We start from the raw sequence: 72,089 nt of genomic DNA, 5'->3' as shown, positions 1-72,089 counted from the left end.
AGCCAATATGAATGTTACCCAACTCAAAATCGAAGCTCAAGAGCATCCAAGAGCATATTCAAGTACAAAGACCAATGGTAAGTATCAATATAGTTGTATAAAACACTTGAATGACAACTAAGAGCAATAGGCATTTAGTGAACTTGGAGAGAAGCTTGATATTCACTATATTACAATAGTAAAATCTCTACTAAAAATGAGCTAATGCAAGCTCAATTGAATCCCAAAAGCATTCAAAGACATGTATTGAGCATCCCCAAGTGTCAAGCTAATAGTCAGGTATCAATACCAAGCCTCGGAAGCATCAAATGACAACCATAACTGTCTATGACTTCTACATCATGCTATGTATCCAGTCAAAATGGATAAAATGGCTACTTCTCAACTCAATAAACACTCAATGAGGCTCAACTAAGCCTTGGGCTCCTCAACAAGCTTGAAGCAAGCTAGAACAAACTGTAAGAAGGAAAGACTCAATGCATAGCTCAATAGAAAGAAACAATGGTTGCCATGAAACCTTGAATTGAAGTTTTGAATCTGAGCTAAAGCAAAGGATGAAGAAGCTCCTCGAATGGTTGGCTCTAATACCAGTGTTGAAGGGAGTGAGCCCGGAGTAGAAGCACGCAAGGAGAAGCAAGAGCTATGGCAGGAGTAAGAGAGAGAGAGAGAGAGAGAGAGAGAGAGAGAGAGAGAGAGAGATGTGGAAAGTCCAATAATCATAATGTGTGATTGTTCCCTTTATTCAAGTATCACTAAAAGAATAAAGAATGAAGTGACAATGATAGGTACCCACCACCTGCAATGTACAAGTGTGTGGGTACTGTTAGTGTAGTAATACATGGGCGGCTAGGCACAAGTGTCTTTACCCCCAACATTGTTTACATTGCCCAAGAATCTTTTCATCAAACACTTTGCAAAAGCCAATTATGGTGATAACATTATCATTTGTTTGATGGACATCAAGAAACATGAGGAAGAAAGCACATGAGACTACATATCAAAAGTAAAAATCCTTTTCAAGTGAACCACAATTGTAGAATGACCAACTACCAAGGTTCTAACAAAAGCTTTCATCAAGATATCCAAGATGGAAGAATATATGAAACCATGGTAGAAAACTCGAGCCTTAATTGCTCTAATACCAATGATGTGCTTGACAAATCTATCTATGTGAACAATTTCCATAGGGAAGGAAACAAAGACAAGACAGCCCTAGGCTACCTTTAAGAGCTTTAATAAGATCAAGGAAAAAGTTAGGCCAACAAAACACAAAATCTTATAACTAATGTGATGAAGCAACAACAAGAGCTACTACAAAAGGTTGAATCCCTTAAGCTACACCAACCCCATCGTTAGAATGTGCATTGCATACATTGTGGTGGAGAGCATCTCTCTTTGGTGTTCACAGCCTGCATGCACTTGTATGAACTGTAGATGCATTAGGCACAATTTTGTTTACTGCAAAGCTCCTCAAAGACTCCCAACCCCTAATCCCAACTATGGCTGCCCATAAATTAACAACTACTTAGAACAATCCCAACAAGCATAGTGAAAGATAGAGCTTGAGTGGAACCGCGCAAATGAAAGCAAGAGCTATGGTGGAGAGAGAGAGTGTGTGTGTGTGTGTGTGTGTGTGAGTGAGTGAGAGTGAGAGTGTGTGTGTGTGTGTGTGTGTGTGTGTGTGTGTGTGTGTGTGTGTGTGTGTGTGTGTGGGAATTTCAATAGTCACAATGTGTACCGATCTCCCTTATTCAATAGTCACTGAAAGAATAAAGAATAAAGTGACAATGATGGGCATCCACCGCCTGTAGTGTACATGTGTGCAATCACAATATGTGAAGTAGATACAGCCAGCATAGGCACAGGTGCCTTTACCCCCAACAACCTCCCACTTAAAAGTGAATGTGCCTCTAGCAAGGAGAGAATAAGATAAAAAGTGATAGGGTATAAATGTACATTAAGTATAGCAAGATGAGAAATAGAGATCGTCTCATCCTACGCCGATCGTCTTCCTAAGTAAGGCAAAACATTTTGCTGAGAGATTTTTAATAAGCATATCTACAGGATTCTTGTCATTCAAGATCTTGATAAACTCAATAAACTTGTCCTCTGCCACCTCCTTGATCAAGTGATATTGCACCTCAAAATTCTTTGTTTTGAATGGAAGACTAAATAGCACTCATAGAATCTGAATACAATGTAGGAGTAATAGCAATACCAAGAACTACCACTAGATGGCCTAACTATAGGGCCTCCTTGCAAGCCTCAGTGGTGGCTGCAATATACTTGGCTTCAGTAGTAGAAAATGTTATGCATTTTTGCACCCTAAACATCCAAGAAACAACACCTCCTGCAAAAGTGAAGACATACCTAGAGGTGGACTTCCTATTATCTGCATGTCTTACAAAGTCGGAGTTATTGTAATCCACAATTGTAATATTTTGGCCATCATAACAAATGCTCGAATCTATAATGCATTTTAGGTACCTCATGATACCCTTCATGGTGTTCCAAAGTCGTTAGCCAAGTGTAGCCATATAGTGGGCCATAACTCCCACTACAAATACTATATCAAGGCGGCGAGTGGCTATCATGGCATGTATCAAACTATCCACTACAAATACATAAGGGATCTTGGCCATCTCAGCCTTTTTCTCATTTTGAATGGGGACAATCTATCTGATGATAGATCTTCACATGGAAAGGTAAAGGAGTGCCAATAGGCTTAACATCCTACATATGGAAGTGCTCAAGGACCTTTTTTATGTACTCCTTCTATGATAAGTAAAGGAGCCCCTAAGAGTGATCGGGTGTGATGTGTATCCCAAGAATATGTGAGTCATGCCCCATATCCTTCATCTCAAAGCTCTTCTTGAGCTACATTTTCAAAGCATCTAGCTCTTCATGATCTCTTTGAGTGGGATCAACATATGATTCACATAAAGTACCAAGATAATAAGGCTAACATCATGAGCATTCTTTATGTAGAGACAAGGATCCATATCATTATGGGAGTAAGACTGCAACCACATAAATGCATCAAACTTATGATACCATTCTCGAGGTGCCTGCTTAAGACCATAAAGGCTCTTTCTCAACTTGCATACTTGGTATTCCTTGCCCTTTTCCTGAAATCCCTTAAGTTACTACATATAAATCTCATCATTCAAGTCCCCATGTAAAAAAGCCATCTTAACATCCATCTAATAGAGATCCATATCTAATTGAGCAACCAAGTCCAATACTAAGCATAGGGTAGTCATCTTGATTGCAAGAGAAAAGACCTCACCAAAGTCAATAATATCATGTTTCTGCTTAAACTGCTTAGCAACTGATCTGGCCTTATACGCTGGCTTGGAGTATCCAGGGCCCTACTCTTCAACTTGTATATACACTTGCATGATAGGGCATATTTTCCATTTGGCAAATGAACAAAATCCCATGTATGGTTTTTCTATAATGATTCATACTCTAGCTGCATGGCTTTCTCCCAAGAGCAACTATCACCTTTGCACATGGCCTCCTCATAAGGGACTCACCAGAATTTGTCACCATAATATAGTCCATAGAGGGCTCAAACCGATTAAACCGATGTCTATCCCTAGTAGACCATCTTAAAATATGTTATGGAGCATGTACATCCTGTCCAACATCATGATCATAGGTCATTAGAACATTAACTCTATACGCTATCTAGTTGGTTGTATGGTAATAGGAAGCTCCTCCTAAAATATCACATTGTGTACCTCAACTAGTTGCTTAGGCTGCTTATGTATCTTCTCTTCATGGAAAATAATATCATGGCTATGGATGATCTTCCTAGCTTGTAGATCCCATAGGCAATAGCCCATCTCACCTACATTCCCATAACCAAGAAAGATGCATTTCATTGATTTAGAATCTAGTTTATTGCATTTGTCCTTGGAATATGGAAAAAAGCCTCACATCTAAAGACACCCAAATGAGCATATGATAGAGGTTTTCCAGACCATATCTCGTCTACAACCCGACAACCAATAGCAATGCATGGTGATCTTTTTTATCAAGTGTACGATAGTAGTAATTGCCTCACCCAAAAAATGATGTGGTAATCCTACTTGGCTAAGCATAATATGGACTCTACCATACCATTCTAGGGTGGGGTGTAAGGGGTGATCAACTGATGCTTAATATCATGCTCATCGCAAAACTACTTAAATGATATATTCACCCCAATTATCTAACCTTAGCCACGCAATTAGGCGTCGCTTAAGTGATTGCATTTGCAACGTAAAATTGTGTCGCTTATACGACACTTTGAACGTTGCTTAAGTGACACCCACCAAAAATTAAAATTTAAAAAAAATGGGCTTCACATTATTCCATTGGTCATTTGCCTACATATTTATGGTCATTTAGTGTATTTTTATGAATAGTAATGTTGAAATTTATTTTTGAGCAATTTCTTTGAGAGTGGGTGCTTTATTTAAGCACTCTAGTTTCCACTATTTGTGGACAACTATACACTCTTTTGTTCCCCACTTCTTGTCCTTACTTATGACCCAATTTTTGGGTTGTTTTGTTGTGATTATAGCAACCCATACTCTTTTACTTTGCAATCCTTTGTAGATATAATGGCCGGTACTTCCAATGCATCAAATAATAGTGTTATTCTCAACATCGAGAAGTTGGATGGTAACAACTTCCAATATTTGAAGATGAAAATATGGCATGTGCTGGTGCAAAAGAAGTAGGTTAGACCATTGAAAGCAAAGGGTATTGAAGCTACAAAATTGGGATAAAGATGATTGGGATGAGCTTGGTGAGTTATGCAAGTCCACTATCATATTGTATTTATCTAAGTAGGTGTACTTCAATGTTGTTTTGACTCATGGTGGCACATAGGATTTATGGAAGAAGATATGTGATCTTTATGACAAGTAGAGTCGTGATTGGGATAAGCTTGGTGAGTTATGCAAGTCCACTATCATATTGTCTTTATCTAAGTAGGTGTACTTCAATGTTATTTTGACTCATGGTGGTGCACATGATTTATGGAAGAAGATATGTGATCTTTATGACAAGTAGAGTCATGCATCTCAATTGTATTGGTTGAACAAGCTTGTGGACCTTTACATGAAGGACAATACCCCTATGTCTACTTATCGGAATGAGTTCCACTCGACTTTCAACCAGCTTATTTCATAGGGCATTCAATTTTAGGATCATATACAGTCTTTGTTTTTGCTTTATCTCCTTGGAGAGTATGGTTTTGATGACTACAATTTTGCTACTTCATCACTTGATGCTCCTCAATTGACCATGCTCCCGTCCCCTTACTCTCATTGTTAGCTTCTTGATTTGAGGGCTTCATTCCAGGTTACCTTGCATCACCTATGGTTTCACTACTATACTATTATGGGTTCTATTATATTGGGAGATGACACTGTATTGGATATCATTAGCATAGGTCATAGACTACAAAATGGTATTTGTGCTCCTTTTGTGCTTCATGATGTATGTCATGCCTCGGTTTTGACTAAAAGCTTTAGCTCAGCTAGATAGTTGGATGATGATAGGTACTATGTATCTTTTGGTGATTCTACATGGAAGATCACTCATGATTATCTTGTTTTTGCTAGGGGTGCCAAGGTTGGTAGCCTCTATCCTTTGCTTGTATCTAGATTTGTTGATTATACCTTGGTCGTGACCGATCTTTCTAATGTATCTCTTTGGCATCGTCGTCTTGGGAATATGTCTTTAAAAGGAGTGAATGAAAGGAGTGAAAGTACTTACTCATTTGTAATATCTTCCACCTCTTGTTTACTTATATTTTGATTCATGTGATCATTGCCTTTAAGGTAGGTAGACATGCAAGTCTCATAAAAAGTTGAGGTATATGCAAGTGGATGAGCCTTTGGCTCTTGTCCATTCAAATGTTTGTGGTCCCATGCCTGTTAGTCATTAGGTGGCACAAAGTACTGTGTTACATTCACATATGATTATTCATACAAGGTTTGGACATATCCTATTAAGCAAATTTTGAATTTTTTGTCTATATTTGAGCATTTTCTTACTATGGTTGGGAACCTAAGCTGAAATACCTATGGTCTAATAATGGGGGTGAATATGTCTTTAAGGCATTTGAGCAGCTTTGTGATGAGAGGAGTATTAATCATTAGTTGATCTCCTCATATACCCCACCCTAGAATGGTATTGCAGAGCATATGAATAGGACTATTCGAAGGCTTTCTATCATATTCCCTAAGACAAGCACAATAAGTTGGATCTAAATTCCATAAAATGTATCTTTCTTGGATATGATGTAGGTGAGATGGGATATCACCTTTGGGATACACATGCTTAGAAGATTATCTACAACTATCAAGCCAATCCTAGTTAGACAACCTGCTATAGTTGTTGATGATTTAGTGGCCCAGGATTTGCTTATTATGCATGATCATGGTGTTAAACAGAGAGGATAGGCTGTGCAAGCCCCACAACTAGCTTTGAGATCCTCCACTAAATTCTAACATCCTCGTGATTGTTTTCAATCCTCTATGCATTATGCCATGGTGAGCCTCTCACTTATGACAAGCCTATGCACAAAGGTGATAGTCACTCTTATGAGAGTGCTCAAGATGAGCTGGATGCTTTGAAGACTCAACTCAAGAAGAGCTTTGAGATGAAGGACATGGGACATACCTCACATATACTTGGTATGTGCATTACATACAATCACTCTAAGAGGCTCCTCTACTTGTCACAAAAGGAGTACATTCATAAATTCCATTGAATGGTTCCATATGCAGGGTGGTCAGCCGTGGGAGGTTCCATTTTCCTTTAAGTGGGATGTTGTTGGGGGTTAAAGGTGCATGTGTCTAGCCACTTGCATTTACTCTACACACTTACCCACATACTTGTACACTGCATGTGGCAAGTGCCCATCATTGTTACTTCATTCTTTATTCTTTTATTGGTAATAGAATAAGGGAAAGTAGGCCATACATTGTGGGTCTCTCACTTCTTTGCTTGAACCTCCATAGCTCTTGCTTCCGCTTATGCTTCCACTTCCTCTCTTCCTCCCCCTTCCTCTCATAGAATTAACGCAACATCCCACCATTCATTCCTCTCAACTAGTATTGGAATGGCACCCTTGGGAGCCATGGTTGGAGCAAGGACTACAAGAAGTCAAACTTGGTCATGAGGTTGGGGATTTGAGCTTCATTTTGACATTCATGCTTATTGGATTTAAAAGAGACACAACTCATATAATTGAGCTCTCCATTTAAATCAAACAAATCCTTTAATTACAGGAGCCATTGAGGCTTAGTTTGGGCATTTTCATAGCCTCATTTGAAAGCATTTGGACAACCAATAATGGTAAAAATAAGGAAAAATAGTTTGGATTTCAAATGCTTGAGAAGAAATTTTGGTTCATGTATTCAATATATGCATGTGGAGGATTGCTTAAGCTTAAGGGTAGCTTGTTTTTTGAAAAGATGGGGGTCAACTTATTCAAAGAGCAAGGGGCCTACTTGCTAAAATAAGCATGAGGCATGTTTTTGTAGGGGGCATGCTTGTACCTATCAACATAGAAGAAAGAGTGACATAGTTGATGCTTTGATGAGATTGTAATGTCTAGGGGCTCTAATATTCATCAAATGGTCCAAGAGGATGTGTTTGATAAAAATAGCCTATTGTGATGCACTTTCCAAGGCCAAGCTATTCAAGCCATCTTCTTCATGTGTTTTATATTTTGGAACCTACAAAGTATTAGTATTATTTTAAAAACCCTCCCTATCAACCTTTGGATTAAGGTCAAACAAGTGTGATATATGAAGGCCTATACCTATGGTTTTTTTGGGTGAAGCATCTGATTTCATTACTTTCATTGATGAGGCCATTGGGAAAGTGTGGGTATTTCCTATTTGTAAAGAAGAGCAATGTCTTTCATGCATTGCAAATGTCTTACCTTACGTAGAAATCAATCAAGCAAGAAGCTCAAATGCTTAGACTGATAATGATGGCAAGTATACCTCTCACATATTTTAGAAATTTTGCAATATGCATGGCATCAAAAGGGAGTTGACTGCTCCTAAAAACACAACTCAGAATGGGGTGGCTAAAAAGATGAATAGGACTATACAATAGAGGGTTCAGAGCATGCTATCAAATTCTTATCTCATGGTTTTTGGGCTGAATTTGCTAAGATAGCTATTCATTAGATTGATCAGTCACCTAGTAGGCCATTGGATGGTAAAATTCTAGAAGAGGTGTGATTTTGCAAGAAATCCTCTTATGATCACTTGTGAATATTTGGTTGGCTTGCATGCATATCTCTAAGGACAAGTAAAACAAACTTGATTCGAAGTGCAAGTGCATTTTTCTTAGATATAGCGATTCGAGTGAGATGGGCTATAATCTTTGGAATCTCAAAGCTAAGAAGATAGTGCGTAGCCATGATGTTATCTTCAACGAGGATAAGATGCATAAATGGCCTATTAATAAAATTGAGATACGTAAGATAGCATAGTGCCAAGAAGATGGATAGCCACCATATGACCAAATGTACGACCTATCCCACATGATGTACAGCTTGAACATCCAAGAAATGTTGAGGTTGAAGTATCATTGGCACATGGGGAACCTCACATTGGTTAGGATAGACAATTGGAACAACCAAAGGCTCAAGTTGAGCAAGTGTTGAGACGATCTACATGAGTCTCTAGACCACTAGAGAGATACAATCCATCTCTTAAGTATATCATGGTGACAGATTGTGGAGAGCCTTCATGCTATGTTGATGCTATGGCTAGGGATGAAAACCATAAATGGAAAAATGTTATATAGTCTAAGAAGGACTCTTTAGCCAAGAATGCCATTTAGTTGTTGGTTCCTTTGCCTAAGAGTAAGCGTACCTTACCATGCAAAAGATTCCATCTGATGCATTGCCTAAATATAAGGTAAGATTGGTATCTAAGGGGTTCAAGAAAGAGAGGGGGATAGAATTTGAAGAGATCTTCTCACTAGTAGTCAAGATGACTACTCTTCATATGGTGCTTGCATTGATTCGTTGAAGGAGGATATGGAGCTTATACAAATAAATGTTAAGGCACATTCTTGCATGGAGACTTGCATGAGGATATTTATAAGTAACAACTAAAAGAATTTGTTGTTCAAGGAAGAATTTTCATGTAAGCTCTAGAAGCACTTATATCGATCAAAGAAAGCTCCCAAAGAATGGTTTCATAAGTTTGATGACTTCATGAGGTCTAAAGGATACACTATGAGTGAGACCAATTATTTCTTATACACGTGAAAGGCTATGGTTGGTAGCCTTATAATCTTCATACTTTATATGGATGACATGCTTATTGCTAGAAAGTCACTCATAAATGTGGATACATTGAAGAAAATATTGAATGAAATCTTCAACATGAAGGACCTGGGGAATGCAAGTCACATTCTCAGCATATAGATAATGAGAGATAGAGACAAGAATATTCTCTATTTGTCTCAAAATAAGTACACTAGAAAGTTACTCAAGTGTTTCAATATGGAGAGGGACAAGGCTATCAATGTTTTTTATCTCCATATTTAAAACTTAACCAAGAGAACAACCCTAAATAAGATGAATACAAGGTTGAAATGAACGAAGTTTCTTATGCATCTGCAATTGGTAGCTTAATATATGATATGGTTGCCACACATCTAGACATTGCCTAGGCAATGGGAGTGGTTAGCATGTTTATGGAAAACCTTGGCAAGAAGCATTGGAAAGTAGTGAGATTGAAGAGTATCGTGAGGTAGTTAAATAACACTAGAGCTATGCATATATGCTTTGGAAAGAAAGTCGCGTTTTTCCCTGGGTATGTAGATTTTGATTTTGCAAGGAGTACAGACTCTAAGAAGTCTACAACAAGTTTTCTCTTCACATTCAAAGGAAGTATAGTCTCATGAGTCTCTCAATTACAGCCATGTATGGATTTATCTACCACCAAGGCCAAGTATGTTGTATCCATTGAGGCATGAAAGGAAGCTATATGGCTTATTCATATTGTGGGAGATTTGCGTATTTTGGGAGAGCCACTCGTTTTGCCTTCTAAGTTAGAGTGCCATCTAGTTAGTACAAAATCGTGTCTTTTATGCAAAGACAAAGTAGATTGAGGTGGAATATCACTACATCATAGAGTTTCTTATGAAAGCAAATTGAGTCTATTAAGGTTCATACAGATAATAACCCTATAGACCTTCTCATGAAGAGTTTATCTTTGGAGCACTTTGCACAGTATAGTGTGTTGATGGGCATTCTACGATATCTTCACTAGCTATTCTCCCTTAAAGGCACATTTAATGGGAGGTTGTTGGGGTAAAAGCCAATGTCCAATGGCTAGGTAGGCACCCCTTACTATACAATTAAATATAAGTGAAGATAATGAAAAATAAGGGTAACATTGTACCTACCAAAAACTTCTTATATGCTCTCTCTCTCTCTCTCTCTCTCTCTCTCTCTCTCTCTCTCTCTCTCTCTCTCTCTCTCTCTCTCTCTCTCTCTCTCTCTCTCTCTCTCTCTCTCTCTCTCTCTCTCTCTCTCTCTCTCTCTCTCTCTCTCTCTCTCTCTCTCTCTCTCTCTCTCTCTCATAGCGTTAACTCTACACCCCACCATTGCTTCCCCTCACCAAGAGAGATGAGAGTTTCAAGTTACGCTAATGCCAAGATCCTCCATGGAAAATGGGAAGAAAGTATTGTAACCAAATCTTGGAAAACCTATCCTTGAGGTGGTTCACTTTGAGTGTAATTTTTTGGGAGGAATTTTCTTAGAATGAAGAATTTTGAGGTATCCTAAGGGGGTATTAGCAAACTAATTGCACGGCAAGGCTTTCACAAATGTTTCAAGTGATCTCAATTCTTGTTTGATGGGACAACGATGATTTGATTGTGACCCACCCAAGTAGAGAAACCACACCCTTGAGGTGAACCACTTGAGGTAGTCAAGGATACTTTTGGATACAATAGGATATTTTTAAGGATTTAGAAATATCTTCCATTTCAACAAGTGATAGTAATGTATTTCAAGGTCTAGCATATTAAGAAGTATTTCAATGCCATGATGGAATTAACTACTTCAATTTAGCAAGATTCTTGATTATCTACTCTCTATTTGTCTTACTTAAGAGGGTGGTTCAGTGAGGAGGATGGTTTAGTGAGAGAGATCCTTAAAATTGTTGGTCTTGGAAGGGTATTAAAATAAGCAAGCCACATACACAACAAAGCCATAGTAGTGGCAAGGGGGTCCTACTCGACTTAGCTTTAATTGGATGTCACAAGTGCCTAAGTTGTGAAAGCTTGAGATGGATGTCATAAGTGCCTCTTATGGAGTGAAACTTACCCTCCATATGGTTCTCCTTGGGAGTATCCATGAGGTCAAGAAAGTGCTTTTTAAAAGTTTTCTATGAGCTAAGGCTAAGCCCAAGGAAGCTACTCGCAAGCACAACAAGGTCAAGTAGTAGAGTGCATGAGTGAATGGAAGGTTTTTTACGCTAAAATGTGTGAAAAAGACCCTTGATATGGTTCACCTTGAGTGTATTTTGAAGTTTGAAATGGATGGCTTTTATGAGCAAGGGTAGCAAAAAATTCAATGTCTAGCCTCGATGAGATCTATAGGTTTGATGAAGTGTTGTTGGATGTACGTAGTGCCATCAAGGAGACTAGAACAATGCACAATCAAACTTCCCAATTGAGAAAACACCCTCAAGATAGTTCGCCTTAAGAGAGAGGTGGATGCCAAGATGAGCCTTTGGGGATAGGTTCTCAAGAGCAAACCCAAGAATGGAAATGGAACAACACCTAAAAATCAATTGGCACCTATCAATAAAATGAGGTACTTTCTTGTAAACTCAAGACATAAGTTGCTTGAATTTTTCACTTGGGACATGGTCCAAAAGACCCATCTTTGAGACCAAAGTCTAAAGTTAACCAACTTAGATTGAAGGAGCCAAAGATCAAGTTGATTAGTACTATCTCAATGCATACCTACATGCTTGTTAGATGCTTAATACAAGTGCTTAAATCAAGCTCAAAATCACATAACAAGGGGTTATTTTTGGATTCTTAGATTAGTTTTTCATCTCTAAAGATGGTGATTTGACTCTGCTTTGTGAGCAAGCTATAATGTTAAACACAACAATGCTTTTCATAGCTCCTATATAACTTTAGGATTGTCTATGATGCTCAACCATGTTAGGAACCCTTGATCAAGGTTGTATCCGTATAAGATACATATAATGCAATTGACCTTCTAGTGTAGACATTGGCCATAGATAGCTTATTTGAAAGGTAGAAATGATCCATTTTAGTTTTGACAAGAATGAGTGCCTTGATAGCATTTGAACCTTTTGACATAAAGATTTAGTAAATGCAACATTTGAACTTCTCAATATGAAGACTTAGGCAACATTTACTAAATCTTAAAGACTAGGCAAAACACTCATGCAATAAAGTGAAGTAAACCATAGCCAATTAAACACAAGCACATAAAACCAAACTTAAGCACTTGAACTAAAAGAAATGCACAAAAAGGAATCTAAGGAATATCATAAAAAATCAAATTTCTCACTAACCAAAACATGAACCCAACCATCAAGCATCAATTGGAATTAGACATTCTTAAGAGACCCAAAGACTCCATAAGACCCATAATGACCTAGCAAACAAAAATATGAAAGAAAATACCACAAAAGAAACGAGAGACTAGCTAGAATCTATTAGGGATGAAAGTAACCACCATCAAAAAGTACTTGGATGAGATGAAAAATAAAATACACAAAGGAATACCATGTAAATCTTTCATTGCAAAAGGCACAATCTTTTTTAGAAGAATCCCAAACCTTATTGATAGTCTGCCTAACCTTTTCAACAAGTTCCAAGTTCACCCAATTCCCCTCTTGAACCGACACAAATAAGCATGACATAAACCAAGCCCACACATCTCTTTTGTATATTTAAGTTGGAAAGCAAGCTTTGGAGATCCTCCATTCACCATTTGGGAAAAAATGGAAGTTTGTTTTTAGACCAATCCGAGAGAGAGAGAGAGAGAGAGAGAGAGAGAGAGAGAGAGAGAGAGAGAGAGAGAGAGAGCTCTTATCTCTAAAGGACCCAGATATGAAGTTTACCATGATTATCTCTATATGTTTGGGGGACGGACATTCGAGTGTTTGAGAGAGGGATGTGGTTGTTGGGTTTTTTCATTTTATTGCCCTTTTCCTCGTCATAACCACCTCTACACGAAAGACCATGTTTCACTCCTTCACATTGCAGATTCCTTCCACGTATTGCTGGCTCATCGGCCAGGACACTGCAATCAACTCCAAGCTCTGCTCCATTGTATCAGCAGGATTCATTCAGCATGATTCAATGTTCATCATCCTTCATTCTTCTTTTGTGTTTTGAGTTTTCTTTGTCTGTCTTTGCTGTACAGTCTATGTTTCCACCCACAAACCCTACCATATCTCTTGACATGGTATCAGAGCATACTGTTCCATCTTTTGATAGCTGTTTCCTGCATAGCTCCCACAATGGATGGTAACCACTGCTGAAAGTCCAATGGTCCAACGCCCGAGCTTCTTGATTGTGGTTACTAGCCAGAAGTTTTTATCCTGACCTTGGGAGATTTTTGGTGCACACAGACTTCTAGAGTAGGTGGCCGTTGCGCTGTTGTTTTGGTTTCCTGGGTTTAAGGGCATGTCAAGTAGTATTTTCCACGTATGCCATAATTGTAACTTCAGCTGCTACTTAACAACTATAAATATAGCACTTCTATCCTTATTTTGGTAGCTAAAGAAGGATAGATTTTGCTTACAAGCATCCCCAACTGTCAACATACAAGTGGGGGCGTAATACAGCACTATCATACATCTGTCTTTTGTAGAAATAATATTTGAAACAATGGCTTATACAGCCTAACTTGTCTAACAAATACAGTGATAGCTGGAGCTCGCATCATGAGGTTTTCTACCTGGCTTTTCTTGATGAAAACTCTGTGCATAACCTACAACTTTTAACTGCAAAAACTTGATCAAAATACAACAGCAGCATTTGTTAAATTCAAAAGCCTGTTAAGCTGCTTTTCTGCCCCAAAATTTAAGGTTAACAAAAAATCAACTACCACAGCCCCCAGCAATAAACAAAGAAATTGTGACATAACTACGGGCCCTTTTGCCCAAGTCCTACGGTGGTGTTAGGACCTAGAACATGTGATGAGGGAACCCTTCGCACTTGGACTAACATAGTAGAACCTGGGCATATGCAAAGGGGGGTCACATGGTTATGTAACACAATTGCTTATAAAGGTTACTATGGACCAACTTGGAAGGTTACTTTTGAGCTTGAAGGTCATATGCCAAGAGAGGACACAAAGTTTCTTGCCATCATTAAATAGAATCATTACTAACACCAATTCTATTTACAGCCTGCAAATTAATCCTGAAACATCAAAGATATTCCCACAAGAGTGAGCCACATTGTTACAGCAACCCAGAAATACGGACTCCGTTCCCACCTAGGGGGCTTCCACACCAGCCAGTCCTCCAGATAGTCTCTTGTTGGAGGAACTTTCTTCATATTCTTTTTCTTCCTATCTTTGTACATTTTGCTCCAAGTCCTGGTCCATAAGACAGAAATTAAACTACAGTTAAAGAGTACCAAAAAGTAGCTTCCAGGATGATTAGGCTGTGTTATTATATTTTAAAGTTGACGTGTACAACATGTCTACTAACCTGTCACTTTCTCCCAAAAGTGGTATTGACACCATTTCATCCTTGGAAATCTTCAGCTTTGGTGCCTCTAAAATGTACCGAAGATCTTTTGCCTGCCTGCGGATAGATCTACTTGGATGTGTAGTCTCCAGCTTCTTATACAAAGCAATGCACTCTTTGTGCTTGTTATTTGCCTCATAGGCCATTGCAAGCCAAACCTGTACCTGATTTGTCACAAAAGCACCACTTTGACTCATGGTTTGATCTATCGATCCAACTTTAAAGCATCAATTAAATGAGCAAGCATAACTAATTGACATATATTACCTCACCCCCAAGATGCGATGCACTAGGAATGTTTGTTAAGGCTGCTTCCAGAAACTCCACTGCTTTGTCATACATGCCCCTACCATACATTCGCTGACCCAACTGAAACATCTGCTCCGCTTGTTTCCTTCGTTCAGCTTGCTCCTTTGCCCTCTGTGAAGTAACAGCAACAACTTTTTGTTAACACATGCCGTGAGAAAATATAACAGTAGGACTGGAAAGTCGCAACGAATTTAATTACACATGTGAATGTTCTTTAAGGTTCTCCTGTGAGGTAACACAAATTCAAGGCCAGTAGCTATCCTCCTTTTCAACTGCTAGTAGTCATTATTTTCTACCAAAAACTCGGGAATGTATTTTGGCCAATTAAAGAAAAATGAATTCTGAAACCAATACCACCACCTCATAAAACCAGTGTATGACATGTAGTATGCATTGCATCTATCAATTACTCCATATCAGCTAACTCAGTTTTTAACTTTGCCCCACTGTTGCTTCTTAGCACAAATGAAATAAGGCTTTGACTTGCTTCTTATCAATCTCTCCACACACATCCCCAATCCCCCCCCTTTGGCAAGGCCCCCCGCCGCAACACAAAGTAGCACCCTGTTACCTGTAATTTTAAACCAATTTTGTGCTTTAACGTAAACCACATCCATGTTGGCTATGAAATACAAAAAGTTCATATACTTATTGCCATGCTTCAGTGATTCTGACATAAGGGTGTCCATTGACATATTACTTCAGTTGCTTAGTGGGGGGTTTTGCAACCAGAGTGACTAATTATAGTACTCAGAAAAAAACCAAGAAACTACAAGGACTCACCAATATGGCTGTACCAAAACAGGGGTGCTGACAGCAGAGCCATAGCTGAATCAGATTGATACAAAGCCTCTAAAAGGCGGGGGCCGGAAACAGGGGAAAGAAGCAAAGATGAATAGATATCCAACACGGAGTGCCATTCTGCAGTGTGAAAACAGGCATGACTCCCTTAAGTGCCAACCAACAGCTGCCTAAGCTCCTGCTGCTGAATTCAAAGGTCTTAAATCTCCTCTAAGATTTGAATAATGGAGCTTCGAAGCTCTGCCAGGATGGCAGAGACACCATTAGTGCTCCACTGCCTTCTAGATGTGCAACCCGGTGAGACTCCCAATAAGCTCCCAAATCTCTGAGTGGTGCATAATGTGCTCCACATGACCATCCTTTATTTTTAAAATAGTATCATGCATTTCACCCTCATAGAGCAGGTGACGCCTGAGCTGACAGACTGAAATTACCCCGAGCAATGCATCCCAGACTCAGCTCAACTTGGTAAAGAATCTAAACGAGGGGATAGTCTGGATATTACTTGAGTTTCCCTTCTCTACGCCAGGCCCTTGACAATGGAAACAAGGGGATAGTTTGGATGTTATGTTGAGTTCACCTTCTCTATATCATATACTGACAAACATCTTTGAAACGCAAATACATGTTTTACTTTTCTGATACTTAAGAGGGTAGATGTTATGTCCTTGGATGTTTGGATGGGCACTAGTAGCATTGGTCACAGTGGTCATGAAGTGACTTAGTGAGAATGCACTAAGGACACTTCAAGGTTAGGGCAATCGAGTCCTATTTATAGGACTCACGCCCTATTGTGCACATTCATTGTGTGATCACCACTCTTGGACACTTGGCCCGTTGACCGAGGCATCCATACATTGGGATGGTGTCAGCTGATGGTAAGGGATGCCAACCCTTGGGATGTGGTCATGACGCAAAGTGTTGCTAGCTCCCAAGCTCAAGGGTGATCCCGTGTGGCTCTATGGCTGGAAAGTGAGTTTGATGTCCAATCCCTTTCAGTTGTGGATATGGCTTGTGTCATGTCTCGTGTGCAAGTTGGATCCTTGGGGGATGTTTCATTGGTATCAAAGGGTCAACTTGCTACTAGACGCTAGATTAAATGACGTGCACAAAACCACTGTTGCTTACAGAACTATGATGGTTCACACCTAACAAGTACGCCTTTTCTCATTTAGGGTGGTATGGGAGGCTACTGGTAAAAAGAGCATGCAGGGGGAACACATGTTGCAGATGGTGGGTACAATGACATGGTATGTATTTTGTCCGATACTCATACTCTGGTTTTTTGTATTAGGGTGATGCTTGTGTGCAAGATTTTTGGTGGTTTTGATGATTGGAGTCTAGGGAGCTGCCACTCCAAGGCTATTGCGAACCATCATTGAAAGTTAAATTCTTATAGCCCAAGTATCAGTATTTTAATTGTCAGTGATTTTTGTCAATTATCATTAATTTTAATATGAATGTTATGTGATTTAATATTTGATGTTTACTTTAATGCTACTATTAATTTAATGATTAACATAGTGTTTAATGTTGGGACAAACTTTCTATCAATCTCATGTTTGTGTCAAGGAGAGAGAAAGAGATATTTTCTTATCTCTATTCATGAAGAGGCAAAGAGAGAGAAGAGAGAGAGAGAGACACAGAGAATCTCTTGTCTCTCTCGAAGAGAGAGAGCTGTCCATTAGTTGGACTCGCCTGGTGGAATAAGACAAGGTAACTACAAATAAGACGAAGTTTGATTTGTCCTTTCGGTCTATCCATTGGTTTCAGAATACTCTGAGGACAACATTGACAACCAAGTTTTCAATTTTTGGAAAATTGTTTGCCAGAAACGGCTAGTGAACTTAGGACCCCAATCAATGACTATTTCATCAAGTAAACCACAAGGTCCATAAAGATAAAAAGACCAACCAACTAATGGCTTTTCACGGTCATCTTTGTAGAAATTCGACAAAGAGACGAACTAAAGCTTCCTAGGCTATTAGATCCCTCTTGAAATAGTTGCAAGATCTTACCAAAGTGAAGACCTTTTTGACAATGTCTTTTGAGAGAAAGATAGAAATCAATCAAGATTTCAGAGAAGTATAAGGCATTAACTTCGGGTATTCAACTAAGAGCATGGGCAACCATATTAGTTGCACCCTTTCTGTAGTAGATCTTGAAGTCAAATTCTTGCACCCTTTCTGTAGTAGATCTTGAAGTCAAATTCTTGCATAAGCTCCACCCATCTCGTCTTGTGGCCACAAAGATCAAGCTGATACAAAAGGTATTTCAACGAATGGTATTCAGTTCAAATAAATGAAGGGGAAAATGCAATGTTTGATCCTCGACAAGGCGCATAACTTGGGCAGCAAGCTGAAAATGTGGATATTGAGCAAGAAGCCGGTCCCTCTAGGCCACAAGATATTGATGACTAGCAAGAAGATGCAGAATATGATAACGAGTTTAAGGCTTGGTTGAAGGCAATAGTTGACAATTTTGCCTAGTTGGCCAAGGATCCACAATTCACAAGATTTTTGAACTCTCCAAAGAAGGCCAACAAGGGCAAGAAGAAGATGTCGTCCTCTAAGCTTTTAGTATAAGGGCAAGGCCCATACCTTGGATGTAAAACTAAAAGGTAAATGTGTCCTTATTCTGCTATTTCAAAAGTGATGAAAAATCATCTTTCAATGTACTTGGTTTTTACCAAGGATAAAGATGATAATAAAAATGTTGAGAATATATCTAAGTTGGACAAGGACAGCGTTTCATTTCTAAAAATGTATGTTGATTGCTTTTCTTAGTCACATCTGGGGTGGCTATCACCTGAAAGGCTGGAAGATCATTATAGAGATTTGAGAACCGGAAATAGCCCTCCTAATAAGCCACCATACATGGCGAGTACAACCCAATAGGCCCTCCTAATAAGCCACCATACAAGGTGAGTGTAGCCCAATAGGAGAAGATTATGAGCCAAGTTAATGAGTTGTTGGAAAAGGGGCTGATTCAGCCCAAATCTCCTTACCATTTGCCAATGCTTTTGGTTCAAAAAAAGGATTGTTTATTGTGTATATGCATTGACTATCGTGCTTTGAACAAGATTATGATTAAGAATCAGTTTTCGATTCCTAGGATCGATGATGTCATGGACTTATTGCACGGGTCAGCCATTTTCAGCCATACTGATTTGAAAAGTGGATATCATCATATTTATTTAAGGCTAGTAGATGTATCCAAGACAATCTTCAAGACATCTTTTGGGCTTTATGAGTTTTTTGTCATGTTATTTGGGCTTACGAATGCTCTTGCCACATTCAATCAGATAATGGATAGAATCTTTAGACCACATAGAGCATTTGTGAGTATATTCTTTAATGACATGATAGTGAATTCAAAGAATGAGGAGGAGCATAGAAAACACTTGAACATAGTTTCTAATGAGCTACATAAGCATCCGTTAGTAATCAATGACAAGTAGAGTAGGTTCTTTTGTATAAAAACCACTTTCTGGGGCATATCGTATTGGCTAATGGGATATGCATGGATCGCGCAAAGGTGGAGGCAATGCGGTCAGCCACACTTGTGAAATGCCCATGAAGTCATAGCTTTTGGGGCTTGTATTATTTCCACTAAAAGTATGTTTGGTCCTTTGCTGAAATTGCTTCTCCAATGCATGCTTTGCAAAAGAAGGTTGTTCCATTTAGATGGACAACAATGAAGATTTCAGCATTTGAAAAGCTGAAAGAAAAGACAACCTTTGATCCACTACTTATATTGTCAAATTTCAGTAAGTCTTTTACACTGCAATGTGATGCATGTGCTAATAGCATTGGGACTGCTTTAATGTAAGACCGTCGAGTGATGACCTATGAGACTCGTATTCTCCACGATATAGAGAAGAATTTGTACTCTTTGTACATGGAAACGCCATCTTTTAGGGGGCTGATTTCACAATGTAGACAGATCATCAAACATTGCATTACTTTTTGACCAAAACAAAGTTATCTAAGAAGCATATAAGATGAGTGTGCTTAGAGATGGCTTTTTTATCATGAATGGGTGGTTTTTTTTATGAAACACTATCTTTTAGGGGGATTTTGTCACATAACCACCCAATGAATCATCAAAAAGGCATAAGTATTATGTGCTTAAAGACAGCTTATTGATGATGAATGGATGGTTATGTGACAAAGCAATTGAGGCCAAAAGTGGCAATAGAAAGTCATGCTTATGTAGAGGATAGAGACATTGATGCTATAGTAAAGGCAGTAAAGCACTTTTGCTATTGGCCAACATTAAGATATGATGTAGATCAGTTCGTACCCACATGCATTGTCTATTAGAAGATTAAGTATGATAGGCAAAATATGTTAGGTTTATAGCATGTTAGAAAGATGAGAGAGAGATAGGGGCAACAAAGAGTGGTCTGCTCTCAATGTTCTTCTTTTTCATTATTCATCACGCTTACTCTAACTAAGTAACACAAAGTATAATGTACTACAACCTAAGTCAAGTAGTGTAAAGAGAATTAGTCTAACAGTACCAACTAAGTCTGATCGATTTTATTACACACACGTCATCTGTGAGAGAGGACGGCAGGATCAAAGCTCAGCACAGGTAGACAGTAGAGAGTGAAGCACGACACCCAATGCAATAATCTGAAAGAGTGTAAACTGAAAGTACAAGGTACAACCCTTAAACCTTAGGGTGTAGGGGGGTGTTCGCACCCGAATGCGGTAAGTGCCTCTAAGTGCGTGTCATAAGCACATACGAAATAATACCATAAGTCTGGGGGAAAAAACCTCTCCTACCGAGAGTAAAAAGTGCCCCAGTGTCCTACTGATCACCGACACTCCGATGTGAGCGTAGGCGTAAGTGAAGCATGAGTGAAATACCCAACAAACCCCCCTGGAGGAAAGAGTGATCAAGAGTACAAGGATCATCCGCCACCAACGAAGATCAAATTTAGAGCATGGCGAAATGCTTTAAATTTTTCACGAGGAAGAGCTTTGGTGAAGATGTCTGCCACATTACTGGTGGTAGGACAATAGACAAGGCTGATATCACCTGCATGTAGCCTCTCTCTAACAAAGTGATAATGTAAGACGAGCCAAGAAAAAAACAATTGCCACTAGTGGAGTGACGTGAATCATAATCACCAACCCAATCAGAATCACTGTAAGCATGTAACTGCACTGGTCCCCCCTTGGCATAAAGCAATCCAAGAGATCTAGTACCTTGCAAATAACGGAAGACACGCTTAACAGCTTGCCAATGTGACATGCGTGGCTAATGCATATATCTGCTCAAGGCTGAAACTGCAAACTGTATGTTTGGCCTAGTGCTGCATAAGTAAATAAGGCATCCAACTACTTGAGAATTGTGTGTATATCAAACAAATCACTGTCATCATGTAATGGCAGTTTAAGTCCAAGTTCCATTGGTGTACAAACTGGCTTGCAATCTTGTAAGCCAAACTTCTCAAGAAGTTTACCAATGTATCTTGACTGTGATAACCCAATATTTCTAGCATCATGTATAAACTGAATGCCCAAGTAATAATGCAAAGACCCCAAGTCTGACATGTCAAAAGTTTGCTGCAAATTTTGTTTAAATGCTGAAATCTGATCAGCATGTGTCCCTGTAAGCAAGAGATCGTCAACATAAAGACAAATGATCAACATGGATCCCCCCTCTTTACATACGTAAAGGATAGACTCAAATGAGTTGTTTATGAACCCTTGGCTAAGCAAGAAAGCATCTATCTTTGCATACCAAGCTCTACGAGCTTGTTTCAAACCATACAAAGCTTTTTTCAGCTTGCAGACCAAGTGTTCCAAGCCCTCAACTCCAAAACCAATGGGCTGCTGTACATATACTTCCTCATGAAGTTCCCCATGTAAAAATGCAGTTTTAATATCCAACTGATGCACAGTCCATCCATAATGAGCAGCCAAAGCAACCATAGACCTGATGGTCGTCATACGGGAAGTAGGAGCAAATGTCTCCTCATAATCAATGCCTTTTTTCTGTGCATAGCCTTTAGCTACAACCCTTGCCTTGTATTTGTCAATGGATCCATCTGCATTCCGTTTCAGCTTGTAGACCCATTTTGTTCCAATGGCTTTCTTCCCAAATGGCAAAGACACCAAATCCCATGTTTGATTCTTAGTGATAGAATCCAATTCAGCTTTCATTGCTGCCATCCAATGCACACTCTATTGTGCATCATCAAAACATTCAGGCTCTTCTTAATCAAAGGTACTTGCTGCCATAACAAACTCCATGGTATGTGCAGTATCATGCATACGAGCTTGCCTTCTAGTACGACCAGCCATGGGTGCATCCAGATGACTATCTTTCATAGTCTGTAAATACCATCTAGTCATTTGTCTTGCCTCCTGACTGTGCATAAGCTCTTGCTGAATTTCAGTTTCAGCACTTTGCTGAATATTCAGATCAGCCGATGGCTGATTTTCTGCATTTTCCAAAGGAGTAGCTGGCTGAACATTGAGTTCACTTGCTGAAACTCCAGCTGAATCACCAAATGTAATGAGCAACAGCCCTTCAAATACATCACGGGCAGCCTAATATGTGTCTAAACATGCCAGGGACAATTCTGATTTGTCATCAAATAGTACATCCCTACTGACAAAAACATTTTTCGAAACAGGATGATAGAGTCTGTAACCTTTGCTCTCACTCCTATATCCTATAAAAATGCATTTAACAGCCTTGTTATCCAACTTTTTCCTGAGTACCTTTGAAATATGTGCATATGCAAGGCACCAAAGGTACGAAAGTGTCCAACAGAGGGTTTCCGGCTGTTCCAAGCCTCAAAAGGTGTAATTTTCTTCAAAGCTTTGGTGGGGCATCTGTTCAAAACATGGCAAGCACACATGACGGCTTCCATCCACAAACTGTGAGGCAAGCTCTTTGCCTTTAGCATACATCTAACCATCTCCATGAGTGACCGATTCTTTCTCTCTGCAACCCCATTCTGCTCTGGAGTATAAGCAGTAGTGTACTGATGGACAATGCTCTTTTGCTTCAAAAAGGAATTCAGTATAGAGGACATGTATTCCCCCCCTCAGTTCGAACGGAGAGTCTTAATTTTACAACCAAACTGGTTTTCAACAAGTGCAATAAAAGCCAAGAATGCATCATACACTTCTGACTTTTTGACCAAAGAGTAGACCCAGCAAAATCGAGTAAAGTCATCAATGGTAACATCCTCCCAATGACTTTGTTTGCATAGACCCACATACATCTGAATGCACTAACTGCAACCTGGCTATTGCTCGAAAAGCAACATCACGAGGAAATGAAAAACAATGCATTTTTCCCAAAATACATCCTTCGCACAAGTGCTCAAGAGGTCTCTATTTAGCATCTGCGTACGCTGTAAGAGCATCAAGCTGCCAAAGTTCACATGCCCTATCCTAGCACGCCATAACTCTGCCTGTATCATAGCAAGAGTAAGAGTGGATGCCAAATACGCTGACTGATCAACTGAAATAGCATCCAACTTGTATAAGCCATGACATACAGTGCCTATCAAGACCAAAATCATGTGTTCTTTGTCTCTCACCATGCATCGGTCATCACAAATGTGACCTGCAATCCACAACGTGCCAAAGAAGAGATAGAAAGCAAATTCTTCTTTATGCCTGGCACAAATAAAGCATCCTGTAGACGGAGAATAGAGCCATCAATGGCTGTGAGCACAATCTCTCCAATACCTCTAACAGGGTATGATGCATTGTTGGCACACTGTACAGACTTGCCAACTGGAGCTGCATGAACAGATGCAAATAAATCTTTGCGAGATGTAAAATGCCTAGAAGCACCACTGTCAAAAAACCAAGTGCCTGCATCCTCAATAGAGCTAAATGCTCGATCTGTCCAAGAGGTGTCATAACTGCATGTGTAAAAACAATAGTCCCTATCTGCAACAAAGGACGCAGACTCAGTAGCAGTGAAAGGAGCATCATAAACAGACATTCCTAACTCCTTTTTCTTCTCTTTGGCAATGCACTTTCTGCACTCAGTGATGTAGTGGTCTAGCTTCTTGCAATAATAGCATTTTCCCTTTTTGGCTTGCATGCCCCCTTATTTTTAGTTTGCTTGTGATGTGCCAGAAGTTCCAGAACTCTACGGAGCATTCTTCACTTGGCTGCCTTTGCCCTTCTGTCTAGCCATAAAAGCCTGCTCAGAGGCTATAGCATCCACACCACTATTCCTCCGTGTTTCCTCCTCCTCTAGAAGCAAACTGACTAACTAAAGAAAAAGTGATTGGTTGCACGGCAATCCTCATGGTGAAGTTTAAGGCCATATGAAAAGCCAAGTGCGAAGGAGGTAATGAGTTCAATGTGGTAGATATCATCTGTGCATCCGAATAGTACTCATCAACATTCATGAGTTGCTCTCGCAAGTCCTAAATTTTGTTCAAGTGATCCTGAATAGAATCACCTTCATCCATTTTCAATGTCTCTAGCTCTTTCTTTAAGAAAGAGATGCGAGTCTCGTTCTTGCCTGCAAACATCTGCTCCAAAGTTAGCCAAGCTTCTCATGAAGAAGCCGCTGAACGAATATGGGGAATGATTGACCGCTGAACTGCCAATGCAATCAACGACAAAGCCTGTGCATCCCGTGTATCCCATGCTTTTTGAGCTGTTGTTCTTTGGGGAAGTGGCTGAAGTGGAGCAGGTTGAGGTGCACGTCCTCCTGGAGGAGTAGCTGGAGCCACAACTCCAGGTCGAGCTTCTTCTCCACTAACATAATCCCAAAGATTTTTAGCCACAAGTACATTCTTCATCATGAAGGACCAAAGTGAATAGTTATTTCCATCCAATCAGTCCTCCTTGGATACATAGGTGAAAACATCTTCTCCCTGATTTGCCATGATTTTTCAATCACCAAAAAATGCAAAAGAGCAATGTCGAAGCAGAACTTCATTGGAAATCTGAAAATTTCCAGAAATTGCAAGAAATAACTTTCTGCAATAAGTGTACAGAGGTGCACTCCGTCAAAACCGTCTGTTATGTACGCAGTCCAACTTGCAATCAGTATTCAGCAACACTGTACCAGTAAAATCCCCAAAATTTCCTTGCCTCGGGTTTTTCAAAACAATCGTTCAATGACTGTAACTGCAGTGCGTATGCCAATGTTCCCAGAAAACATAAAAGCCCCAAAAAATTTTATGAATGTGCCCAAAAATTTGCATCGACCGTGTCCTTGACATGTATTTTGAATTATGTGCCTGTGCCATGGAAACCCCTGCTTCCAAAAATTGCAGGAGGTTAAAAAAATTTTAAAAAATACCCAAAAAAAAAAAAAAACGCAGAGCCGTCAATCACGCCTTCGACGGGTTGACTGGCGTCGGGCGTCGCAAACGAGTTGGCGAGCGAGGCGACTCACATCGCAGGCAAGCTGGCGAGCGAAGCGTGCAGTAGCTGGCGGGACATCGGGCAAGTGGACAAGCAAGGACGAGTTGGCAATCAACGAGCAAAGCGGTTGACGGTTGGTCAGACACAGCGACGCTTGAAACAGCTGGAGAGCGTGACACAGCAGGCGGAACTGGCGGGTCGAGCCGCTGGCGCTTCAGATAGATTGGCGAGGCAACTGACGTAGCGTACAGCACAAGGGTGGACTAGAGGCAGTCTGGCATGTGGCGCAAGAAGCAATTCGAGTTGCTGCAGATCGTGGCGAATCTAACGGGCAGAGTTGGACTGAGCGGGGAGCTCCCACAGGGTGAGTGGAGCTAAGCTGTGAACGGAACCTCGGCTGAACAGAGCCAATGCTGCTCTGATACCAAATGTGAGAGAGGACGGCAAGATCGAAGCTCATCATAGAAAACAGTAGACAGTAGAGAGTAAAGCACGACACCCAATGCAATAATCTGCAAAAGTGTAAACTGAAAGTACAAGGTACAACCCTTAAACCTTAGGGTTGTAGGGGGGTGTTCACACCCGAACACGGTAAGTGCTCGTAAGTGTATGTCATAAGCACATACGAAATAATACCATAAGTCTGGGGAAAAAAACCTCTCCTACCGAGAGTAAAAAGTGCCCCAATGTCCTACTGATCACCGACACTCCGATATGAGCGTAGGCGTAAGTGAGGCGTGAGTGAAATACCCAACACCATCAGACTTACGTTTTACTTTAGAGACCCACTTACATCCAATAGGCACTTTGCTCTCAAGCAACTCAACCAAATCCCATGTTCTATTTTTCAACAAAGCCTCATATTCATCATCCATAGCGTTGCACCAGTTCTCATCCTTAACTGCTTCTGCAAAAGATGTAGACTCTTTGTATTTCAACACTTCTGTCATGCATGCATAATGTCTCACTGAGTATCCATTGTAGGTAAGCCTATCCACGAGCTTCCTCTCTCTCTACGATCTCCGCAACACAAAGGTGAACTAGATTTCACTCTCTTATGAGGCGGTATACATCTCTACTTGACTCCAGGTGTAACCATTGCATGTATGCCAAACTCGCTATCAAGACTCTCACTAGAGTCATATCCTAAAGTCAATGGGCTTCAAAAACCTTATCTTTTCATGTATCTCCCCCCTCACTGACGTATCCATGTCAGTGTATGGAGACCCATGGCTACGTAGCTTGCCTGTCCAAGGATTTTCATTGCCAGATGCATCTTGAAAATGTCCACTAATACAGGAAGTGCCTTGCTCTCCATTTTCAATATACGTGCCCTGTGAAGTGTCATCATATACTGCAACCTGCTTAGTACCATACCAGCTCTACATCAGCATACAAAAGTATCGCATTAGAATTGCTCATAGCAGTCATGAATGTACCCCAGCTCTCTGGCAGAGTGCAAAGCAAAAACATAGCCTTCAATTCTTCATCACTCAAGAACTTCAAGGCAACCAGCTGGCTGAAAATGGAGTTAAGCTCACTCAAGTGAGCAGACATTGCTGTACCCTCTTTCATACACAAATCCATAAGCTTTTTCAACCAATAAGCTTTGCTTGCAGCACTCTTCTGGGCATATAGCTCTTCCAGTCGAGTCCAAATAGCATAGGCAAAATCCAAACCTTCAATGTTAAACAACAAGGCATCAGAAATCGATAGCTCAATGGTTGAGCATGCAAGCTCATTTAACTCATCCCAGTCTTCCTGTTCCATATCTGTGGGCTTTGCCCTTTTGGTCTTAATTAGTCTTGCCCGCTTCTTCTGCAACAGGATATTATAGCACTGTTTTTGCCAAACTGCAAAGTTATGTGCTCCTTCAAGCTTCTTAATATGCATGAGATGACTGCTGTCACTGCTGCCAGCCATGATTATCAGCCCAAATGTGACCAAGAAATTCAGCAAATGCAGGCCCAAACTGTCACACAAGTGACCAAGGTACAAACAAGTACCAACCAGCAATAAATAACCACAAAGCAGAAATTTCAGATCTGCAAATAAATTTTTAGAAGCACTAAACCTTGTGCTACAGCACTCCACAACTGATTACAACTATTTCAAGGACAAATACATCACATTACATGAGAAGTCCCAAATTTTAGCTGCAATTTCTGTTGTACATGTACCCACGGGCACAAAATTTGACACAGTCAAAAGCCCCAAAATTTTTGTGCTCAAAGCATCAACCATACATCTGCACTGTCTCTGGCATGCATAGAATAGGCCAATTTAGCCAAAATAGAGCAATTTCAGCAAAACCCCCAAATTTTTCCAAGTGCTAGATGTCCAAATTCCATGGAATTAAACCCGCATGTACATAAAATGACCAAATGGCACACAAATTTCGCCCAAACAGCAAAAACCCCAAATTTCACGGGGTCCAATGTGCATCAATGTCGAGAAATTGGGTAAATTTCAACCCAAATCTTGATGTACATGAAAAGCCCCAAATGTCGGAGGCAAAATGTCACAAATTCTTGCAATTTCTGAGATAAATATCACTGTTATGTCTTGCTCGCATCAAATTGGAAAAATCCCCAAATTTTTTGAACAAATCTGCCCAAAATTCTGAACTGTGCTTACACGCAGGGAAAGATTTGATTTTTTTTTTTATCAAAGGGAAAAAAAAACCTTTGTGTGACCTACGTGGGTCCGTTGACCCGTCAGGTTCGGGACGACTCGTTGAAGCCCGTCCCGTCCTGTCGCGTGCCATGGCTTGCAGCCCGTCTCACCAACCGTGCTCTGTTTCTCCTACGCTTTGTCGCCTGTGACTGTTTCTTGCAGCCCACGACCTACCTACTACTGTCGAACCTGCTGCCTGACTATACAAGTGACGTTTTGACATTTTGACCTGCGCCTGACTGCACGAGTGACATTTTGACCTACTCCTGGAACTATCGCCTGACTAAAAACGTGGAAGAACAATAACAAGATGACATGCACGGACTCCAAGAAGCGCAAACACCTTAACCACAACTCTGATACCAGTTTGACGGAGCCTGACTAAGCTAAGAGTGAGCGCGACGAATAACACGCACAGAGAGTAGATAGCAGTAAAAAGGAGAGTGAGCACGACCCCTCTTATGTTCAAAACAAAAGACTAGTGTACCTCTTTAGGTTTTAGATAGATATATATAAAAGTATAAATGTGCTAAGGGTGTGTTCACACCCGTGCACATATAAAAGGCACGATGGCCCTTTATTCCCAACACATGCAAGATTAAAAAACATCTTTAGAGCCTGGAGACGCATTTTTAGTGTATTCAGCCTGCAAGAGAGAGGGAGGAGAGGCTGGTTTAATTTACAGCCATTGGAGGACTTTCTAAGGAAGCCAAGGGCAAGACAAGACCAATCAACAACAGGTGACAGCATCTACAGGCTGTTGAGATGGGGCAACAGCAATAAATGATTGATTTTCTTCAGTTCTTTGCATCTAGAAGCTGTTGTGGCAAGGTAGCAGCTGCATTTGATTGATTTTCAGTCATTCTTCGCAACAAAACTTTGAATTTTCTCTCTCTACATCTCTCTCTCTTATCTCCCAACCATTTCATAGCCTTGCTTCGAAGATCTCAGCATTTGGACCCTTGGAGACTGAGAAATTGCATATTTCTCTGCTGTTAAACCCTAATTTACAACAGAAATTAGAGTTTAGCAATAACCTCGAGAAGCGTACCAAAAATTGGAAGCTCCAAGACTTGGATTCAACTAGGGCTGAAGGTGAATTTCAACTAAATTCAAGTGGAGGACTAGCCAGCCATTGAATTTGGGGCATTTCCATCATCTATGAAGTGGGTGAAGGTCAACTAGGTGCCCAAATCAAGGGGCAAAATAGATTGAAGACTTGCTGGTCACTTTGGACAGCAAGGGGAGTTTGGATTGCGAAGGGGATCAGGAGAATTCCATTGTAAACAACTTCTTCTTCAATAAAGCTAAATAAATACCGAAAGGGGCGCCAATTTTGGGGACAATCGGGTGTGCATTGTCCAAGATCAGTAGGTAAATTTGTATTTTCAGATTTGCATTAATTGTTTGCTGCTGTAATTAAGTTGTAATCGAGGATTTACCACCCATCCACGGAAGGAAGGCTGGTTACAGACTTCGTCTCCTGCATATCTTGTATGCAACCAAGCCACAGTCAAGATTTTGGGCAGGTTTAGACCCAGAAACTTGGGGCTTTTCCCGGATTTGGGAACCTTAACGCAGAACTGGACAACCTGACTCAGAAATTACAAAATTGGTGCACATTTGCCCGGGAATTTCAGGGCTTTTCACATTTTAGTGAAATTCTTTCAATCTCACTGAAATTAGTGCACACCGGACTTGAAAATTTTGGGGATTTGTCCAGATTTGGTGCGAGCAAGACACAACAGTTGGGTACATGTACAACAGAAATTGCGGCTAAAATTTGGGATTTCTCATGTAATGTGATGTATATGCCCCTGGAATAACTGTAATCAATCGTGGAATGCTGTAGCACATGGTTTGATGCTTCTGAAAATTGAATTATAGATCTGAAATCTTTGCTTCTACATGGTCATTTATTGTTGGTTGGTACTTGTTTATACCTTGGGTCACTTGTGTGACAGTTTGGGCCTGCATTTGCTGAATTTGTTGGTCACATTTGGGCCGAAAATCATGGCTGGCAGCAGTGACAGCAGTAATCTCATGCACATAAAGAAGCTTGAAGGAGCACATAACTTTGCAGTTTGGCAAAAATAGTGCTATAATATCATGTTGCAGAAGAAGCAAGCGAGGCTGATTAAGACCAAAGGGGCAAAGCCCGCAGATATGGAACAAGAAGACTGGGATGAGTTAAATGAGCTTGCACGCTCAACCATTGAGCTATCGATTTCTAATGCCTTGCTGTTTAACATTGAAGGTTTGGATTATGCATATGCTATATGGACTCGACTGGAAGAACTATATGCACAAAGGAGTGCTGCAAGCAAAGTGTATTGGCTGAAAAAGCTTATGGATTTGCGTATGAAAGAGGATACAGCAATGTCTACTCACTTGAGTGAGTTTAACTCTATTTTCAGCCAACTGGTTGCCTTGAAGTTCTTGATTGATGAAGAATGTAAGGCTACGTTCTTGTTTTGCACTCTTCTAGAGAGTTCGGATACATTCAGGACTGCTATGAGTAATTCCAATGCAATTCTTTTGCATGCTGATGTAGAGAATGCTCTACTCATGAAAGAAATGAATCGGCAGAACAATGCATCAAGTAAGTCTTCTAGTGCTTTGCATACTAGGGGCAGGTCACAGCAGAAAGGCAAATCTGATAGCAAGGGACGCAGTAAATCACGTGGCAAAGATGTTGAACGCCATCACTGTAGCAAGAAGGGTCACTTTAAACGTGACTGCTACAAATGTAAGAAAGAGAAAGGAAAGGACAAGAAGACAGATGATAGCAAGGAAGAGAAGAAAGGGGGTCAACCCAAGAAGATGTCAAAATTGAAGAGGTGAATGTAGTCACTCATGACAGTGACAATGGGAATGGCATCCTTTTGGTCTCTTCACACTTTGGTACACATGCTTTACTTGCAGATACAGATGATGACATGCATACCTAGATTCTCGATTCAAGTGATTCCTTTCATGTCACCCCTCATCATGAGTGGTTATCTACCTATACAAGGGGTTGACATGGTGTTGTCCATCTTGGGGACAACTATGCATGCGACATTGCAGATATTGACAATATGCAGTTGCAGTTTCAGCATGACTCTATCTTCACACTTCAGCATGTATAGCATGTACCTCAACTTAAGAAAAGCTTGATTAGCACAGGGCAGCTAGATGATGATGGTTTTCATACCACCTTTGATGATGGAAAATGGAAGATCTGTAAGGGATCTAGAGTGATTGCCAGAGGTGGTAAAAGCGATACTTTGTATCCTCTCCATGTATCTAATGTGAGTAATCATATTGTTGCCGTGACCGAGTAGCCAAGTGTTTCTTTGTGGCATGGCCGGTTGGGACACATGAGTCAAACAGGAATGAAAGTGCTTTCTCGTTTAGGTTACTTCCCTTGTCTTCAGTAATCATATGGCATGATTATTTTAGTAACATGTGGTTAAATATCATGGCATGCTAGAGTAAACCATTAATGATCAGGATGCACAAATGACCAATTTGTTTTGGAAGGAGTTATTTATGAACATGGATACCGTACTAAAATTTTCTTCATCCTTCCATCCACACAGAGATGGTCAATCCGAACAGGTAAACTCCATGTTTTTAAATGTCTTGAAGTGTTGTGTTAGAGCATAGGTCACAATGGGAGTAGTACTTGCCTTTAGTAGAGTTTACATATCATAAAGCAATGCATAGATCGATTGCAGTAGTGGAGGGTGGCAAGAAAGTACCCCCTATTTTACACACTAAGGATAAGATCTTTGAGGCCAATCAACATGTGGAGAACATGGATGCAACCTATGAGAAGACTAAGTAAGCACTTCAAAGATCACAAGAAAAGCCTATTTTGCACACTAAGGATAAGATCTTTGAGGCCAATTAGTATGTGGAGAACATAGATGCAACCTATGAGAAGGCTAAGTAAGCACTTCAAAGATCATAAGAAAAGCAAAAGAGAGCGGCTAATCGCCATAGTCGTGCTTTGCAATTTGCAAAGGGCGATTATGTGTTGCTACATTTTAGAAAGACAAGGTTGAAAAAGATGAAAGACAAAGAGAGATTGTATCCAAAGCTGAGTATGTCTTATTATGGGTCCTTCAAGGTGTCGGAGAAGATCGATGATGTCACTTGCGGACATAATGACTTTCATGTTAGATTGTTGAGACCTTTTCATGATAATGTGCAAGAGGACGTATCTAATGAAATTCAACTAGAGGTTTGAGGAGCTGGATGAGATCTTGATAAACCAGTATATTGTGGCACATAAAGAGAGAAAGATCATAGGTAAAGTTTCCAACAAATATTTGGTGAAGTTTCAAAAGTACTCAAAAATGGATAATAAATGGATGAAAAAGAGTGACTTGGGAGACCACTCTACGTTGTTGTAGCTTTACCTCAATGCTTTTTAGTTAGAGCCAACTTTGGATCGAACTCAATTAGGTTCAGTAGAGCAAGGGTCCAAAGCATTGTCTAATACCCAACAGGAAAGTAGCACTTCCATTCTTCCAGTGGTAGACAGCTCTACTGTATAGTGGATCTCAAATGTATTCAGCATCATGCATCCAAGGTACCATTTGCTAACAATATGTTTGCCAAGGGGTGACTATTCAATGTACTGGTCTCACTACAAATGGTATATAGATGGATATAGAGCTCTAAAATGATACATTAGCATCAAATTATGATCATCACATATTGATTATCAGTTGCTGGTTTTTAGTGGATGATCATTAGTAATCAATGGTTTATGATTAGTTTACACTTTACTATGGTTATTTGGTTAGAACACCTTTGGTTTAGAGTTAATGAATGCATTCCATGTGATTCTGACAATAATCATGATTCATTTTTGGTCAATTATGACCAAGTTATATTGGTTGGAAATATGAGTTTGACAATAGTATAATATGAACAGCAAGAGCCAATGTTCTTTAACTATGATACCTATGCTTTTTCCATTTAGAATTGCTTTGCTTTTGTTACTTACAGTGCAATCAGAGATGATTGCAAGGATTTTACAGGTGAGATCTGTCACGAGGACATGCATTTTTAATGCTTAGCTTTGACATTATTAAGTTGTGCATATGTGAAGTGCAAGTCAGTTAAGTCACGGTGACGGCTTAAGTAACCCAAGTGAATAGTGGATGACATTGGCAAAAGTTGTACAAAGTTATGCCAAGCAAATACTTGTGGGTGCTTCGTGTAAGTTTAGGGTCTAGGCCATTAATTGGGCCTTCAAGTGTCCAATGGTGACATTCTTGAACTAGGCATTGGTTAATAAATTAATGCTAGTCCAAGGCCAATTAATGGGACAATTAAATGCCCCACAAGGGTTAGGACATTAATGGTGCATGGACACCAACCAATTCTTTGGCAAGGTCAAATGGATAATTATTTAATTTTCAAGATTTAAATTCTGAAAATAAATTAATTAAAGCTGCAAATTACAAGTAGAAGGCTGGCAAGTGGCAAAAGAAGTTTGCCACTTGTCAAAATTACTCGTGTAAGCTGAGAGAAGGTTGCTTGGGGATTCACTGAGGGTCATTTGAGCATTCGAAGGCCGAGGGAGGATAGAGTCATCATCGGATGAGCTCTAAGAGAGGCGACAACTGATTGCATAGTGCAATAGGATAGGGGCAGCAAGTCTCCATCTCCACCTCAGTGAGAGGTGGTGATAGAAAAGGAGAGCTTGCTAATCATACTAGAGTTTTACCCCTCTTTCTAAGCTATCGGCGCCATAGGAATTGCTATCAAAGCTACCATTTGAAGGATACTCCTTTCAACTAATTTTCTTGCTCATCATCTGACATTCTCTCCGTAATTCTCAACATATTACAGCCATTGGTGAAGAGCAATTGAAAAAATTGCTGCTAAAACTCTAATTTGCAGCAACCGTTAAGGTTTCCATTGTTGAGAAACACAGACCTAGAACTAGATCAGCTATGGTGGACGCAAGTCAAACACACGATACATTATCAGAATAAGGAATTGTAACTCAAGTGAATTATGTTCCAAGATAGATTAGCTTGGACTCATAAACACAATCTCAAGGGACTCAATTGACAGTACCATACCATTGAAATGAGTGTCAAGTACATGCCTTTATAGCTTTTTGGATAGTACCATTGTACCTCACTGTGCATATGGGATTTTGAACATCTCTTCCTAGAGCATACATTATTTGTCTATCTTCTAGCCTCTTTAGGGCATACATCTAGTCTCTATGGGCCAACATCATTTGCTATTCTCAACACCCTCTATGGGCCAGCATCATTTGCTATTCTCAACACCCCCCCTCAAATGATGAGTCTCTATCGTTGTTGACTTTTGCTCCCCCTGCATGTGAACATGGACCAGGACACTAGCTCTTTGGCAACCTACTCAAGTTAAGGCTTGAAACTTTACATCTTGGTAGGGTTTTTACATCCACTATGGGAAACAAGATCCACTATGGGAAGGTTTTTGTTATCGGCAGCGGAGAATATTTTCTTCATCTTCTTTGTGCTTCTTTCGCACTCTTTGGTACAGTCTTTAATGTTCTTGGACTCCTTAGTCTTCTTAGTTTTCATCTTCATACTCTTTACCTTGGTTATACTCTTTGTTCCTTTTGTTGATGTATAGTACATGCTTTTTGCTCTAATCTTCTTGACACATTCTTTCTACTTAATGAACTTGAGATGGATACACATGAATACATTATTTTGGCTTAGCAGATTCTCTCTGACATACATGGCTTGGTGATTCATTGCATTGGTCTTGGGATACATGCATTTTGGAATTTGAAGTACATGGCTTGGCATTTCATTAGACATTTTAGGATGGTATAACCAAATTACTTCAAATGCGGAAAAGTCTTACCGGTTGGCTTTTCACACAATGGCAGTGTCTAATCCCGATTACAAAATGCTTTGACTGATATTGAAGTGGATGCGCAATACTAGTTTCAATAGACACTCAATGACCTCGATACTTATTGAAAGGAGTTTAATTGAGTAGAGTGTATGGCTTGGTGATTCATTGCATTGGTCTTGGGATACATGCATTTTGGAATTTGAAGTACATGGCTTGACATTTCATTGGACATTTTAGGATGGTATAACCAAATTACTTCAAATGTGGAAAAGTCTTACCGGTTGGCTTTTCACACAATGGCAGTGTCTAATCCCGATTACAAAATGCTTTGACTGATATTGAAGTGGATGCGCAATACTAGTTTCAATAGACACTCAATGACCTAGATACTTATTGAAAGGAGTTTAATTGAGTAGAGTGTGGGAGAGGTGTGAATGGGGTTTAATTTAGTTATGAGTATTTTTTTTCAACCTAAAGTTTAGACTTTAGAAAAAAAAAAACAGAATGGAGAGAATATCGAGTTGCAGCCGGCGAGCTGCTTCAAGCAACACTATTCGAATATCGATCTACAGGTTGTGGAGGCTGAACTAGAGCAGCGAGTGTTCAGAGATTAAAAGCTCCTACTCTCTTGCTCAATCTTTTGCTTTCTCTTCCTCTAGCACTTCTCTAAACCCAAAGCTAGCTGTGTGAGCTTGTGATTCGGTGCGCTTAGTATCACCCACAACTCTCTCTCTCTCTTTCCTTCTGCAACAGTACTCCTCAGCCAAGAGTAACTACTGGGTAGTGGAAGGATCTCTTGTTTCTAATGAATGCACCCGACAAGCTTGAGCTTTTCCTGCAATATCTTGCCACCACCATCGTCATCACACATCACTGCATCTTGCTCATTGTTAGAAGCTTCTATCTCTGCCACCGAACCTTCTGAGATTGAGTCCAAGGAGACCGAATGGGAAGGAATCAACGATCCTCTGATGAGGATTCTAGATAGGGCTAGAGGACGAGATAGGTATTCTAATGATAAACTTCGAGGTTGGGAGGATCAAATAAATATTCATCAAAAAATATGGGTCGTAGCTACTGTTCTGCTCTTCTAAGCACCTTGGAGTCTGTAAGCTTTGAGCGATCGTTATGATCAAAAGATCTCCAAGCAACAACTCCACGGTTCTCATTTTTCAGTCTATCCTCTTTGAGAAGTGATCGATCTGATCAATCTTTTCCTCTGACTTTTGAGAGGGCCTTCACCTCCTACTTGTCTTTTTACTTTGCTTATTGGACTAAGCTATCCCCCAACTTCTTTCACAAGCAGGCCCTTAACTTGTCAGTAAGCTACCGCCTTACTTAGCACCTCCAATGCGAACCTCGAACTAATTTTCTTGAGCAACACCTCCTTCCTTGAGCTCATTCACCTCGTACAAGACAATGGATGTGTAGATGGCTTAAAGAAATTGAGATGGAAATAGGATTTTGATGGCATGTACAAGGAGAAAAATCGAAATAGGAAGGATTTAAAGTATGCAAGGAAGAAGTAAGATGCGTCCACTAGCTATCTAGCTCAACCATGGCTCTGATACCATGTTGAGAAACACGAATCTAGAACTAGATCGGCTATGGTGGACATAAGTCAAACACACGATACATTATCAGAATAAGAAATTGTAACTCAAGTGAATTAGGTTCCAAGATAGATTAGCTTGGACTCATAAACACAATCTTGAGTGACTCAATTGAGAGTACCATACCATTGAAATGAGTGTCAAGTACATGCCTTTATAGCTTTTTGGATAGTACCATTGTACATCACTGTGCATATGGGATTTTGAACATCTCTTCCTAGAGCATACATCATTTGTCTATCTTCTAGCCTCTTCAAGGCATACATCTAGCCTCTATGGACTAGCATCGTTTGCTATTCTCAACATCCACAACCACCTTTGGATCTAAGACCCAAGTACTCAGTGTGGCAGCTGAAGGCATTATTGTGGCCCACATGCAAGACATTGAAGACCCCAACCTAGTTCAAACTATTGTACAATCAAGGGCCAAATTGTGCCCAAGCAGTGCTGGTCATTTATGATAGCCATTTGTATTGAGGATTGAAGGAGATCAGCCTATATCTCAGTGTACTTTGACCTTATTAGAATACAATGTTAAAAAATACTACAAGGGGCACCAATTGTTGGGGTCAATTGGGTGCCAGCTGTCCAAGATGATGAGAAAATTCTCAACTGCGTTGTGTAATGATATTTATACAATCAGATGTCATGCGTGAACCATTATTGCATCTGTCTGTATGATAATGACATCCCCTAACTTTTCTTGCTTGCAAGATTAAGTTTTTCGTGCAATGGCTACGTACACCCTAACATGACACATGTACCTGAATTTCTGACTAGGTCTGTCTATCTAGGTTTTGTATCTGTTGAATATCCGTTTCAGCATTTAATTTGTATTTTTTGGCAAATCAGTTTTGCAGGTCAAATATTTGATCAAGTCCCTTAAAACTCACTTTATGCCAGTCTCAACTGAGGATTCTGTTCTAGACAGAACAATGTACAAGGAGCAGCTCTCTTATCAACAAAGAGGTCAGTTTCAGAACCTATCAGCAGAGGTACCTTTAGTGTGGTCCCTTCCACTCTGTCAGATCTTTCGACCATGATACTCCCATTTCTGGGAGAGCCTTATACGCGCTCAGAACTTTCAACAGTCCAGTTTTTAAGAGACATGGAAGACATAGAATCAAGCAAATTTTCGTATAATGTGGGTGAGAATATGAGAAACACCAACTGCTGCTATCAACAAAGTCTTCTCAACACTTCTGCACATGAAACAGGTGAAAACAGGAGAAAATGTTTTAAATAAGCTGATCAAATAAAGGCGGCAATGGAAGTTCCTTCACTAGAGATGCAGCGTACTTACTCTGGCAAGTTCCTCGCTTAGCTTTTCAGCTTTAGCCGTCTCTGCATCAGAGCTGCCAGCAGCTGTATTCTCTTGTGGAATGCTCTTCTCATCCTTCAGCTTTTTGGCCTCTGAAATCAAATCCCTCATGTCCTCAATTTCGCCGAGTTTCTTCTTGCCCTCGGCTTGATCCCAGAAATTATCTTGATCGGAGCTCATAGAGCACATTGGAAAGAGTCTGGGCTGATGATGACGATGGTGGTGATGGTGGTATTGCCAGGAACCTTTGGCAGGCCTGCTTCTCCGTCGGCGGCCGCCTTTGGAGTCCGGGAGCCTCAAGCAATCATGCCAGCACCGGGAAGAAGGCCTGCAATTCAACTTCCTGCGGGAGGAGGGCGCCGTGAATTGATCGAATTCGGGGATGGATGTGGTAACATCAGAAGAACAAGAACAAGAAGAAGAAGAAGAAGAAGAAGAAGAAGAGAAGACTGTGGTGGTGGTCGACTTGAGAACCGCGATACACCCCATCGTCGTCATCATCATCGTCCCCCTTTCAGAGAACGATGATCGATTCATTCCTTCCCCATCCGGCTGTGGAAATTTAGTTAAAACGTCCCTGTGCTAGTGCGATTCTAGACCACGGCTTCGCAGCTTACAAATATCTTGGCGCTAGGAAGAAGGGAAAATTGTATTCCATAATCAAAGAAGGTCAATCCGGTGTTCACTAATAACCGAGGTTCAATGTAAAGAGTTTGATCGAGGTTTAACGTAACACTAAGTTGACATGTGTAGTAAGGTTTTTAAGTTTTGGGATTCTGTTTATTAGATAATTTGAAGTGAGTATTGGTAATTCCACCTGCCCTTTTGGGAGTCCTTGCCAAACACAAAGGAAGCAGGGAAGGAGAGGGGGGCTCTCTTCTCCATCTATCTACCCAAAGGTTGATGATAATACATATCATGAGGGAAAGACAAGTATACCCTATTACTTGGGAAGAGAATAGTTGTGCAATAGTGCGACACGAGACTCCTAAGAGACCCACTTGGATGGAACAATACATCTTTGGGTAGCCTCTTTCATTCTCAGATGCATTTCATGATTGGCAAAGTGATAATAGGATATGAGGGGTTGTTCTCCTATTCTACACTCGTTCCATCTAAAGTAGTAGGAATACAGTATTTACCTAACATGTCTAAAATAGGATTTACTGTTGGGTATGCTAATTGAGCGGCAGAAGTGAAAAAGGTTTCTCCTCTCACTCCTATCCCTTACTCTTTTCTTCTCTTTCAACTAGCAAGCAAGGTAAATAGTGGGTCATTTTTCAATTATTCATAGGAAACCCTCTTCTATAATATGAGATATACAAATTTCTCTCATGGGTAGCACCTACTCATGTTTAAAGAGGGGGGATACCCCTCCATGAGAACTTAATGTGCCTTTTATAATGCATGATATTAATTTTGCTAAATTGAATTTGTTTGTAACCATATACAAGCAAAATGAAATCTCTATTTTAAAGTATAGATTAGATGAATAACACTCACAAGTTTTTGAAGCTAATCAAATTTGGCTAGAAACTTGCCATACAGTATGAGATGTCGTATTGATAAAGAGTACCTTGCAAAACATGAAATCAAAACTGGTCAAAGTCTAAGATATGGTGTCTTTCACATTTGACTTTTTGCTTGTTAAGAATTAGCTTATTACTTTGTAAAACCATAACATTAACTTAAGAAAACATGTAAACACACTATACAAATAGAATATCAAAGAGCTAGCACTGGTCTCTTCATTATTTTATAATTATGGGGAAAGGTGCCATTCCCACGTCTTTTAAGAAAATATATTTTTAAAATCTTTTTTTTACTTTCCTTTACTGGTGATTATGAAAAAAAGGAAAGAAGTTAGATTCTAATCTAATGAAAGATTGTAAGTATCTAGATTGCAATTGCCTTTACTAAAGTGAATCCCGCAATGATGAGATAGAACTGAATGAGAAAAGTACAAATACAATACCGAATTAACTATGCAAATATGTTGAGTGATTGCAACATACTACACAAACTAATTAACTAATTCATGGCATGAATGAAACTATAATTTACTAATAGCATCATAGAACTAAAGAAGCCTAGAAACAAACTATCAGAACTATAAAACTAAACTATTAAAAATTTATAGTTTGTTATAAGTTCAAAAATATAGAACTAAAGCATACTAATGACATCATAAAACTGTAGAACTATAGCACTAAACTATTAGAGGTGTATAGTTTATTAAGTATAGAACTATAGAACAACCTATAGCTTATTAACTATTTATTAATTGCACATAGTATTAGTTCATTAATGGCACTGAAACTATAGAACTAAACTCAAAACACTACTATATAGTTTACTAAACCATATACTATATAGTTTATTAACAGCACTATGGTATAAATTGTACTGACATGCTCACATCCCTCATCGTCAAAAACTGCTACAATCTCAAGTTAATGGATCAACGACCTTGAGGCACGTTGATGCACCTTGAGACTTTGACTTCTAATTGAGCTTATTAATGGCTTACTAAAACTATAGACTATATAGTTTATTAATGTCTTATTTATGGTGCTATGGCAGAAATTGTATTGATGTGCTCGCATCTCTCCTTGTCAAAAATAGTGACAATCTTGAGTTCATGGACCAATGACCTTGAGGTGCATCGATGTATTAACCTTGAGACTTTGACTTCTAACTGAGCCTCCAACTACACAAGTAGTAGACATGTGTGGCTTGTTGAGCCAAATCACACAAGTGGAGAGAGTGTTGATGAAGGCTCATGTTACTCACCTCTCTCCTACGTCAACTCATCTCCGAACGTCTCTTACATACGTTTACATACGTTCTCTCTCTCTCTCTCTCTCCTCTCTCTCTCTCTCTCTCTCTCTCTCTCTCTCATATGTTGATCGAGACAAGTGCATGGAGTGGACAGGCAAGAGAGACGAGGTTATGCAAACTGTGTGGACTATAGAGTGTAGAATCAGAGGAGCACATGATTATGACATGCCCAGCATATGCACACATACGGGCTGACTTTGATATCCCTTTACACGGGCCACTTCACTAGTTTATGACCACTACTCCTATATCAAAGTTAGGGGGTCTCGTCACCTGCATGTTACGCTTTCGGGAGAACCACGCTGCATAGATCGTTCTTTCATCGTAGCTACCCTTTCCTACCATGGGGGAGGAGAATCATTGTATATATGGAAGTGTCCCATGGGTCATAATTTGGCCTTCCATGGATGATAATAAACTACTCTCTCTCTCTCTCTCTCTCTCTCTCTCTCTCTCTCTCTCGCTCGCTCTCTCTCTCTCTCTCTCATATGTTGATCGAGACAAGTGCATGGAGTGGACAGGCAAGAGAGACGAGGTTATGCAAACTTTGTGGACTATAGAGTGTAGAATCAGAGGAGCACATGATTATGACATGCCCAGCATATGCACACATACGGGCTGACTTTGATATCCCTTTACACGGGCCACTTCACTAGTTTATGACCACTACTCCTATATCAAAGTTAGGGGGTCTCGTCACCTGCATGTTACGCTTTCGGGAGAACCACGCTGCATAGATCGTTCTTTCATCGTAGCTACCCTTTCCTACCATGGGGGAGGAGAATCATTGTATATATGGAAGTGTCCCATGGGTCATAATTTGGCCTTCCATGGATGATAATAAACTACTCTCTCTCTCTCTCTCTCTCTCTCTCTCTCTCTCTCTCTCTCTCTCTCTCTCTCTCTCTCTCTCTCTCTCTCTCTCTCTCTCTCTCTCTCTCTCATTGTCACATCTCTCTCTCTCTCATTGTCACATTGTTATCTCTCGAATGTCATAAGAGGGGAAAGCTAGTCATTTGATTGGTTGATGCAACATACTAATTTTGTGGGTGATGGGTCAAGGTCACCCATAATCGTAGTGGGCCCAAATATGAATCTATAGTCCATATCAGATTTTCAATATGTGACCATTTAGACTAGTATAAGCTTAAAAGTTAGTTTTGCATAAGCTGATTGATCCATCTCACAAATGTGAATTCATGGGTGGACTAGTGTGTAACTAGTCTAAAAATTGATATTCATATTTTAGAAAAAAGATCAAATCATGACTCCTTAGTGTGAGCATGTTGTAAAATGAAACCAATTTGAATTTGCTTTCTTTTTTCAAACATGGCACAAATTACTCCCAACCTATTGACTTGTGGTGGTCATATTGCTAAGGGTTTGCTCTATATTGTATGAAGGGTTAAGGGCTAGAGTTAGAGTTGTGTGAGAAGAGTAGAAATGGCTCTCCTTTCTTATAAGAAGTCAATATTATGAAGAAGTCCTCTTTATCAAAAAATTGTCAATTCTCCAAGCTACTATGGCCATGGGGATTCTTGAATCGTGCTTTTGAGCATACACATACATAGACATAGAGATGCTCACTCTTTTGCTTTAAATTGTAGATTCACGAGTTAGACTTGCCTTGGTAATGTTAGAGTTGTTTGGTTATGATATGCTTTGAATGCTAGCAACCCCAAATCGAAGCTCTGTAGCTTGAACTCATTGTCGCAATCATGATAGTTCTTCGAAGAGGTGGAGTCTACATTTTTCATTCCATTCTTTGGGTTAGCAAGAAAAAATAGCTATGTTGTTCTCTTCTAACCACTTCATTGCTTGTGATGATGACACATACATCTCTGGAGAGGGATGCTTTGATCCCTTCTATGAATAGGATAGTTTGATGATGATGCATACATCCCTAGAGAGGGATCCTTTGATCCCTTCTTTGAGCAGGATAATCATCTAAGAACTTCTAAGAAGTGTTGAGCAAGCTTTCATTTTGAATGCATGTTTTCATTTGGTTGGCCAAGGAAAGTAGGGGATCAAGGATGATACCAACTAAGGAAAGTAAGCAATCGGGAATGCCAACTATGGCTGATGAGTTATGGCACAAGATGTGCAATTGCTTGGTTGCCTTGGTCTTGGTCTATTCTGGAGCCGAGATTAATGTGCCAATCCTAAGGTGAGACCTAGTCTCATTCTTGAGCCTTAAGCTATTGAACATAAATCATGGAAGAATTGATAGAACTGTATAAGATCTGCCATCGCAAGTCCACCCCCTGTTACCCTAGAGCCAACGGTCAAGTTGAAGTCACCAATCGCATCCTCTACTCGATCCTGACAAGGACAATTGCCACACATCGCTGTGATTGGGATGATCGACTTACAGAGGCCCTCCGGGCATATAGAACCTCCCATAAAGCAACTACAAGACAGACCCCCTTCCAGTTGGTGTATGGAACAGAATCCGTTTTTCCTGTTGAACTCGAGCTACCCTCTCTACACGTGACCATCAATGAATGCTTGGGAGATGCCGAGTTCCTGCAATGCCATCTATTGCAATTGGAGTGTCTTGATGAGATCCACAGGATGGCCCTTCAGTGCATGGAAACCACATAAGCTAGCAGAAAGGTCTATCATGACAGCTTCATCAAGCACAAGGAGTTCAAAGAAGGTGATCTCGTCCTCGCCTATGGCTCAAGATTTGGAAAGTTTCTTGGCAAGCTTCAACAATGCTAGACGGGTCCTTATAAGGTACTTGTCGTCAATCTGAATGGCTTAGTCCAAGTCCACAGACAGTTGATGCCTCTGATGATCCCTTCTTGATCAATGGCTATCGCCTGAAGAAGTACTTCCCTCCCTAGGGATCTTGACAATCACAATCGACCCACCCTTCCCCTTTTGGGCGTCGCACTGTCCTTCTCCTTGTGCCATTGATAGCCATTATTCTCTTCTTTATGAGGTGGCATCCTTCTGCTAGCCCCTCCTAGACACCTCCCATCCCTACTCTGTTTTCCTCTCATCTAATCCAGTAGTGGTGGTGAGGATGGTCTTGAAACAAGGTTTTTCTACCATTCTCCTTATTTTAAAAAAAAAGGAGGAAAAAAAAGATATATCGGTCATGGGAGAAAATGACTTAGGTCCATGTCATGCCGACCTATTCTTCAAGAAAAGGTGGAAACACCCTCGAGAGTAGGAAAGAAGAAAAAAAAAACAATTTTAAAAAACAAAATAAGCAAACTGTTATGGGAGAAAAGGAAGCAATTCCTTGTCATAGCAGGCCTCGTTCCGTGGAAAGGTGGCAACACCCTTAGGCGAGAAGCTGGTTGTGGAAAAGGTGGTACCACCCCACAGTTTAGGATAGCGGACTCACCAATAGAACTTCTTCAGATACAATTTCAAGCCACCTCCCTTAGTGCGCTACCTCTGCAACTTCATCAGTTCGTTTAATTCCTTCAATAGATGATCTCTTTTCTAACCTAATCGAAGTACCAAACGTGTTGACTGCCTCCCTAGGTATGCCTTATCTTCAACACCTTGATGATAATAATGGACGAAGCGATCTTCATTGACAGCCCCTTGAGTGATGCGAGCTTTCATCCTAGCCGGATGGGGATGTGAGTATGGTCTACCCTCTATATTTATCAATGAGCGTGAGACAGAGGGTGGGGTGAGTAACCAGTCCTTTCCCTTCAATTCAAATGAGAGGTGCGATGTGTGAATGGAGTGTTGCACACACGGGTTGGGCTTCTCAATGCACAAAGCACAATCTGTTCTTGTGCACTGCATTATAAGCCTCCCTGGCCTTCCTTCTTGTATGTTGGCACAGGGCAGGATGCACAATTGCACCATCAAATGCGCACAAGGCATACAACCTTTGCACAAGTGACTATGAGGCTAACATCAATGGGTTTTAGGAATGGGTTGCCCTCCTGCATCTATCAATAGAGAGTGAGACAGGGGGGGGTTGAGTGTGATTGGTGTGGCCTCATAATAATCATCAAGAGGTGAGACTGAGGGACGTTACAACACTTGGCGCAAGGTGTGGTTTTCTTTCCCTATACACCCACAAGATTGGTCTCTGTGATCACCACAGGACACATCATCCTCTTCTATACACTGCACAACAAGGCTCCCTGGCCTTCCTGCTTGAAATTATGTCAGACGGGGTTGGACGCACTAATGCACCATCAATTGTGCACCCTGGCATACTCCCTTTGCACCATCCCCCTTGTCGATTTCTAAACCGGGTGTTAGATCTGGGTTTCCATTAATATTACTTCGAGTGATGTAAGTTATGGGACGAGTGACTGTTCTCTCATCCCATCTGAGTGCCCGTGAGCTGAGTGACGATCCTTTGTCAACGACACCTACCCGGCGGGCTTTATCAACCAGCTACCTCCTTGTGTACTACTGCATGGTCCCTGCTATATTGGCTGAATGCTGGAGCAAGTCGTGGTACCTCCTGTAGCCAACTCCAACCCTTCTGTGTAGTAGTGACGGTTCCTTCGACCATACGCGAAACGGGCCAAGTTTTTCTAACCTTATCCTTATGATTGCAAGTGTATGTTATGTGCTAAGTGTGGAGATGTCAGAGTCCAGTCGGTTGACGAGTCCTAGACTGTGTTGATGTATCTAACCCTATCCGTTCAGGTTTTAAGTGTGGGGACGCATCCCTGAACATCTATGATGCATACCCCCTGCATATGCCTCAATTTGATTATGCATCTATGCCATGACTTGATTTTACCCTGATGAGGTCCCTTCCCCACCCACCCGTCCACTTTCAATCTAGTCTTGGGGCCATTCCTTCTCTATTTTCCTTTATCCCTTGTTTTGAAGTTTTTCATGTGAACAAACCCTACGTTCACCGGATTGTGCACAGATCAGACGCTATATGCGCACGTAGTGAGCGCCAGAAGGTCCCCAAGAACAAAAGAACTCTACTTTTTGCACAAAAAACAATGAAGAAAGCTTGCACGACATGAAACAAGAGACTAATTGGGTGCAATCTCCCCCCATGCCTTGTGTGAGCGCTCCACAAAGCACGTATTTTATATATTATTCATCTTCAAGTTCAAAAATAGCCCAGTTTACAATTAGCACGCTTTAGCTTTTGTGCCACTAAAGAATTAAAGCTATTGGGCGCCCAAGGAGTCAGGCGGTACCCAAATACAATGTCCAATACAAATATTTAAATCGTGTGTCCATGCATATACAAAAATAATAAATAAATATCAAGCGCTCTAATAAATAAGCGCGATAAAATATGGGCGCCATGCCTAAGATACGCGCCCATCAAAAATTGATGATAATTTGAATATACGCTATCCTCCAATGCTTCCCAATGCCACCACTGCTTGCTCTACACATCAATTGAAGCATTCACAATTATTAGAAAAATAATACAATTAAACCGACAAAAGTGAATACCTAGCAGTCTTTAGCTACATCAATAAATTGGTTAGAACTCAATCCTAACCTTAATTTATTACGAGTGCACACTCTAAACTCATAAACGTTTATTAATTTAAATATGTATTTTGCGGAATCACCCGCTATGGAATCACCCACTTACACATTAAATTAACAAAATGCCCGAAAAAGATAGACATCCCCATCGACTTTTCGCATAAAGAATCCACCTTGTGTATGAGTCCCGGTAATAAAATTTTACGGAATCCACCGCAAAACCTCACAGAATTCACCGTGGAACATGCCTCCTGGCATCATACCCCCGGGGTGGGATAGCAATTGTCCTCAATTGCTATTAGCTCAATGTGGAGCTAACAGTGTGGGGAAAGCATTTAGGTCTCTAGCATGCATCCATTGGGCCTCTTCAACAGGATGATTTTTTAACTTGACCAAATATCTAGAATATCTACGGCTAGTTCTAGTGGTCATAAAGTCAGTATCTATAATAGTTTCAGGCTCAAGGATTTCAGTTTCGTCGTCTAGCAAAGGAGGGTTTTCATAGATAGGGTGTATAGGTAATTGTCCTCTAAAAGGTCGTAATAAACTGATATAGAAGGTGTTGTGTATTTTCCAATGTTGTGGTAATTCTAGTTTAAATGCATTGTCATTGATTTTGTGTATGATCTTGAATGGTCTATAAAATCTAGGTGCTAATTTGACAACGGGGTGTTTATCTACACTTTGTAATCTTCGTTTTTCAATTCGTAACCAAACATAATCATCAACTTTAAAATTCATAGCCTGTCTTTTCTTATTTGCTTGTTTTGTGTATGATTGCTGGGCTTTGGCAATCATATCTTTAACTTCATCAAAAATAGTAGCATGCATATTAGCAAAATCATCAGCAGTTTGAATTTTGTTTGATAATGATGTAACAGGTGTAGGCAATCGATATCCATAAATAATTTCAAATGGTGCTTTCTTTGTAGCTGTATGTGGTGTGTTATCATATGCAAACTGAAGTAAGTGTAGATATGTATCCCATGTGTCTGTAAGCAGCAAAAGATCTAAAATAGTACTATTAGTAGCTTTTGTTTGACCATTTGTTTCAGGATGAAATGTAGATGAAAAATCAATCTTTGTTCCTAAGTTAGCAAACAAAGTGATCCAAAAATTATTGCAGAATCTAGAATCACGATAAGAAATAATTACTTTTGGTAAACCATGGTTAGTAAAAACAGTTTTCAAAAACAATTGAGCAGCTTGAGATGCAGTTAAGGTTTTCTTGCATGGAATAAAATATGCTTGTTTGATGAACCTATCTACAACAATCCAAATCATATCATGATTAGTTTTAGTGTTAGGTAGATCAGTGATAAAATCCATTGAAATCTGTTTCCATGGTCGTGATGGAATGGATAATGGCATTAGCAAACCATATTGTTTACCATGGTGTCTTTTAACTCGTTGATAAATTAAGCATTCAGATACAAAATTAGATACATCAGTGTCCATATGTGGCCAATAAAAATCTTCAATCAATGTACGCAAAGTAGATATAATTCCTCTACGACCTTGATATGGGAGACAATGAATTTCATGCAAAACAAATGATCGAAATGGAACAGTCACACATATTCTTTTTTCATAAAACATAAATCCATTAGTGTAAGACAATGAATCAATAGGAATCCAATTATTTGCAACTAATTTATTCCAATCAGCTTGAAAAGTAGGATCTTGGTGATAAGTATCTTTCATAGGAATAAGGGAATCAAATGATATCACAGAAATATTTTGAAATGTCGGTCTTCTACTCAAAGCATCAGCAACAACATTCTCTTTTCCAGGTTGATATTGTATAAGGGGATGAAAACTTTGAATAAAAGTAGCCCATTTAATGTGTCGGTCAGAGATTTGTGGTTGACTAAGAAGATGTCTAATGCTTTGTTGGTCAGTTTTGATCATGAATTCAGATCCCATTAAATAATGTTTCCATTGACGTAAGGCTTGTACTACGGCTAACAATTCCTTGTCATAAGTAGAATATTTAAGTTCAGATGGTTTGAGTTTGCAGCTAGAGTAAGCTATGGGATGAGAATCTTGCAAGACCTAGAAAAGAACGTAATTCATGCACATTTTTGGGTATCGACCAATTTAAAATTGCTTCTATCTTTTTAGGGTCGACTTTAATACCTTCTGATGAAATAATATGTCCTAGATATTCAATTTCTGTTTGGAAGAATTCACTCTTTTCGGGGTTAGCATATAATTGATTGTCTTTTAGTAACTTAAAAACTAAAGACAAATGTTCATAATGCTCATTCTCATTTTTACTAAAAACTAATATGTCATCAAAGAAAACAATGACACAATGTTGATATTTCAAAAATATGCGATTCATCATATGATTAAATGTGGCTGGTGCATTAGTTAAACCGAAAGGCATAACTAGAAATTCATAGTGTCCAAATTGTGTTCTAAAAGCAGTTTTGAATATATCAGATTTGTCCAATCTTACTTGATGATATCCAGATTTAAGATCTATCTTACTGAATATGACAGATCCTTGTAGCTTATCCATAAGATCATCTACCCTAGGAATCGGGTATCTATTCCCATCATCATGTAAAATAGTCTTTTCTTTACCATGCACAAAACATTTCATTGTTAATAAGAAATGGGGAGTTGGCATACCTAGCAAAGTATCAGAAGTAGTACCAATGTCATCATCTTCTTCCGTAAAGTCCGGCATCTCTTCACGTTCCTCATCTTCTATTGCTCCCAGATAATTGATATGAACAGATGGCTTTTTGGATTGACAATTGGCTGCTAGATGTCCAGGTTGATGACATTTATAACAAACTATGGGTTTTGCTTTGGATACATTATTGGTAATGGCAGGAAGTTTAGGAATGTTGGGATTTGACTGAAGAGATGGCTTAGGGTTTGGATTTGTGTTTGATGGCAAGGCAGGTGGTTATGTCCAAGATTTACGGAATGAAGATGGAAGAAAACAACTTTGATTGAATTTTCTAAAATTTGAATTGAATTGTTTGGAACCAAAGTTACTATTAGTTGGGAATTGTTGTGGTCGCTTGTCTCGTCCGCGAATTTTGTCTTCAGTATCATTGGCCAAGGAAATTGCATCTTCAAGAGTTGTTGGCTTGAACATATTAACCTCCGCATAAAAATGTCCAAGTAGGCCAAACATAAACTTGCGTTTATGAGTTGCTTTAGGTACATCTTCGAGCATTCGTAGTTGCAATAGAGCATTCTAGAAACGTTCGCTATATTGTGAAATAGGTTCGCGATCCCTTTGTTGTAGAAGATCCCATTGTTTAATTGCTTTTTCATGGAATTGGGGAGGAAGGAAATTCTGCAAAAATTTCCTTTGGAAAATCTCCCAAGTAGTGGGACAATCAACGCTTTTGCAGACCACAGTCCACCATAAGGATGCTCGGTCAACTAAATGGTTAGTGACACATTTAATTTTGTCTTTCTCAGCATATGTTTCTTCATGGAAATAATCATCAAATTGACTGACAAAAGCAAGGGCAGTCTTTCCATCATGTGATCCATTGAAAGTACGAAATTTGAAGTTTCTTTTACTTATCTTTATTTCTTTCCGAATAGATTGGGCTTCAAGTGTTGCATCGATGGTACGTCGTATAAGATCTTCAGGTTGCAATCCATCTTGGTCGGTGGTAGATCGTTGCAGATTGGCCAATTGAGCTTGCAAAGCTTGTCATGCTCTTCGTTCCTCTTGAAGCTGCATCATAATCAAATCCAACTTTTGCTCCATTGTTGGTTCGGGTAGAGCACCTTCAGCCATAAAATCTTCCATGGTTTGATCAGTCATCCTGCAAAATTCCAAAAGACCTCACACACTTGAAACCTTGTTAGTAGGATGAGCGTAGCTCAAAGGCGGGTTTACAAGGCTTGTATATATATATATATATATATATATACATATATATGTATATGTATATGGATATGTATATATATATGTATATGTATATATATCTATACACATATATATATATATATATATATATATATATATATATATATATATATATATGTATATATATACATATATATACATATACATATATATATATATATAAATAAGTTTGGCTTTTGTAGTATTTCTCCTTTATGATTGCGAAATTCGATGTCACAATCGTCTTCCAAGAAAATAATTTTGCGTATAGTCTGCGTATAAACTGCGTGTTGATGATTGTTTGCTGTAATCTACTTCAGTCAGTTCACAAGTGTGAACAGGGGCTTCCAGAGGGTAATAAACTGATTCGTGAGTTGCTGAATATGAACTGCCTCTATAGTAAGTGTTGAAGATTGAAGTTAGGACTTAGTGACTTGGAGTACTTGAGGTTTTTAGTCTTTTATGACTAAGCTTGGATTTTGAGGACCTGAGTATGTCGTCGCCAGATTCGGCGACGGGTAGTACGTGCTACTGCCGCCGACAGGTGAATTTGAGTAATGAAGCTTTTTATTAAGCTTCTTTTGAAGCCTAATAAGCTTATTATTAAAGCTTGAAAAGCTATGGATGAAATTTCTTATTTGTTCTCCACAACTTCATGAAGGATCTTGAAAAGCGATCTGAGTGTACAGTAGGCTTATTAGGCTTCAAAAGAAGCTTAATAAAAAGCTTCTTACAACCCTGTTTGTCCCTTTGAACTACACATTTTTCCTTTTTACCAACCCATGTTCCGCATGACGGTTCTTGAGTTATTAATTTTTTATCCATTTTTCGTCAATTGGACGTGTTTCCATGTGAACACATCCTTTTTGCTTTGGAACCACAATCTGATATGATAGCCTTGCCCTACACCTTCCATATGACATTTTTCCTTTTTAGACCCTGTCATTATGATACCCGGTTCATCTATTATTACTTTTTACGGGTTTTCGAGACCTTTACATGCATATTTTGTTACATTTTTCCATGTGAATATGCCCTATTTTCATCGAAATTCCCATTCAATTTTCCAGCCGTGTCCAGTAAACCTTTTCTCATATTTTTTCTTTTTTCTCCACCCTCTTTTGTTCGCTGGATTTTTAGTTATTGATTTTTCAATGTGTTTTCAGGTGTCTTTTTTGTGTTCTTCGCATGTGCATCCCTCCTCATTCCCTTGGAGACATGCGTTTTGATGTGACTGCCCCCTATGAATACCCTTCCCTCGGATATTTTTTCTTTTTACTACCCTTCGTCCCAGTACTCGATTTTTTGTATTAATTTTTGAGTCTTTTTTTTGGGTTTTTCCTCTTCTTCCTCCTCCTCCTCCTCTTCCTCTTTCTCCCGACTGTCTCGTCGCCGCCGCCGCCGCCGCCTCCTTGGCCCTCCTCCCCTCCACCTTCCCACCCCCTCCTAAGCCCCCCCTTCCCACCCTTTTCTCACAACCCCCTTCCTAAGCCCCCTTCCCTCCTGTAAACCCATCTCCTCTTAAGCCCCCCCTTCCCACCTTTCCCCCATTCACCCTCATAGCCACCCCCCTCTATCCGTCCGTCCATTCCAACTGTACGTGTGTGTTCGTGTGGTTCGTGCGGGATTGCACGTGTGTCAGTGTGTGGTTCGTGCGGGATTGTGCGTGGTTTTGTGTGTGTAGTCAATGTGTTCGTGGTCTTCGCGGGTATTCACATGCGAGGAGCGCATCGGACTCGTTCGTGGGCGTGTAAGGTTATTGCTGTTCACACGCGCGTATTCATTTTTTAATCCCGAAAATCCTTTGAAAATCATTAAATCCATTGAAAACATTTAAAATTTTGAAAAATCATTAAAATTTTCCAAAATTACAAAAATCGTTGAAACCTTTTCCCACATTTTGAAAATTTTTCTTGATGAAAAATGCCATTAAATAATTTTTGAAAAATCAAAATTGGCCAAAATCATTCAAAAATAATAGAAATTCATAAAAATTCAAAAAAATCACATTTATATTCTTACACATTTTGGACAAATTTTTGGAATGGAAAATGTCAACATATTTTTTTGGGACATAATTTTTTCACGAAAAATCTTATAAACATGTACTTATCATTTAAAATCCTTTGAGAATTCAAAACCATGATCGATAAATTTCTAAAAATCTGAAACAAAATGGTTTTCATCGTTCGTATTGGGACACATCTGTTTCTTGGTTTTTTTTTTTCAAAAAAAAACACACAACCATCCCATCATATTTTCACAAATTATTTTCATTTAATGTTTTAAAAACAAAAAACACAAAAACAAAACATCTCCATACTATACTGTCATGGTATGAAAAAAAAAGCAAAATAAAAACAACAAAACCAAACAAATCGAAACATATAAAAAAAAATCTAAAACATTCATCTTATCATTTATTTTGGTCATGGTATCATTTTTTAATTTGGTCCAGGTGTTAGTTGGCACTACAAGATACATGCCTTATACCAACGTTCAAAGTGACGAAAATGTTCATAAAGAAAATTTCCCCCGTCGTCGCAAAAAAACATCGCTATTAGCGATGCCATAGAATAGTCGCTATTAGCAACGTTGATAGCGACGCGTGCAGTAAATTTGCGACGCTAATAACGATGATAACATGGATTTTTTTTTTTGTGGTAGGGCAGCTATGTGCTTTATTTGGGCCATACAAAAGAGTTTCAGTAATGTGTACAATGCTCGTCTAAATGAAGGCAAAGTGTACTTAAATCCATAAGACTAATACATAAAATAAATACAAGATCGCGTAATAAAAGCGACGGTACAATCATGGCAAGATACAAAGGATGATAATAACATAGTGCATAGAAAATGCTTACATAATTCACATGACAAAAAAAGAAGAGCATGTGCACTGCACGGATCCAAGGGCGAGCTATAGATCCTGCCCATTCGAAAGCTCGTCTTGCCTACAAAGGAGTATCATAGAGAAACAACTACACATCAGTCCACCATACAATAATGCATTTTAATTAAAATTAGTAACTACAGATAAGAAAGATAAGTGACTTATAGGGCCGCCGCGTTTATTCAATCAGTCAATCAATGTAGTGAGACTGTGTCTCTCTGCATATCGAGTCTTTAGGCCAGTGGAATCGCAGTTTGTAATGGAGTGCTGCAAAGAAAACAAAATACAATTGTTAGAAATACTATTGCAAAAAAAAAGCAAGCAAAACAAAAGAAAAACTTACAAAGTCCTCCAGATAAATCCTGTGGCCACCACTCCCAAGATGATGGACCACTCCTGCCTCTAGTCGTGCCCTCGCCGCCTTGCGCTACTGTCTCCAATGTCCTGGAGAATCTGTAGCCTCCTCCTTGAGTTGGTGCCAGTCATCTGTGTCTAGCCACTTGGACTTTGAGGCCCCACTCTTAAGTGTCTTGCGTGCATCCGATCGTCTGTGTGACATGTCTGCATGCATGCACTCCATTATCCAGCCTGTGGAAAACCTATTTATTGTTGTGAGTACCGAAAACTCCTCATGCAAGGATGCTACTATGTAGTCCTTGCTCCCCTTCAGTATGTTCTTCCAATGATCCAAGACGTTGTGCCGAAAAACTTGTTGGCACAACTCTCTTATACGAGCCATCACCCACCTCCCCTCATCATTCATGATGATGGCTCATGTCCTATCATCTACAAGGTATCCATACCCCTTTGGGGTATGCCTAAGATGTGTCCTCTCCCACCTGCGACCACGCTCCTAGGCATATCTAGGCAGGAGACCCCTGTACATTTGGTGTACCTACGGGGATAGTATCTCTTGGAGTAGCATCCATAGGGGTGCCACCTACGGACGATTGAGCAAAAACTGGAGTGACTAGAGTAGACGTCCCCACAGGTGTGACAAATCCCATAGGTGACGCAACTCCAGCAAAATAATGAGATGGAGACATTGTGTTGGTACCTCTACAAAAACCACCTGAGCCATGCTCTCTCGAACCTGCATGAGAGCAAGGAGTAGAATCTGTATCGTGAGCCGACCGCGTGCTCACTGCATCCATGTCTCTGCAACATTCCCCAGAACCACTCCCTCCGTTGAGCGTCAACCTCGTCTAGTGGAAACTGAAGCATCAGAGTGCACCGAAGTAGATCTAACAAAACACCTGATGGTGTCCGAGACAGCTCCTGGTCTGCCATATCTCTGAATTGAGCCATTTGATCTAGAGACATACGTGTGAAGATCTCCTGTAGCTCCTCCTCGCTCATCCCTCGACTCATCGTGCTGATCTAAATATCCACAAAGGTCACCTGCACAGACAAAAATTGATGTTAGCATAATCAATATAAATCAAGCAAAGCACGGTAATATAAATCTTAAAAAAATGATCTTACTTAAAAATGCATATCTTATGTACCCTTATAAGAGATTCATCAATGAATTGAGTAGGTGGATGCTCCAAGTATGAAGTACCCTATGGTCCCATGTCAATCTCCTGACACAACTTTGCATACACTGGAAGGTCGATAGACAGGTCACCACAAAAGGACGAGTCCACCTCGTTCTCAAATAATTCTTGGACTCCTGTATTTCCATCATTGTTACCCAATTCTGGCTCCTCTACATGCTCCAAGATTTCAGTGGCCTCCACCCCTTACAATATCGACCCCTCTATTTGCATACTGTTCTCATCTACGTTGGGAACATTGCTTTGATCATATACTATCGCACTTCGGGGAGCTGAAGGTATAACATATCACCATCGAGGTTGTCGATTTGGATAGAAAATTACATGTTCAAAATCACGTACAAGAGAGATTTAACTTTTGTGACATGTAGCATGTCGTAATAAAATTTAAAAAAACATGAGTTCATACACTTGTTCACAATGGGCCGGCAATATAAACGTGTTGCACAAATCCGTCCATCTTTTTATGGAATCTATTTTGAGAAATCCAGATGGACCTCATCGAACTGTTGCTCTAGCTACTTCAAGTACCACTTTGAACCACTGCATGTCGAATAGGATCATGGAGAAGCTATAGTAATCCACCATGATAATACTTTGTAAGTTTCCAAAATACTCCATCTCATCTATAATGGTGTTTGGATCTGTTGCTCGTTGTCAGCTCTCTTGCTCAAACTTTTTCCCATAATACCACAATCTGTTGTGGAGCGCATTTTGTCGATGCGCTCCACGTGGAAATGCCGTCCACGCGACCACACCGCATTGTACATTTTGTACTGTGCATTGAAACAATCAATTATTTGTCACATATAAAATGTAGATAGGACAAATCCTAAACATGTCGCCACCTTTGGAGTACATCCCCTCGAGAATTTCCACTCCTCAGTTGAGACCTCCGCCCCTTCGTGAGATATTGCGGTCAAAGCTCCATTCAACCATTGCGTTGACATAAACTGCGGCATCTCCTCCATGCCCTCTGGATATCGAATTGGTCGATGGTGCGTACTACGTTGAAATTCAGATCGCACTTCTTCCCGATCTTTCCTAGCTTGCTCGTACTACCTAGCGAGCCACGTCTCCATGGAAGTATAGTGCAACATATAAAAGTGATTCACTTTCTCCTCCATTGCAGTATCCATTCTTTTTTCTACCCCATTTCCAACCACCACATCTCCAGTCAGCCTATTATCGTCCTTTAGCGACCATAGCATACCGTTGTCTGAATCCACCATTGGTAGCCACTGTGAAATATGCATTAATGCCTCGTACACCAACCAACCTTCAGCCATGGTACCTTCTGGCCGAGCTTGTTGTCGCACAAAGCCTTTCAGGGGTTTTCATGAAGTGCTCCAAGAAGAACATCCATTGCGTATGGACAGGTCCAACAATCTCCACTTCATCTACAAGATGCACAAGAAGGTGGATTTGTATCGTGAGCATGCTGGTGGGCAGGTATTTCTCAAAGAGACAGACCGTCTCCATTGCTCCCTACCCTGTGGATTCAATAGAGGACGTCTTAATCTCCTTCTGTGAGATCCATTACACTAAAGTTGACAACCTGTAAATTGCCCCACGTATTTCTGGAGTGAGGCATCATGCGATCGTGATCAATAGTACAAACTACCACAAATGAAGAAGCATTACTAACAACGACTACACTCCAAATAGCAAAATATGTAGGCCACTTATAATCCATTCGTAGTACAAACCTGACATATCTTATGCCAATCATGGGATTTTAACCCTGATAATTGGTTGTCTTTAGAAAATGCAGACCTGAGAGCACACATCCTACCCGTCGGAGTGCAGATAGACTTGGTAATTTGCTTCACAATGCGCTCTTCTTTAATGAACAAAACCCAAGGAGCGCGAGGTAGCTGCAAATGACCTTTAGCACTCGAAGCGCCTCCATCTTGCCTACCTCCTTCAAATCCATTCATGCCCTTGCATGTCTCTCTTTCCTGTGATGTGGTCCCATAGTAAGCTGCCCACATTCTTGAAAATATGCATGGGATCCAATAAATGGTTGATCTGTAAGTGGGTCCAATACAGCAACTTGTAGAAAACTGAGAACCATCGCATTCCATTTGGATGTGACTCCATGTGGACCATTTTCAGCTCGTTGTTCATATGTGTTGGAGGTTGTCCAAGAAAACCTTCCCTCAGTTCATGCCCCTTTGGCAAGAAAGTGGCGTGTCCTTGATATACCATCTTTTTCATGGTCCGTGACCTTCAGGAGTCTAACTGTGGTCCACACAATGGACATGCATGATAACCCGAGGTAACCAGACCTGTCCTAACACCTCTATCTAGTGAATACAAACTTGAACAATCTATGATAGATAAAACCAATGAGAATGGAAGCCTACTTACCTGAGCACTCCCCGAATCCTGGAAAGTCATGCATGGTCCACATGAGAATGGCTTGAATATTGGCGGACCGTTGACCATCGCACTTGCTCATATCTTCCACGGTGACCCCCTCCTCCCACAAGATCTTAAGCTCATCAACTAATGGACGAAGATATACGTCCATATTTTTGACTTTGTAGTGGCTGGGAACGAGCAAGCTAAGGATGAGGTGTCCTTTCTTCATAGAAAGCCATGGAGGGATATTGTAGTTGACAAGGACTACATGCCACATACTGTAAGAAGTTGAGCGCAGACCGAATGGGTTCACACCATCCATATAGCAAGACTGAGCCGAAGATTCCTTGGCTCTTGGGCAAAGCTTGGAAAGGTAGAGTCAATGTGGCTCCGTGTGCATGAATCAGCTGATATTCGTTGAACTCCATCTGTCGATCTATTTTGCGCATGCCACATTGCCAAGCTCACCATGCCAGACGTATGAAACATGTAATTTATGCAAAGGATAAGCGGAAAGTGTCTAAGAACTTTTTGAGGGATGGTTTGCCCTTGCAAGTCCTGTCAATACCTGTAAGCACCACACTTTGGACATGTCTCCATAGTCTCGTATTCTCCTCGAAATAGTATGCAATCGTTGATATATGCATGGATGCTATCGCAGTCCATGTCAAGATTTCGTAAAACATGTCGTGCATCATCACGAGACTCAGGCATGGTATTTACAAGTGGTAATATATGATACTTCAGTAACTTGAAAGAAAATCATAAAACACCTTGAAAAGGCACAATTATTTTTTATAATAGTGTTGAAAAGAAATCAACGAAGCGTACATACAATGTACGTGAAGAACAACTCGGTCACACTCGCATCGCTCCACCCGTATTTTGCTTGCACACTTAGGAGTACAATCAGTGTCTTCAGGCAAGATACTCGATAGCCATCATATAATGGTATGGATGCTTCTCTCTAAGCGGATCAGATATCTTGACATCTATGGGCATCAATGCATCGATCATTGCCTCCATCTCAGGCTCCAAGATTGTAGGAAAGTCTGGAAGGTTGCATGTCTCCTCTGGTATTGACGGTATAGATTGGGTAGTACCTTCCAAGTGGCAGATTGGCTCAGGCACTCCATCCATCGCATGTCCATGAACTCTTCTTACTGGCCGCAAAGGGTGCACTCCTCCTTGGGATGAGACATCACCTCCCTGTAATAAATTTGCCGGCCACATCCAATGTTTTTGTATATGATATTCAATTAGTTTGTGAATACAATGCATGATTGATATATAGTTTTCTTACCATTTGCTCAAAATCTGAGATTGCCTGATCAATGATCTCTGATTGAAACTCGCCGAAGCGTCATACGTGTTCTATAGACAATCGACTTTTTCGTCTAATTGCTAGCTTACATTGAGAGCAAGGACATGGGACATGATGATTAAGATACTCTTTGCGATCTTGAAGATCACAGCCTTCATCGTTTTCCATTTGGTCTACGTTACAACAAACAATTTGTTTTTGTTATCATTCTTTTTTTCTTTCTTAAATTGTTTGAGAAGGGATTTATTCTCTTGTAACTCAACAAAATTAACGTATGTAAAGTCTCCACCCACCTATAGACGGGCCTACAATATGTAAAGTCTAATATGCTATGCATAGGGATGAGGGAGTAGCTACCCTATGTTGAGTGTTTCCCGTCCCGTGGTATTGCACCGGACCTCGCCACCTTTTTTCCTTTGTGTGCACCTTTAACAAAACCTCTTCTCTCTCTCTTTCTACTACTACCACTACTATTACTAGTACTCGCCTTTCCGAGGTATTGAATATACCCAAGATGCACCCTAAACAAAACCTCTATGTCTCTCTCTCTCTCTCTCTACTACTACTACTACTACTACTACTACTACTACTACTACTACTACTACTACTACTACTACTACTACTACTACTACTACTACTACTACTACTACTACTACTACTACTACTACTACTACTACTACTACTACTACTACTACTACTACTACTACTACTACTACTACTACTACTACTACTACTACTACTACTACTACTACTACTACTACTACTACTACTACTACTACTACTACTACTACTACTCGCCTTCTTGAACACACCAAAGGTGCACCTTTAACAAAACCTCTCTCTCTCTCTCTCTCCATCTCTCTCTCTCTCTCTGTACTACTACCACCACCACCATTGCTATTACCACCACCACCACCACTACTACTACAAACAAGAAAAGAAGAAGTTAAAGAACAAGATCTTACCCTCTCTTTCTTTTTTATCCATTCATTCTCCTCTCTCCCTCTTTCCCTCTCTCTCTCTCTCTCTCTCTTTCTTTATTATGTTTCATATTTATTCCCTCTCTCTCTCATTCCTTCTTTCTTTTTATCTCTTCCTCTCCGTCTCTCATTTCCTTTAACAAGACATCTCTCTCTCTCTCTCTCTCTCTCTAACTTTTATATCCTTTAATAGTTTGATTTATTTTGGTTTTATGATGTTGGAATGGTTCTTGGTATTATTGGTTTTCCTTTCATATGTGTTTTAGATACAGGTTATATGAAGCTGATATGTTGGGGATGTGATAGTAGTCGGTGACTAGTGATGGATTGAAGATTATTTTTAGAAGATATTAGAGCTTTTATTCTCCTTTTCTTTCTGAGGTCACGAGGATGCTTCCTTTCTAAGTGTGGGGATATGTTGAGTGTGAAAATGATTTGTTTTTTAGGCTGATTTTTTATTGTTTTTGTTGCTGAATGGTTGTTTTTGGTGATTGATTGTTTGAATTTGAATATGTTTTGAAATGTTTGGAATGGTTTGAGTATGTTTGAAGGGTTTTTGTTAGTTTTTTATGAAGTTATGTTGTTCTAAAGGGTTTTGTGTTTCTCTCTGTTTGATTCTATAAGGTCTGATTTTCTTCTGTTTTATTCTATTGTGTTTTGTTTTGGTAGTTGAGGTGGTTGAATAGATGTTTTGAGAGATGGTTAAGGTTGTGCTAAAAGGTTTATGAAAGATTGAATTGGTTTTGGTTTGGTTTTTGTGGTTTTTGTGGTCTTTGTTGATCTTCTGTAAGGCTCTGTAGCTTTTGTAGTTCTGCTCTTCTATTGTCCTATTGTTCTGTGGTCTGTGCTGTTTGTTTTTGTTGAGTGTTATGTTGGATGTATGGATGTTTTGGGAAGTATTCTTGTCTTAGAAAAGGATAAATGGAAGCTCTATTCAAGCTAACTGAAGTGGAGAAGTAGCTAATGAAGATTCACAGAAGGTTACAGAAGAACAGTGACAGAAGCCAGATCTCATAGGACACTATGATGTCTTTGGTGCCTCTTTGCATCTGACACACCTTTTGGAAGGTGTATCCACGACCTAAGAAGGATTATTGAGAGTCATTATTGAGCATTGTAGTGAGGTTTTGATATACTATTGAGAGTGTACTATAGTGAGAAAGATCATATGCAAGAGATAGTCAATTCTATCAAAACAATGTATCTATCTATGAGAGATAGAGAGAGAGAACTATGAAGGCAATGAAGATGAATACTATGTGATTATTTCCATTAAAAAGTGGTGTGTTCTTTTGTGTTTCTTGTTCTATTGATGAATTCTATGAAGATGTTGAAGATTATGGTTGATTCTATCAAATCTGTGGGAGATATCTACTATGATGCTGCGTGAAGATTTGTTCTTTTCCTTGTTGTGGTTCTCAAAAGAATGAAACAAAAGCTTGTTGATGTTACAAGTGTTGAGATGACAAGCTCAACACATGCGGACATTGATGATGGACCGCCTGGTTAGATGGGTCCACATGTCTACACTTAGCACGTCGGTGGTCATTATGACTCTCACATGGCCACTGACTCATTACTTATTATATTCAGGTTGTTATACCTATTTACAGCTGGCATAGTTATAGCGTCAGTCGACTAGTGTAGTCGATTATGCATTGTTTGACTTAGGAGGCCACTTTCCTTTTATGTTGTATCTTATCTATACTTTTTGTACATTGTAAAGTGTGTGAAAGAAGAAGAAGAAATCAGCAAGAAAACGTTTTGGCCTCCATCTCTCTTCTTGTCTCTTGAGTGAGCTTCTCCTTGTGCATTCTATGTGTGTTCGGCGCAACATCTTGAGCAACTCCCCCCACCACGCGATTCTTGACATGGTATCAGAGCTGCACCATTGAGAGCGGCTGATTTCGAAGGTTGAAGTGAAGGAGAAGAAGCAAGGTTCGAGCAAGCAACCCACGGGTAAGAAGCTCTCCCATTCTTCCACTCTTTCTCTTGGATAGTGCCTGTGGAGGCACCGGAAGCAGGGTCGAGCAAAAATCTCAGATTGCAGTGAGATTTGGTGTGTGCGAAGAGCGCTGTATATTCTGCAAACAAGCCCTTTAGGGCTTGTCCGCAGTTATTTTGGGCATCTGAGACCGTTTCAAGGTCCATTTTAGAGCTGCAAGGTTGCGGACAGTAGTTTTAGGGTACACTGCGACTTCGACTGTATTGACCAAAAGTGGGTGCGTAGGTTACAGATTTCAAATCTGTAAATTCAAAGGTGTTTACCAATGAGTAAACACAAGGTTTATCTGCAAACAGGTTGCAGATTGCATGTATTATTGAGCAGACAGTGAAAAAGGCTGTCTGGTGTATTGCTGTGCACTACAGGTCGAAGGTTGCAGAAGATTTGCTTGCTGTTTGGTATTAATTTTATGATAATGGCAGAGAACAGTAGAAGCCCCATCATTGAGAAGCTCGACAAGAACAACTACCCTTCATGGAAGTTCCGTGTCACGAACTTCCTCATTGGAAAAGGCCTCTACGAGTTTGTTTCAGGTGAAGAAAAGGAGCCGGAGATGAGTGATCCTCCAACTGCAGAAGAGACAAAGGCATGGAAGGAATGGAATGCAAAAGATAAGAAGGTCATGTATTGGCTGTCTGCAGTAATTGATAATAATATGCTGGGACACATTAGAAATGCAGAGAATTCATATGCAGCTTGGACCATACTTGAAAGTATGTTTTCTGTAAATACAAAGGCACGAAAGATTCAACTCAAGCAAGAGTTGAATACATTAAAGAAAGGGAAGATGTCTATCAATGAGTATGCACTGAAGGTAAGAAGCATTGCAGATGCATTGGTAGCGATTGATACAATGCCTGATGATGACGATTTGGTGTCGTCTACCTTGGGTGGACTTAACAATGAAAAGGCTTGGAAGTCTTTTGTAACTTCCGTATATGTCAAAAAGCCATTTTCAGATTTCGATGAGTTGGTCTCCCTTATGATCACTGAAGAGATCAACATACAGAGTGAGACATCTGAAAAAAGTGGTGAACAGGTCCAAGCTTTCTACTCCAGTTCAGGAAGGGGACGTGGCAGGTTCTCTTCAAGAGGCCGTGGTACAGGACGTGGTAGTGACAACCAGCAAAACAGATTGAATCAGCAATTTGGCGATATGCAGGTTTCAGGAGGTCGTGGTAACTTTAGAGGCAGGGGGAGCTTTAGAGGAAGAGGTGGATGGCAGAACAGAGGTTCTAACAACTCTAGTATTGTGTGTCACTATTGTGGCAAAACAGGTCATATTACAACCCAATGTTATGCTAAGAAAGATGATATTCGCAGTGGTAAGTTGCAGCAAGGAAACTATGCATCATCTTCACGACAGAATGAAGACAAAAATGAACGTTTGTTTGTTATGCAGCATATGCTGAATACTGTTACAGGAAATGAAACACATGAAGATGTTTGGTATGTTGATTCAGGTGCATCCAATCATATGACCAGCCATGCAGAATGGTTTGGAGAGATGCAGGATTTGCAAAATGCAGGTTATGTGCAGACGGGTGATGATTCATGTCACCCAATTTCACATGTTGGAAAAGTTCCCTTGTCCTTGCATGATGGTAAGACAAAGAGTCTTTCAGATGTATTACATGTGCCATCTATTACAAAGAACTTGGTGTCAGTGGGTCAAATGGTAGAGCAAGGGCTGCATGTGAGATTTAATGCAAAGGGCTACTTTGTAGAAGACTTCAATGACAAGTGCAGGTTAGTAGCAAAGGGAAGCAGAGTTGGACGTATGTTTACTCTGGATGCTGGAATTCCTACTATGAATGCTGCTATGTATGCTAAAGGAAAAGGTGTTGTTGCAAATATTGAAATTTGGCACAAACGCATTGGACATGCAAATGTACAAATGCTAAAAATAATGCAGTCCAAAGGGTTGGTTATAGGTTTGCCTACATTTAGAGTTGCAGAATTTCATAAGGTATGCGAAGCATGTCAGTTTGGCAAGTGGGCAAGACAACCCTTTTCACATGACAGAGATGTAAGCAGAAATATCCTTGATGTTGTGCATACAGACATTTGGGGGCCTACACAAAATGTATCTCTTGGAGGCAGTTCATACTTTGTCACATTCATTGATAATTGTTCTAGAAAGCTATGGGTATATTTTATGAAGGAAAAGAGTGAAGCATTTGAGCACTTTAGAACTTTCAAGGCTGCAGTTGAAAGAGAAACAGGCTTGAAAGTAAAGTGCTTGAGGTCAGATGGAGGGGGAGAGTACCTCTCGAATGAGTTCAATGATTTTCTGAGGTCTCATGGGATAAAGAGACAGTTCACATGCAGGTATACCCCATAGCAAAATGGGGTTGCAGAAAGGAAAAACAGGCATATTGCAGAAGTTGCACGTGCCTTGATGGTGGCTGAAAAGAATATGCCTAAGCATTTTTGGTCTGAGGCCGTTCATACTGCTGTTTATATTATGAACAGAACTCCCACAGTTGCAGTTCATGGTATGACTCCCGAAGAATGTTTTACAGGTAAGAAGCCTAATGTTTCACACTTGAAAGTGTTTGGCTGCATTGCGTATGTTCATGTGCCAGATGAGTTGCGAAAGAAACTAGATCCAAAGGCTGAAAAGTGTATCTTTATTGGATAATCTTTAGAGCAGAAAGGGTATCGCTGTTATAACCTTGTCACATGTAAGTTCAGAGTGAGCAGGGATGTCATCTTTGATGAAATGAGCACTTGGTATGCATCTAGTGGTGATGCATTGGTTGATGATGATGATCATGACACTCATGTGCAGGCTGAAAAGCAAGAATCACGGACTCTTAGTGGACCAGAGACATCATCTGGTAGTCCTTGGTCTGGGAGACTAAGGAGTATCTCTACATCTTCGGGTGCATCTAGTAGCACTACAGGTAAAGACAAAGGAAAGAATAAAGTATCAGAAGGCATTGATGCAGTTCTTGATGGAGACTCCAGTGGCTCAGAGAGCTTGGATGATGAGCTTGGCATTCCTTCAGTGAGGACTCCAGGTGTGAGTGATCCAGTGGTATGTAGGTCTAGCAGGGTGAGATACCCTGTTAAAAGATTTGGTTTTGAAGGTTAGGCAGCTCACCATTATGCTTATATGGTGAAACTAGTTGAGGATGTTGAGCCCACATGTTTTGAGGAGGCTGTTGGTCATGCTCATTGGGATGCAGCAATGGATGAGGAGATGGCTGCATTAGAGGCTAATAAGACATGGGATCTAGTATCATTGCCAAAGGGAAAGAAAGCTATTGGATGTAAGTGGGTTTATAAGATTAAGCACAATGCAGATGGTTCTATTAGCATGTACAAAGCTAGGTTGGTTGCAAAAGGCTATGCCCAGACATATGGCATAGATTATGATGAAACCTTTAGTCTAGTTGCTAGGATAGCAACTGTCAGATGTGTGATTGCTTTGGCAGCAGCCAAAGGTTGGAGGTTGTAGCAAATGGATGTGAAGAATGCCTTCTTGCATGGTGATTTGCAGGAAGAAGTGTATATGGATCAGCCAGCAGGTTATGAAGATTTAGAGCATCCCACGTATGTGTGCAGGTTGAAGAAGGCGCTCTATGGGCTCAAGCAAGCACCTAGAGCATGGTTTGACAAGATTAGAGAGTATCTTATCAATATTGGCTTTTATGTTTCTGATGCTGATCACTCACTCTATGTGAGAAAGGGAGATGTAGGTTTGGTCATCATAGTCATCTATGTGGATGACTTGATTATTACAGGTGATAGTGATAGTGGGATTGCTGAAGTTAAGGAATTTTTGAAGAAGAAGTTTGAGATGAAGGATTTAGGTGAGCTAAGATACTTCCTTGGCATTGAGGTGATCAAATGTGATGATGGTATATGGCTGTCCCAAAGACAGTATGGCTTGGATATGTTGTCCAAGTATGAGATTCTTTTAGTAGATGGCCTTAAAACTTATCATCAATAGACTTCTTGGTGTAGAGAACATGCTTGGCATCCTCATTTGGAGGATGGTGTCATGGATCCATGCGATTGATGAAGTGTTTTTCATAAATCTGATATCCAGTCATTACACTCTTTGGTCTTAACACATGTGACGGTTCACAATTGAATTCTTCCAAAAATTCAAATTTCATTGTTCTATTTACCCATATGATCCCAATGACCTTCTTTCCTACTCCTTGATTTCTTATTGCCTAGCTTTGTACATTTATATTCTCACTTCTAATTTAGATACCATTCCCACCTTATCCTTCACTCCTGCTAACTCCCCTCAAATTCTTGTTTTCATGAGTTGTCCCTTCATTGCTATGATCCCACATCTTCTTCTACTCAAATTGAGCCTTTCCTTGCTGTTCCTCTTGTTTCATCTATCTTTTCAATAGAGTCTCTTCAAAAAATTTTATTATCTTTTCCTCCATTACCATCCTCATTGTCTTTTTAGTTATTATCTTTTTATGATTTGTCCTACCCACCTCTTCATTGTTCCCCTATCATTCTAGTAACCCCCACCCATTGACTTTATCAACCTTCCTCCATAATCTATTTTGGATACTCCTAGATATGATGGTGATATCCTCCATCGAATGCACTAGTGGACATTGTATGATTCTCTGACAGGACTTGTATTTAATTGGCCTCTTATTTCTAGATCTTGGGAGACTTCCTCAGCATGTTCGAACTCCTATCTTCAATTTTCTCATGTGCATGCTTAGTCTGAGGATGCTTCTGTATGTCTTGCTACACATTCTTGTTGACATCTTACCTTCATGTAGTATCAATAGTCCAATCTAAACACTTGGAAGACCATTCCAAATCTGGCAATAAATCCTAATGAGGATATGTCTGTTGCTCAAATGGATGTGTTGTACTACTTTTGCACAACCTTTTCCTACTAGATTCATTATCTTGTTGGAAAGGATGTGTTGTTACGATTCCTTTAGAACGTGCATGTACACTTTGTAGATGAGAGTAAAGCCGTAGAATGTGTCAAGCTTAGCATGAAGTTTAAGAAGAAGTATCTTCATCCTATATAGCAATGGGGTAGTTTTTGGATGTATCATCTTTTAATGAAAGCTCTCCTTCTTTTAAGCTCTCCATTTTTGGGGACAGGTGCCATTTAGACTACATTTTATTGTGTATTTGTGAGTTTTGTGTTCTATGTTCTGTGATGTGTGTATTATTCTTGTCACGTGTGACGATAAAGTTACTGTTGAAGAAGATTGAAGTTGAAGCTAATCAAAGTTGGTTGGAGGTTGAAGTTAAAGATTGTTTAGATGAATATATGCTACAATGCAGACACTCTTACATCCTTTACTAATTTGTTTGGTTCTAGTTTGATAGCTAAGGATTGATCTATGCTTTAAGGTGTTTCCCTTTCGTCAATCCCTTTGATAGATCTAGGTTATTTTGAAGATTGATGGGGCCAAGGTTTGTTTGTGGATGCTAATTGATCAATGTTTAAGAAAGCAATGTTGAGCTAGTTTTTGGGCTTATTATTCTTTCTTTTTCCTAGCTCGCAAGGATGCTCCTTGATTAAGTATGGGGATATGTTGAGGGCTGAATTGACTTGTTTTTTTGGGCTGATTTTTGTTATTTTTGTGAGATCAATGGTTGTTTTTGAGGGTTTATTGATTGATTTTGATTGAGTTGGAAGTGTTTTCAAATGTGTTGAGATGGGTTGAGTATGTTTGATTAGCTCATGATGGTTTTTGGTTAAGATACGATGTTCTAATGAGTTCTGTAATGTGTTTGTTTGGTTTTGATAAGGTTTATTTTGCCTCTATTTAAATCTGTTTTCTTTCTATTTGTGAGCTTGGGATTATGAATAAGTCTTTTGAGGAATGATTGAGAGCATGAAGGATGGTTTGAAGTGGTTTTGATTTGAGTTGTATGTATAGTTTTTATGCCTTTTGTTGACCCTCTAGTGTTTTGTAGAGCCTCTATCTCTGTTCTGTAAGCCTTTGTTTGCTTCTGTTTCTGTTCTGATGGATGGATATTTAGCTTGGAAATTTTTTGGAATATTTAAAGAGGAAGAATACAAGCTTAAAATAGCTCAAAAAAGCAGAAGAATTAGCTAAAGAAGACTTGAAGTGAAGACTACAATAACAGTGACAATAGTGAGCTCTAAAGGGACACTGTAGTGGCTATCAGACACACGTCTTGGGAGCTGTATCCACAACACCAAGAGAGGGTTATTTGGGGATTACTCATGGTAATTCTAATATACTGTTGAGAGAGAGCATATATGAGAGATATAGAGTATGAGAGATAGCCAATTTTTTTATGAGAAACATTGTATCTACAAGAGGGAGACTATGAAGTCTATGAAAATGATAAAAGATGAATACTATGTGATGAATTCCATTCAAAGTTGATTTTTCTTTTGTTTCATTGTGGTTATTTGATGGTTTCTATGAAGAATATGTTGAAGATTTGTTGTGATAAAGCCATGGGAGAATCACTATATGATGCTTGTGAAGATTAGTGTTGTTTTTTTTCTTGTGGTTGATTAAAATATGAATAATATGCTTGTTGGTGTGACAAGATAGATTTTCTTGCAATAGTTTCCTCATTTTTCTTGGTGTTCCTCTTGGGGAACCAACAAGTATGCCTTGTCAACCAAGCGGGTCCAGAAGAAGTTATGCCTGTCGAGTCATGGAAACCTTGACCCTCCATTACCTTCCACCTCAGCCATCAAAGATGTCTTAAGTCTAATTCTTCACAAAGAATACCACTTGATCAATCTCCTCGACCTTCCTTGTGGAAGCCCTATATCTATAACCCAAGGCATTCAGCATATCCAAAAAGGTCTCTTCTCTCTTCTTCTCTCCTTCGGCTCTTCCTATTGCTCAGGGCCATGCCTTCTGTGACCACCTCTTTGTTGAGATGAAATGCCTAGTCCATAGCTAGCCACCATGAAAACAATGAAGGTAATGTGTGCCCACAATGGATAGATCCTGCATATTTTATATGGTATCAGAGCTCAGTTGAGCATGGGCTTAGCTCAATCCATCTCTTCTCTCTGCTCCTCTAGCTTCTCCTAACCTCATGTCAACTCATGGTTCCAATTTTCACTCTAGCTTCAGTGAAGCTTCAATGGCTACCATAGCCAGACAAGACCCTGCTCACTCGGAGGTGTTGGATCTCTCCATCCTATCTCCTCTTGCTTTCTTCTAGAAGATCATTCCCCAGGTCAAGGAGCTCCTCCTTGGCCTTACAAAACTCGACGTTGCTTGTTGCAGAGCCTGGCATTACGTCTGCAATTATTCACTGCCCAAAATGCGCCTGCTACCGTTCTTACTATTGACATTGCACATACACTCCGCGATGTTGACGACCACCATAGGACATTGATAGCCCATCAACTTAGCTTCATTTCCATATAAAAAGTTTTAAAAACGATCAAGTATAGCTCTTGCAATGTCAGAAAAACTAGGCTGCTCCCAGAAACCCTAATTGTGACTCCATAGCCATTTTCACCTAAGCTAAAAAATCTTACAAGAAAAGCTGGAGGTTGTGAAACATAAATCTCCTCCTCAAGGAATAAGAAGGCTGACTTGACGTCCATTTGATAGACAGGCCAATGGTAGTCGGTTGGAAGAGCCAAAATAACTCAAATAGTAGACATCTAAGCAGTAGGAGCAAAGGTCTCAAAATAATCCAATCTTGCCCGCTGTGCAAAACCCTTGGCAACAAGCCTAGCTTTGTGCTTGTCCAAGGAACCATCGGCAAGGTACTTGATCTTAAAGACCCACTTCACACCTATCACCTTCCACTTCTTAGGATGCAGTACGAGCTCCCAAGTCTGATTTCGCTCGATGGAATCGAGCTCAGCCTGTCTCCAAACATCCTGTGCAAGAGCCTCCACAACCATAGAAGGCTCGGGATCCTAAAGAATGTGTGACATAAGAGGTCAATCTATCATCATCCTTCAATGACCATAGCATACTATTGTTTGAATCCATTGTTGGTAGCCACTGTGAAATATGCACTAATACCTTTGACACTAGCCAACCTTCGACCATGCTACCTTTTGGCCGAAGGGCTTGTTGTCATACAAAGCCTTTCAGGGTTTTCATGAAGCGCTCCAAGAAGAACATCCATTGCGTATGGACGGGTCCCACAATCTCCACTTCATCAATTAATGGACAGAGATAGATGCCCATATTCTTGACTTTGTAGCGCCTAGGAATGAGCAAGTTGAGGATCCGGTGTCCTTTCTTCGTAGAAATCCATGGTGGGATGTTATAGTTAACAAGGACTATAAGCCACACATTGTAAGAAGTTGAGCGGACACCAAATGGGTTCAAGCCATCCATAGCAAGACAGAGCCGAAGATTCTTTGGCTCTCGTACAAAGCCAGAAAGGTAGAGTCAATGTGGCTCCATGCACATGAATTTTCTGATATTCATTGGACTCCATTTGTGGATCTATTCTATGCATGCCATGTTGTCAAGCTTGATATGCCTGATGTACGAAACATGCGACGTATACGTGGTATAAGTGGAAAGTATCTAAGAACTTTTTGAGGGATGGTTTGCCCTTGCAAGTGCTGTCGATACCTATGAATACTACACTTTGGACATGTCTTCATTGTCCCATAGTCTCCTCAAAATAGCATGCAATCGTTGACACATACATGGATGTTGTTGTAGTTCATGCCAAGCTTTCGTAATACCAGTCTCACATCATCATGAGACTCAGGCATCGTATTTCCAAGTGGTAATATATGATACTTTAGCAGCCTGAAAAAAATCATAAAATACCTTGAAAAAGCACAAAAAGTGGCTTTTATAATGGAGTAAAAAAGATTAATAGAGAGTATGTAGAATGTACCTGAACAACTCGATCACACTCGCATCGCTCCACCCGTATTTTACTTACACACTTAGGAGCGCAAGCATTGTCTTCAAGTGAGATACTTGGCACCCATCATATAATGGTATGGACGCTTCCTCTCTTAGCGGATAAGATGACTCGACATCCATCGGCATCAATGCATCGATCATTGCCTCCATCTCAGGCTCCAAGATTGGAGGAAGGTACGAAAGGCTGACTATCTCCTTTGGTATCAAGGGTGTAGATTAAGACATGCCTTGGCTCAGGTAATTCCATCCATTGCACACTCACGAACTCTTCTAACTGGCCGCAATAGGTGCATTCCTCCTTGGGATGAGGCGTCACCTCACTGTATAAATTTTATGGGCACGTCCAATGTTTTTGTATATGATATTCAATTAGTTTGTGAACGTAAGGCATGATGGATACATACTTTTCTTACCATTTTCTCAAAGTTTGAGATCGCTTGATCAATGATCTTCGATTGAAACTCACCGAAGCATCGTAAGTGTTCTACATACAAGCAACAATTTTGTCTGATTGCTAGCTTGCATTGAGAGCAAGGACACAAGACACACTAATTAAGATATACATCACAATCTTGGACATCACGACTATCATTTTTTAAAATTTGGTCTATATTTTGATAAACAATAGGTTTTTGTTTTCCTCATTTATAATGTTCCTTCGTTTTAATCTCTACTCCTCTACTCCTCTTTCTCTCCCTTTCTCTTTATTTGTTTGCCTCCCTCCATATCTCTTTATTTGTTCCTTTTCTCTCCATGTCCCTCTATCTTTATCTATACCCCTTTTTATTTCTCTCCCTGTCCCTCTTTCTCTCTCTCTTCTCCTTTTTTATTTACCTCCCTTTCTCCTTATTTATTTCTCTTCCCACCTTTCATATTCTCATTCTCATTCTCTTTTTCTATTTGCCTCCCTTCATCCTTATTTGTTTATCTCTTTCGCTCTCTTTCTATAAATATTTCTTTCTCTCCCCCAACTTCCCTCCCCACTCTCACTTCTTCTCTCTTTTCCTTTACCTCCCTTCTTTTCTCTATGTCTTTCTCTCATTTCCTCTCCACTCGCACTCGACACATCTTGTTAAAATCAAAATCAAAGATAGAAAATAAAAAACTCATAAAAAAAGACATTGAAAGACTCTCTCTCCCCACTCCTCTTTGTGCCTCTCTTTTCCCTCTGCCTTTATTTTTCTATCATACCGTTCTCTCTAATTCTCTCGTTGTTTTTGTTTTTCTCTCTCCTTCTCTCCTTCTCTTGCTCTCTATTTGTTGTTTTATCTATCTCTCTTTTTGTCCCTTTTACTCCCCTTCTCTTTCTAGCTCTCTCTTTTTTTTTAAACTCTCCTTCCTCTCTTTACTTCACCCTTTTATCCACCTCTCCCTTCACTCTCCGTTTCTTTTTCTCTCCCCTCTCTCTTTCTTTCTCTCTTTCTCTTTCTTTGTTGCCTCTCTCTTTGTTTCTCTTTGCCCCTTGTTGTTTCTCTCACTCATTCTCCTCTCTCTCTCCCTCCCTTTCTTTCTCTCTCTCTCTCTCTCTCTCTCTCTCTCTCTCCCTTTTTCTTCCTTCTCCCTCTCTCATTTCCTCTCTTTCTCTCTCAATGCATCTCATCCTCAAGAAAAACAAACAAAATAAAAGAAGAGAACACAAGAACAAAGCAAGAAGAGGCAACATACTTACGGCAAATGCACGAGGATGGATTCTTCATCTCCTCTTCGTGATGTTGATGTACGGAATTCACGTAGGGGTTTGTGAAAGTCACTCGCCGCATGGACACTTTGCGAGATGGAAATAATGGATGTTGAAGAGTACTCAACTCAAGATAAATAAAGTAAAAAGAATGGTTAGGAATCACATTTGAATGGATGATAAGGCGAAGAGAGTAATTTGCCATGGATATTCATGGAAGAAAGGTAGATTGAAGTGTATCTAGCAATGATGACAATGGGGTTTATGAGGATATGTAAGAAACATAATCGGAAGATATTCCACAAGCTAGCTCAAGGTTAGATATTGTATACTTGTTGTATACATAGATGAAGAAGATATTTTGATTGTTGTAGATAATAATTGAAGAGAAAAGTGAAGGTAGAGAGATTATACAACACCTTCCCTTCTTATGAGCTACTTTTCTACTAAAGACTTCTTACACGGCATTTGACTTTGCT

The 72,089-nt window shown here is 40.0% G+C and overlaps 1 protein-coding gene across 2 annotated transcripts; it reads right to left on the bottom strand.

The window, feature by feature from the left end:
- Positions 1–12,966: 12,966 nt before the first annotated feature.
- Positions 12,967–38,384, bottom strand: LOC148031798 (Tetratricopeptide repeat (TPR)-like superfamily protein). 2 transcript variants are annotated; one of them, XR_015691949.1, is made up of 5 exons: positions 37,736–38,384; positions 15,063–15,215; positions 14,757–14,959; positions 13,841–14,641; positions 12,967–13,708 (listed from the first exon to the last, which is right to left on the bottom strand). XR_015691949.1 is itself a non-coding variant. In XM_087685458.1 (4 exons), the coding sequence occupies exons 1-4, from the start codon at positions 38,288–38,290 to the stop codon at positions 14,458–14,460; spliced, it is 1,095 nt and encodes a 364-aa protein (XP_087541584.1). In that variant the 5' UTR covers positions 38,291–38,384; the 3' UTR covers positions 12,967–14,457. The 2 variants fall into 2 exon arrangements, 1 of the variants encoding a protein (XP_087541584.1); XM_087685458.1 differs by having other exon boundaries at positions 12,967–14,641.
- Between the last annotated feature and the right edge of the window lie 33,705 nt (positions 38,385–72,089).

Source organism: Lygodium microphyllum, chromosome 9, assembly GCF_053477565.2.
Source record: "Lygodium microphyllum isolate KBCC chromosome 9, Lygodium_microphyllum_v1.1.10, whole genome shotgun sequence".
Classification (NCBI taxonomy): Eukaryota; Viridiplantae; Streptophyta; class Polypodiopsida; order Schizaeales; family Lygodiaceae; genus Lygodium; species Lygodium microphyllum.
Note: the sequence above shows the minus strand (reverse complement) of the source record. Positions and strands in the feature narration are given on the sequence as shown.

Excerpts from the sequence above, each read along its gene's own strand:
- LOC148031798 (XM_087685458.1), bottom strand. The coding sequence starts at position 38,290 with ATGAATCGATCATCGTTCTCTGAAAGGGGGACGATGATGATGACGACG. Across the intron at positions 15,216-37,735 it reads TAAGCGAGGAACTTGCCAGA|AGGGCAAAGGAGCAAGCTGA; the intron begins GTAAGTACGCTG and ends GTTACTTCACAG. Across the intron at positions 14,642-14,756 it reads CTTTTGGGAGAAAGTGACAG|GACTTGGAGCAAAATGTACA; the intron begins GTTAGTAGACAT and ends CTTATGGACCAG.